At 42.6% G+C, this 72,089-nt stretch overlaps 3 protein-coding genes and 2 long non-coding RNA genes across 5 annotated transcripts; 2 read left to right on the forward strand and 3 right to left on the reverse strand.

The window, feature by feature from the left end:
• Positions 1-16,136: 16,136 nt before the first annotated feature.
• Positions 16,137-21,661, forward strand: LOC139830525 (uncharacterized). The gene is made up of 2 exons (XR_011742793.1): positions 16,137-16,403; positions 20,304-21,661. It is a non-coding gene; the product is annotated as an uncharacterized lncRNA (long non-coding RNA).
• LOC127347172 (probable indole-3-pyruvate monooxygenase YUCCA10) lies at positions 16,910-18,355 on the reverse strand. The gene is made up of 4 exons (XM_051373389.1): positions 17,744-18,355; positions 17,386-17,619; positions 17,186-17,308; positions 16,910-17,089 (listed from the first exon to the last, which is right to left on the reverse strand). The coding sequence occupies exons 1-4, from the start codon at positions 18,353-18,355 to the stop codon at positions 16,910-16,912; spliced, it is 1,149 nt and encodes a 382-aa protein (XP_051229349.1).
• Positions 21,662-26,767: 5,106 nt separating the features above from the next.
• On the reverse strand, positions 26,768-29,225 carry LOC127293858 (probable indole-3-pyruvate monooxygenase YUCCA10). The gene has a single exon (XM_071819668.1). The coding sequence runs from the start codon at positions 28,371-28,373 to the stop codon at positions 27,687-27,689; it is 687 nt and encodes a 228-aa protein (XP_071675769.1). The 5' UTR covers positions 28,374-29,225; the 3' UTR covers positions 26,768-27,686.
• A 1,259-nt stretch (positions 29,226-30,484) lies between these two features.
• Positions 30,485-40,057, reverse strand: LOC127347174 (probable E3 ubiquitin-protein ligase RHY1A). Its single transcript, XM_071818777.1, has 3 exons — positions 39,903-40,057; positions 31,186-31,379; positions 30,485-31,080 (listed from the first exon to the last, which is right to left on the reverse strand). The coding sequence occupies exons 1-3, from the start codon at positions 40,047-40,049 to the stop codon at positions 30,639-30,641; spliced, it is 783 nt and encodes a 260-aa protein (XP_071674878.1). The 5' UTR covers positions 40,050-40,057; the 3' UTR covers positions 30,485-30,638.
• On the forward strand, positions 30,796-31,483 carry LOC139830526 (uncharacterized). The gene is made up of 2 exons (XR_011742794.1): positions 30,796-30,880; positions 30,957-31,483. It is a non-coding gene; the product is annotated as an uncharacterized lncRNA (long non-coding RNA).
• Positions 40,058-72,089: the final 32,032 nt, after the last annotated feature.

Raw genomic sequence — 72,089 nt, forward strand, 5'->3', positions numbered from 1 at the left:
GTTGGTAGGTACCGTTTCTTTTCTCTTTGTTCTGCAACTTCCAGCAATCATCAATATTATGGATAGTTTTCTTACAATACTTGCAGAACTTACCATCTCGTCCCTTGGACATTGAGCGACCTCTGTCGGTCTTTGATACGTCTTCGACGTATCGATAATTTCTTATGTTCCATGCCACATTATTGATGATATCTACATGTTTTATACACATTATATGTCATTATTATGCGTTTTCCGGAACTAACCTATTGACGAGATGCCGAAGGGCCAGTTCCTGTTTTCTGCTGTTTTTGGTTCCAGAAATCCTAGTAAGGAAATATTCTCGGAATCGAACGAAATCAATACCCAGCATCCTATTTTTGGACGAAGCTTCCAGAACACCCGAGAGCCGCCAGAGGAGGGCCCTGTGGGCCCCAGACGACAGGGTGGCGCGGCCCAGGCCTTGGCCGCGCCCCCCTAGTGTGTCGTCGCCTCGTCGACCCTCCGACTCCGCTTCTTCGCCTATATAAAGGTCCCTGACCTAAAAACCACGATACGTTCGACGAAACCAGAGAAAACCTTCCAGAGCCGCCGCCATCGCGAAGCCAAGATCTGGGGGACAGGAGTCTCTGTTCCGGCACGCCGCCGGGACGGGGAAGTGCCCCCGGAAGGCTTCTCCATCAACACCACCGCCATCTTCATCAACGCTGCTGTCTCCCATGAGGAGGGAGTAGTTCTCCATCGAGTCTCGGGGCTGTACCGGTAGCTATGTGGTTCATCTCTCTCCTATGTACTTCAATACAATAATCTCATGAGCTGCCTTACATTGTTGAGATTCATATGATGATGCTTGTAATCTAGATGTCATTATGCTAGTCAAGTGGATTTTACTTATGTGATCTCCGGAGACTCCTTGTCCCACGTGTGTAAAGGTGACAGTGTGTGCACCGTGTGGGTCTCTTAGGCTATATTTCACAGAATACTTATTCACTGAGTTATGATTTGAGTTGGATGTCTCTATGAAATTGTGGTGTGTTAGTACCTCCTGTGAATGCACAAAGTGACAGCGTGGGGTGTTCATTAGTACTTGGGAATGCATCTTTAAGGTTTGCCTACATGATGAATTAGTGTTCGTTATCTTGCCAGAGAGTAATTCAGAGTAGCATAGTAAAGTGCTTATTTATATCTCTTTATGATTGCAATGTGTTTTGTATCACAATTTATCTGTGTGCTACTCTAGTGATGTTATTAAAGTAGTTTATTCCTCCTGCACGGTGTAATGGTGACAGTGTGTGCATCGTGTAGTACTTGGCGTAGGCTATGATTGTGATCTCTTGTAGATTATGAAGTTAACTATTGCTGTGATAGTATTGATGTGATCTGTTCCTCCTTTCGTAGTGTGAAGGTGACAGTGTGCATGCTATGTTAGTACTTGGTTTGGTTATGTTGATCTTTCATGCACTCTAAGGTTATTTAAATATGAACATCGAATATTGTGGAGCTTGTTAACTCCGGCATTGAGGGTTCGTGTAATCCTACACAGTTAGTGGTGTTCATCATCCAACAAGAGGGTGTAGAGTCTAGCATCTACTTATTTATTCTGTTATGTGATCAATGTTGAGAGTGTCCACTAGTGAAAGTATGATCCCTAGGCCTTGTTCCTAAATACTGCTATCACTGCTTGTTTACTGTTTTACTGCATCTTTACTTCCTGCAATATTACTACCATCAACTGCACGCCAGCAAGCACTTTTAAAGGCGCCGTTACTACTGCTCATATTCATTCATACCACTTGTATTTCACTATCTCTTCGCCGAACTAGTGCACCTATTAGGTGTGTTGGGGACACAAGAGACTTCTTGCTTTGTGGTTGCAGGGTTGCATGAGAGGGATATCTTTGACCTCTTCCTCCCTGAGATCGATAAACCTTGGGTGATCCACTTAAGGGAAACTTGCTGCTGTTCTACAAACCTCTGCTCTTGGAGGCCCAACACTGTCTACAAGAATAGAAGCACCCGTAGACATCAAGCACTTTTCTGGCGCCATTGCCGGGGAGGAAAGGTAAAAGGTACTCACACTCCGGATCTCGGCTACTAAGCTATTTTCGCCGTTGTAAGTACTCGAAGCTATTTCCTTTAGATCCTGCAATTGCATCTTTTTGTTTCTTGTTTACACTAGTTTGGCATAATGGACAACAATGAGCTTCTTATTCTATTTCCTGATTTAAGACATGGATGGTTTGATGCGAAAATTAAAAAACCTATGGAACATATTAGTATGAACGCTTTGAACACCATTGTTGCTAATGATATGGAAAATTCTAAGCTTGGGGAAGCTGGCTTTGATGAGCATGATATTTTTAGTCCCCCAAGCATTGAGGAGAAAATTTACTTTGATGATACTTTGCCTCCTATTTATGATGATTATAATGATATTGGTCTTTTAGTACCGCCTGTTATGGAGGATAAATTTGATTATGATTACAATATGCCTCCTATATTTGATGATAAGAATAATAATGATAGCTACTTTGTTGAATTTGCTCCCACTACAACTAATAAAATTGATTATGCTTATGTGGAGAGTAATAATTTTATGCATGAGACTCATGATAAGAATGCTTTATTTGATAGTTATATTGTTGAGTTTTCTCATGATGCCACTGGATATTATTATGAGAGAGGAAAATATGGTTGTAGAAATTTTCATGTTACTAAAACACCTCTCTATGTGCTGAAATTTTTGAAGCTACACTTGTTCTATCTTCCTATGCTTGTTACTTTGCTCTTCATGAACTTGTTTATTTACAAGACTCTTTTTCATAGGAAGCATGTTAGACTTAAATTTGTTTTGAATTTGCCTCTTGATGCTCTCATTTGCTTCAACTACTATTTCTTGCAAGTGCATCATTAAAATTGCTGAGCCCATCTTAATGGCTATAAAGAAAGAACTTCTTGGGAGATAACCCATGTGTTTTTTTTACTACAGTACTTTTGTTTTATATTTGAGTCTTGGAAGTTGTTACTACTGTAGCAACCTCTCCTTATCTTTACTTTATTGCATTGTTGTGCCAAGTAAAGTCTTTGATAGCAAGGTTGATACTAGATGTGGATTACTGCGCAGAAACAGATTTCTGTCTGTCACGAATCTGGTCCTAATTCTCTGTAGGTAACTCAGAAAAATCTGCCAATTTACGTGAGGGATCCTCAGATATGTACGCAACTTTCATTCAATTTGGGCATTTTCATCTGAGCAAGTCTGGTGCCACTTTAAAATTCGTCTTTACGGACTGTTCTGTTTTGACAGATTCTGCCTTTTATTTCGCATTGCCTCTTTTGCTATGTTTGATGGATTTCTTTGTTCCATTAACTTTTAGAAGCTTTGTGCAATGTCCAGAAGTGTTAAGAATGATTGTGTCACCTCTGAACATGTGAAATTTTTATTATGCACTAACCCTCTAATGAGTTTGTTTCGAGTTTGGTGTGGAGGAAGTTTTCAAGGGTCAAGAGAGGAGGATGATATACTATGATCAAGAAGAGTGAAGAGTCTAAGCTTGGGGATGCCCCGGTGGTTCACCCCTGCATATTTTAAGAAGACTCAAGCGTCTAAGCTTGGGGATGCCCAAGGCATCCCCTTCTTCATCGACAAATTTATCAGGTTCCTCCCTTGAAACTATATTTTTATTCGGTCACATCTTATGTACTTTACTTGGAGCGTCTGTTTGTTTTTGTTTATGTTTGAATAAGTTCATCCTTGTGTGGGAGAGAGACACGCTCCGCTGGTTCGTATGAACATATGTGTTCTTAGCTTTATTCTTAATGTTCATGGCGAAGGTTGAAACTGCTTCGTTAATTGTTATATGGTTAGAATCGGGAAATGCTACATGTAGTAATTCTAAAATGTCTTGGATAATTTGATACTTGGCAATTGTTGTGCTCATGTTTAAGCTCTTGCATCATATACTTTGCACCTATTAATGAAGAAATACATAGAGCTTGCTAAAATTTGGTTTGCATAATTGGTCTCTCTAAGGTCTAGATAATTTCTAGTAAAGAGTTTGAACAACAAGGAAGACGGTGTAGAGTCTTATAATATTTACAATATATCTTTTATGTGAGTTTTGCTGCACCGGTTCATCCTTGTGTTTGTTTCAAATAACCTTGGTAGCCTAAACCTTGTATCGAGAGGGAATACTTCTCATGCATCCAAAATCCTTGAGCCAACCACTATGCCATTTGTGTCCACCATACCTACCTACTACATGGTATTTCTCCGCCATTCCAAAGTAAATTGCTTGAGTGCTACCTTTAAATTTCCATCATTCGCCTTTGCAATATATAGCTCATGGGACAAAATAGCCTTAAAAACTATTGTGGTATTGAATATGTACTTATGCACTTTATCTCTTATTAAGTTGCTTGTTGTGCGATAACCATGCTCCTGGGGACGCCATCAACTCTTTGTTGAATATCATGTGAGTTGCTATGCATGTTCGTCTTGTCTGAAGTAAGGGCGGTTTTCACAATCAAATGGTTTGAGTATGCATACTGCTAGAGAAGAACATTGAGCCGCTAACTAAAGCCATGAATCATGGTGGAAGTTTCAGTTTGGACATAAAACCTCAATCTCTTATGAGAATATTATCTGTTGTTGAATGCTTAAGCATTAAAAGAGGAGTCCATTATCTGTTGTCTATGTTGTCCCGGTATGGGTGTCTAAGTTGAAGAATGATCAAAAGCGAGAAATCCAATGCGAACTTTCTCCTTAGACCCTTGTACAGGCGGCATAGAGGTACCCCTTTGTGACACTTGGTTGAAACATATGTCATGCAATGATAATCCGTGTTAATCCAAGCTAATTAGGACAAGGTGCGGGCACTACTAGTATACTATGCATGAGGCTTGCAACTTGTAAGATATAATTTACATGATACATATGCTTTATTACTACCGTTGACAAAATTGTTTCATGTTTTCAAAATAAAAGCTCTAGCACAAATATAGCAATCGATGCTTTCCTCTTTGAAGGACCTTTCTTTTACTTTTATGTTGAGTCAGTTCACCTATTTCTCTCCACCTCAAGAAGCAAACACTTGTGTGAACTGTGCATTGATTCCTACATACTTGCATATTGCATTTGTTATATTACTCTATGTTGACAAATATCCATGAGATATACATGTTATAAGTTGAAAGCAACCGCTGAAACTTAATCTTCCTTTGTGTTGCTTCAATACCTTTACTTTGATTTATTGCTTTATGAGTTAACTCTTATGCAAGACTTATTGATCCTTGTCTTGAAAGTACTATTCATGAAAAGTCTTTGCTTTATGATTCAGTTGTTTACTCATATCATTACCATTGTTTTGATCGCTGCATTCATTACATATGCTTACAATAGTATGATCAAGGTTATGATGTCATGTCACTCCAGAAATTATCTTTGTTATCGTTTACCTGCTCGGGGCGAGCAGGAACTAAGCTTGGGGATGCTGATACGTCTCCGACGTATCGATAATTTCTTATGTTCCATGCCACATTATTGATGATATCTACATGTTTTATACACATTATATGTCATTATTATGCGTTTTCCGGAACTAACCTATTGACGAGATGCCGAAGGGCCAGTTCTTGTTTTCTGCTGTTTTTGGTTCCAGAAATCCTAGTAAGGAAATATTCTCGGAATCGGACGAAATCAATGCCCAGCATCCTATTTTTGGACGAAGCTTCCAGAACACCCAAGAGCCGCCAGAGGAGGGCCCTGTGGGCCCCAGACGACAGGGTGGCGCGGCCCAGGCCTTGGCCGCGCCCCCCTAGTGTGTCGTCGCCTCGTCGACCCTCCGACTCCGCCTCTTCGCCTATATAAAGGTCCCTGACCTAAAAACCACGATACGTTCGACGAAACCAGAGAAAACCTTCCAGAGCCGCCGCCATCGCGAAGCCAAGATCTGGGGGACAGGAGTCTCTGTTCTGGCACGCCGCCGGGACGGGGAAGTGCCCCCGGAAGGCTTCTCCATCAACACCACCGCCATCTTCATCAACGCTGCTGTCTCCCATGAGGAGGGAGTAGTTCTCCATCGAGGCTCGGGGCTGTACCGGTAGCTATGTGGTTCATCTCTCTCCTATGTACTTCAATACAATAATCTCATGAGCTGCCTTACATGATTGAGATTCATATGATGATGCTTGTAATCTAGATGTCATTATGCTAGTCAAGTGGATTTTACTTATGTGATCTCCGGAGACTCCTTGTCCCACGTGTGTAAAGGTGACAGTGTGTGCACCGTGTGGGTCTCTTAGGCTATATTTCACAGAATACTTATTCACTGAGTTATGATTTGAGTTGGATGTCTCTATGAAATTGTGGTGTGTTAGTACCTCCTGTGAATGCTCAAAGTGACAGCGTGGGGTGTTCATTAGTACTTGGGAATGCATCTTTAAGGTTTGCCTACATGATGAATTAGTGTTCGTTATCTTGCCAGAGAGTAATTCAGAGTAGCATAGTGAAGTGCTTATTTATATCTCTTTATGATTGCAATGTGTTTTGTATCACAATTTATCTGTGTGCTACTCTAGTGATGTTATTAAAGTAGTTTATTCCTCCTGCACGGTGTAATGGTGACAGTGTGTCCATCGTGTAGTACTTGGCGTAGGCTATGATTGTGATCTCTTGTAGATTATGAAGTTAACTATTGCTATGATAGTATTGATGTGATCTGTTCCTCCTTTCGTAGTGTGAAGGTGACAGTGTGCATGCTATGTTAGTACTTGGTTTGGTTATGTTGATCTGTCATGCACTCTAAGGTTATTTAAATATGAACATCGAATATTGTGGAGCTTGTTAACTTCGGCATTGAGGGTTCGTGTAATCCTACACAGTTAGTGGTGTTCATCATCCAACAAGAGGGTGTAGAGTCTAGCATCAACTTATTTATTCTGTTATGTGATCAATGTTGAGAGTGTCCACTAGTGAAAGTATGATCCCTAGGCCTTGTTCCTAAATACTGCTATCGCTGCTTGTTTACTGTTTTACTGCATCTTTACTTCCTGCAATATTACTACCATCAGCGCACGCCAAAAGCACTTTTCTGGCGCCGTTACTACTGCTCATATTCATTCATACCACTTGTATTTCACTATCTCTTCGCCGAACTAGTGCACCTATTAGGTGTGTTGGGGACACAAGAGACTTCTTGCTTTGTGGTTGCAGGGTTGCATGAGAGGGATATCTTTGACCTCTTCCTCCCTGAGATCGATAAACCTTGGGTGATCCACTTAAGGGAAACTTGCTGCTGTTCTACAAACCTCTGCTCTTGGAGGCCCAACACTGTCTACAAGAATAGAAGCACCCGTAGACATCAGTCTTGCTCTTATCTCTGTTGTAGTTGTTGTAGTTGTTGTTTCTGTTCTCAGTCCTGCCTCGGACCTGCAGTGCCTCTGCCTTAGATGACGAACCCTCTGCCTGCACCATAGGTTTCATCTTTTCCCTCTGCTGGAGGGCCTCATAAACTTCGGCAAGGGTTAGTTCATCACGACTGTATAACAAGGTGTCTCGAAAATTCGCAAAAGAATTAGGCAACGAGACTAACAGTATAAGAGCTAGATCCTCATCATCATATTTTACCTCCATGGATAGCAAATCAGAAACGATCTCTTTAAAGATCGATAGGTGATTCATCATTGACGCACCTTCTTGCAGTTTGTGCGAGAACAACTTCATCTTCACGTGCATCTTACTGGTTAGATCTTTGGACATGCAGATCGATTCCAGTTTCAACCACAGCGCCGCTGCGGATTTCTCAGCCAGCATTTCCTGCAAGATATTGTTGGATAGATGAAGCTGAATTAATGAAAAAGCCTTACGGTCTTTCCTCTTTTCATCGTCGGTCCAGGTCTTGGCATCTTTCTTGCCAAAACCATCAAGAACTTCATCCAGATCAGAAGATTGGGTAAGTATCGCCCTCATCTTCACTTGCCACAGAGAAAATCTCGTGGTGTAATTCAGCTGCGGTAGATCGAACTTCAAGGAAGACATGTCGCAAAACCCTAGATTGAAACACGGGCTCTGATACCACTTGTTATAAAAGCGACAAGCAAATAGCGAAGAACGAAACAAGAACACACGCAGGGGACACAAGATTTAACGTGGAAAACCCCTTCCAACACAGAAGGGGAAAAAACCACGGGCGCCAGCCAGCAAAACTTCACTATATCGGAGGGTGTTTACAAACGCCGTGGGTTATCTTATAATCTGATAAACCCTAGCCGGCGGCTTACAAGATGTATATATAGGCGGTGCCAACGATCCGTACCGTACGCTTCGGCCCAAGCCTCCGGCGACGGGCCTCGCTCCGCTCGTCAGAAGTTAGCCTCCCTTTAGTATATGAATTTGGATCACAATACAACAGCTGGCACAGGCTCTGCTGCTCAGCTCTTCTCTTCCTATTTGCGCGACTCCGTTCCCTAGTTTGCAAACTCCCCTGCAAAATCTGGTGGTAATGATCTGTGCTGACGGGTCAGACATGCAACATTTTCTCAGCAGAATACACTTGAAATGTAGTTCAAGTTGAGCATCTTCAAAGTTTTTCTGGTTCTCACTCGCCTAATAATTTCTTAGTCCTTGGTCCATACCGGGAAATGCCAATCTAACATCTAGATGGATGTAAAATTTCACAGTTTTTTTTGTAGGTCAGAACATATTTTTGCAGTAGATAAATAAATCATTCACCACATCCTTTTCCTATATCTGAACAAATCTGTAAAATCGACATTAGAGAAAGTGATGGCTGTGATTAGTATCCCTATTTTTGCATTAGAATACTAGTACTATTCTTGCATTACATTCTGAAGGATCAGTTTACAGAGGCAGAGGCGACTGGTATGGTCATCTCATGGGTTTCGAATTTCGTAAGTGCAAAATTCTGAAGGATCTGTACATTAATACATACTACATGTTGTGTTTCTTGTTCAACAGCACCATGGCATCCTTCCAGTCATATCAAACAGTCCACCGAGGACTCTTCGTCGTTGCCTTCGATTGTTCCTTGAAGAGTGTCTTGTCCTAGTTTGGAAACAGACTTCATGTCCTAGTTTGGGAACTTTGTGGGTTGATAGGGAGGCACTGGAGCTGAAGCGATTAATCGGGCCATCCAATATGCAGTCCTCGGATGTGCAGATTTCAGATTCTGAAGGAATTCTAGGTCCAGCCCGGATGGTTCCTACGTTTGGGGCTGTATGCCTGCAGAAACTGAAAATTGCGAATCAATGTAGAACTGCGTATATATTGTTGTAAAAATAGATCTGGTGCTTAAAGTAGACCAACAGTGCGAGCTAAATTGGTTACCTGGACCTTCTTCCGGAAGACAAGTCTACACTTCGAAGTCTTTGATGAATCCTATCTTTTGCTTGTCGAACCACATCAGGAAGTCGGTCACTTGATGTGTTGGTTTTCAATCCTGAGCTGAAGAGCATTTTCCTGTGGGTTGAATTATGCTGGCTACCCCGAGTAACTTCATAGCCCTGTGTTTTCTGAGTTGAAAAATGGGAAATCAATATTCTAGCTTATAATGTACTTTACTTAACAACTAGCAGTGCGGCCCTCGCAAATGCGAGGGCAGACTCTTGAATGTATTAGTATTTGTAAGCGAAATAGAAAAAGGTAGAATTCACATAGATCTATAACGATAAATTTAACAAAGACTGTGATTTATGCATGAGAGCAGTTATTACGTAACAGATAAAGTACTCCACATTTCTTTGTTTGTAAATATATTCATTTAGGATCAAAATGTCAAAGGATTGACTTCACGTATATTAATATAATGAGAATAATAAAGGTAATGTTATGAGAGAAATTATATGTATTTTTACGTATATAATTTTAAAAACTTACAATGTACCCATGAATACTTAAATAGCTTGATGTACCATCCTGCTTTATGTGATCAGCACATATATGTCTATGTTTTATGTAAGTGGCCGAAAATTTCTCATCTGCATGACATGCGTCCATGTTGTTGCTAGTGCTAGCTGTCTGAGAAGGAGCCGGCTTGATCAAGTGCAGCCATGCATGCATCTACCTGATCGGTACATGCAAGGAATTTAGCTTGATCCGGTTCACTCACATCAGCCGCCTGCGGCTGCTTGCAAGGGAGATGGAGGAGCTCGCTTTGTTCATGGGTTGTCGTGCCCAACTAACAAATCTCGCACCCGCAGGGCTAAAGATGACTCACTATAGGGAAACAATGGCCTAAGTGCACATACAGTAACCGTCCAACTGGTCGGACTCTTTCGTTCGGTTCAACTGGTGTCGATCACGTATGTGCCTGTACCGTAACATAGCTATAGGAAAAAAAATATAAAAATATCTGGCCTAAGTGAACCTACAGGAACTGGACATGTTTTTTTTTTTGCGAATTAACTGGACATGTTTGTACTATTCAGCAAATGCGTTCCACCGGACTCCTTTGTTTGGTTCAACTGGTGCCTATCGCGTCTGTGCTTGTACCGTAACATATTTTTGTAAGCATACAATTTTTAATTCCACCACTAATATCCAAAGTTAACAGATCAAATATGTAGTACATGTGGAAGCATGTGTTGGCTTGCTTTTTCATCCGTATAATACTTTTAGTATACATTTATGTAGTAACTATTTATACCTAAAAAATATGTTTTTCTCTTGTTCATCTTTTTTGTTGCAAAATAAACAATTCTTTAGACCTCCATATACTTGTTAAGGTATACTTTTGACCACAATTTTGTACATTAATATGTTACTACCTCCATCCCAAGGCTTAAGGCCTATATTTTTTTAGAAAGTCAAACTATGTTAAGTTTGACCAAGTTTTTATCAAAAATCATTAAAATGTAAAATAGAAAATTAATATTGTTAGATAGATAATGAAATATATTTTCATGTGCTATCTTCAAAATATCATATTTGTTGATAGATTATTCTGAAAATTTGGTCAAACTTAACTTGCTTTGACTTTTCCAAAAAAAAATAAGCCTTAAGACTTGGGATGGAGGTAGTATGTTTCTAAGAAAATATGAAAAATGAAACCTTGCAAAAAATAGGTAACTCACATTAAAATTACCAGTTACATATAAAATTCGCCATTTTAATTTTACAAACCAATGATCAACATAATATAAAGTTTTGGTTCAACGCGACGCTATCTTATGTAGTTTTCTTTAATCGTCCTTCAGAAATTTCAAATATTTATTATTATAATCATCTGCAAAGCTTATGATTGTGATAGTAATTTGCCGATCCGGCATAGTCTGACACGAACCTAGATTGTCGAAGACCATCGATAATACATCTGGCGACCCTAGGTCGTCCCAACATTTCCATTGTCTTCCCAAGGATTGTCGTAGTTGAAGTTATCAGAGGGATCAAATATTGCGGGTGTATATGTGACGTGGAGCTTTTCCTTTTTTTAACGGGTGTTTTTTTGAATTTTAATTTAAAAGATAGGAAGTTAGAGTCCTACAGAAATATGTGTTCCATTGCTTTCCTTTTTCATATTTCCTACCAAATATAGTGTCAGATCGAATTGCTCATCTACGTGAAATTGATCGTGTGCCGGGACAGATTGCGCAGTTACGTAAATATCAATCGCTTGTTAAATCTTAACCATGAATTATAGATTTTACTATTTAAATAATTTAATTGATGTGGCTTACCGTGACATCTGTATATTTCTTTTAGTATATAAAACAGAGCAATTACGTATTGTCACAGTCTATATGTTGAAACTTTTTCTAAACTACCCATATCCTTTGCCACCTCCTTTTCACGTAGGTTTTCTTTCCAGCTATGACGTTCCAACACAAGTAGCTATCGGCTTGGTTTGCAGGTCCAAAAATAAAATAAAAAGTAGTCTTAGGCTGATTTTGTAAACTGACGTAGCTAAGTAGGGGTTTTTTTTTTTGCAAGCAGCAATGACGTTCCGCACAATATTGCTAGTTTTCTAGATAGATATGTTTTTTAATGACGCCAGCATTTACAATTTTCCATAACTCATATTGCTTTATTAAAGCAGTCCATGTCACGTACGTTTGTGAGATCTGATTTTCTTTCGTGTCAAATATGTGTCAAACATGTTACGTAACTACTATTTCTTCATAAAATCTGAGCCATATATTTTAGATCTAACTATCAAAATTAATTAAGATGATGTGGATTAACCTGGTGTCTCCGTTAAAACTTCTTATTTTACTTTTAGTATATAATAGATACTTCACAAAAGTTGGTACGCTAGGCAAACTGAATCTGGAAGACATTTACATTTTTGTGCTGCATCTTGTATGGAAGACGTTCGTTTAAACAAATTTTTTCCCCAAAATTTAGATGCAAAAGCGAGAAACTATTTAGCAATTTCAGAGTGATAAATGACTAAGAGTGCTGTTCAAAATCTGTCGAACCCTGTGGGTTTTCATGACTAACATAAAAAGCATTTACGGAGAATATATAAGTAAAAAAAAATCTCATGGAAGCAGGTTGTACATATTTTGCAGCTACTTGCATTCTAGTTGTCAAATGCTCAAAGCTTCGCACACACTCATGAACTCTGAAATAGTCAAAATGTGTAGCCAAACTAAATGCAAAATTATTTTACATAAATGTAACGTAAGACACCCTCACAAGGCATTTGCTATCAGTTTGAATGAAACATCGATTTGACACTGTTTCTTTCCTTGAAAATTATGATTGAACTAATCAACTCGATGTCAGCAAAAACAAATTCTTGGGTAGCTCTTTACCAAAATGTAAAATGACAGAGGTAGAGGCGACTGTATATGGTCATCTCACCGGCTTGTGGTGCGCCGAGCGAAGGGGGTGAACCCGGCTGGCTGTCAGGATCCGATGGATCTGACCGGAAGAGGATCATCAAGCATAGGAATTTGAGGAGAATTCGAGATAAATTGCTAGAACTAAATGAAAGGTAAATTACAGAATAAGATAAAATTAGGGTTCATATTTCTTGGTTGATTGCAACATGATACAAGGGTAGGCTTATATAGACCTAACCAACTAAAACATGACAACATAGGTGGAATTCCGATACTGCCCTTACAGTTATTAGCCCACTAGTACTCATACACATACTATCCCCCCCCCCTAGACCATTGCTCATCAATGGACAAGTTTCATTGTCAATTCATCCATCAGAATTTGTTCATCACACCAGGGAGGCAGGAATGTAATGGAGATGATATCCATTTTCCAGATCTGAATATATTTTAGTGAAAGTAGCAGAAACTTCTTGGCATTGTAATTCTCATGGACACCTTTCTAGTTGATGAACTTGTCTTCACTGCAAGAAGTGTTGCTCATTGGTAATTGACATTTTAAATCATTGAGTAGTGGCCTGTGTCCAAACGGCTGTGATTTCCAGGAATCCATACACGTAATAGGAAATTGCAATTCCAGGGTCCCACTGTAGTTTGGCCGTTTCAAATGAAGGTGACCAGCAACGCAAAACAGTGACCATATGTCTTACCCATTTAGAAGCATTAATGCTTGTAGTCTGAGGCATGTATGCGAGTTGTCTATCTCTGAACTCACTCACATTCTTGTGCATCTTAACCACTACAAATGCGCATGTAGAACATGGATGAGCTAGGACAAGTACAACTATTGCAGTTATTTCAATAGCAGTATATGAGTGCAGATTTTCAGGAGCTCCAGGATCCCATAGTAATTTTGTTGCTAGTCTGATTGAGAAAGTCCACAAACATCTCATCCGACAATATTCAGTTTTCAGCACACTGTTGCAGTAGAAGTGACACAGGTAATTACCTTCTACAAGAGCTCAGGGGCGGGGAATTCGCGGCTCAGGGAGTCGTCAGTGGGCTCCACCGGCAGCGGCGGCGGCGCTGGAAGTAGAAGAGCTTGGCGGTGATCGGCATTCAGCCTCGGAGAGAAAGAAGAGCAACGACCATCCCCTATCCTTCTGCAGACTATGTATTGTATTGTTTCTGTTCAGCAGCACCCGCCGGCCGGCGTGTGTGTGCTGTGTCTGGCCATCGTCGCCTCCGCTCCTTCCGCGTCGTCTATAGCTCAGTTTGCGCTTGTCCGTGGTAGGATTCGGATGCAGAGCGCATATCCAAGGGAGCCCCCATACAATACTCATTTGTTTTTCCCTATGTTTCAAAAACTGGTCCAAAGCCTCTCTTTTTTTTTTTTACTTAGAAAGTTCAGGACTTCTTTGTTCACTTAAACAAATCATTACAAAGGGTGCCACAGATACATTTCAGGACATCATTAAGGGAAAGAGGGAACAACCAAATGTTCAACTCGACGAACGATATGTGCTAAATTATTTAGCAAAAGACGAATGGGACAACAAGTCACATATCATAAAGAACAAGCCAGGGCTTTGATATCCTCTATAAACCAATATGATGTTGTTCAGTCTTTTGTCTCGAGCAAATGTCAATGTACACTTCACATGAAGTGCTTCCCCAAACCACCGCCTCCTCGCGGCCGACAAGGAAAGCCACCAACACCGGCAAGCGCCTCCTACCACCAGATTGACTCCGCCTTCACCTTGTGAGGCAGCCTCCCTAGATGCTTGAGCTCTCCGGGTGACCTACGAAGTAGCGAGAATGTCACCGCTTGACGAGGCCGCCCCCTAGATGCATGAGCTCTCCGCGTGGGCTGCGAAGCAACGAGAACCTCACAGCTACCTTCCTCAGTGGCCATGCGCGGGCTTCCCGACAGTCACCTCCGGAAGTGCCGAGGGAGAAGGAAAGGAAGGGGAGGCGCTAGGGTGTGTCGCCCCAGAGCGGAGAGACGCAGGGGCGAGCTAAACGTTTTCGGGTTCCCATTTTGAACGCTCTCCCTTTGTTTCTTTTGGGTTTCATATCTAGCTTGTCCTAACTTAGGAATTCTTTTGATGATGTTGTTGTTTGTGTAATATTTTGCATGTTTATGGATACATCAACAATTATTTATTTCATATTTTGTTTTAAAATTCAGAAATATGATTTCTAATTTTAATTAAAATAACAAGATCAGTGGAGCTCGAGCCAAAAATCTCCAATGCGTAGAGTTCGACTATTTTTTACTCTCGTTCTTTCTATCCCTCAAGATTTAGTCAAAACCCGGACCGGGTCGAGCTTCGGACCGGTCTAAAAATTCCCGAAGCTTAAATATAGGCCAGTTTGGCCTGGCCAGACCATAAGGACTAGAAATCAAGCCCGACCCATTCCAAAGCATGGAAAAGCCCGGTCCAGCCTGGCTCTTGTCTAAATCACATATTTTGTAGGCCCAAACCTAAACTGACCCAACGTTTGGCTCAAGATTCAGGCCCGAGCCCCGCCTAACATACATGCCCTGATGCCTGGCCCCGCCCAGAACCTTTAGGCCGGGCCGGGCTGCGCATACCGAGCTATCCTTATGATTGAGTAGCTGCACCAAGCAACTAGTTCGATCGAGGGGGAGTGCCTATTGTGCGCTTTAAGCGGACCAAACAATTGGCTCTGCACAACCCTGGCTACGATGGGCTGTCCCACATCAGCTGGGCAGATGTTTTCCAATTTCTTCATTCGCACGTGTACTCAATTTGTTGTAATTTCCCTCTCGCAGTAGAGAATAGTGGCGCGCGTATATGTTCCAATTTTTGCTGGCCCATTTTTGTTTCGGTGTTTCCTCGTGTGCACACTAGAATAAGGCCCCAGAACTTATGTTCATAAAAAAAATAGATTTTAAAAATATTCAAATTTAAAAATTGTTAGAATCTGAAAAATGTTTGAACTTCCCAATTTGAATCCAGAAGATGTTTAGATCTAAAAATTGTTCGAACCTGAAAAATGTTTGAATTTAAAAAATTTCCGAATCTGAAAACGTTTAAATTTAAAAAATATTTAAATCTAAAAATGTTCAAATCTGAAAATTTTCGGATTTAAAAAATGTACCAATCTGATTTTTTTCTTTAAAATCAAATCTAAAATTAGTTGGATCTGAAAAATGTTCGAATTTCAAAAACATTCAAAGTTCGAAAGAAGTTCTGATTTAATTTTTTTAGAGAAACTTGAGAATTTCATGTATGATAGAAATTCAAAAAAAACTGACTGGCAAAATCGAAATAACCGCCAAAAAACCAGGAAAATCGAAGAAGAATCTGAAGAAAACTGGAAAAACCAGACACTGCCTAGAATTAGTCCGCCCTGTGCGGAGCGCCGGATAGCTCCCGCTGTGAGTGGAGAATAGGAATCCCCCACGATCGAGCAGGCCACCTCCCCTCGTCTCGTCTCCCTTGCTCGAGCAAATCAAATCAAATCGAGCTGCTATAGGCAACCTCCGCACTCCCGTGCTCCTTTTTCCCCCCAAAATCACAAGCGTCACGGGGTGGCAGAACAAGGTTGCGGCGACGCAGTAAAGGAAGAAGAGCACAACCCTAGCCCAGGTTCGTGACTTGCCTACTCCTCCCCACTCCCCAGGTTCCTACGCGGAGGAATTTGGTGATTCTCCGTTTTTTTTTTTTTTGAGATGGTGATACTCCGTTTTTAACTTGTGCTTTGGACCTTTGGCGCCTGGTTTGGGTTGGAGTGCCTTTTTTGCCCAAAGTCATGCACGCAGTTTCGATTTGGTGTCCCAGATAGCTACCGGATGGGACTTGCTCTAATACACTAATCCATCGGTTTATATTTAGGAACAGACTGATAGTGATCCCAAGACATTTGCGTATATGAATTGAATTAAATAGAACACGGCAGACAATGAAGCTCTTTTACACAACGAAAGTAGAAGAACTGGAGACCCTTGATGATAGCATACAAGAGCAGAGCTTACTCCCTCGATATGACATGACATGAAGTTGCCCAAAAGATACTATCAATAGTCTAACACACCTTATTCGCAAAAAAAAAAGTCTAACACGCCTGGCATGTTAAACTACATATATCATCTACTTTAGCTGGACATAGAGCTTATCACAGATTTGATGTCATTGGCAATATTCTTGGCGTCCGCGGCAATACCAGCCAACCCTCTCCTCGCCAACCCAGCACAGTAGAGCCTATTTTCACCTTTCCAATGATTCGGATATTCTTTGGTTGGCAGCCCATTGTCATTTAACATCCCCTCACCATTCTGCACTCATAAATAAGATGTAATTTGGTTAGGAGTTTAACAATTGTTGCAGCAGAAAGAATATAACTTAGGCATATTCAAAAACTATGTGAGTACCTTAAGCCACATATTTGCTGTGCTCTTGTATCCAGTTGCAAACACAATTGCATCAAATGATATTTCATCTCCTCTTTGAAATTTAACTATATTTCCCATGATCTCACTAATGCTTCCTTGAACCTACACATTGGTAAAGAAAATATTAATACAATGGCATAGTAAATCTACATATGGTATATGTAAAGGTTTATACTTACTTGGATGATGCCCTTTTTTATCAAACCAACGGTGCCGACATCAATCACAGCGGATCGGCCGGTTTTTGACTTGAGCATCATTGGACCCATGTTTGGCATTGTGATGCCATGCCTTGATAAGTCTCCAAACATGAATTTTGCCCCCATAACAAGGAGTTTATCCACTAGATTCAGCGGAAGATGGTGGGCTAGTGTCATCCCCAACCGGATTAGCTCCTTTGTCATTACATGAATCTGCATCCACAAAATTTGTGACACATCTTTAGCAGCATACAAGATAAATTAAAATATCATTCTACTGGTAGTTATACTAAGAAATTGTATCCCATTACCAAATAAAAATATATAGTGCACATACCGGGCTTCTTACAACAATTGAAGTATTGACACCATGGGTCGCAAGGTCGTAAGCGATTTCCATCCCGGAGTTGCCAGATCCAATGACCAGCACACTCTTACCGGAGAAGCTCTTGCCTGCCTTGTATCTTGATGAGTGGATGGTCTCACCCGGAAAATTTTGAAGTCCAGGGATCACCGGAATATTCTCTGCACTATTTTCACCACTTGCTACAACAAGAAACTTTGCTGTGAAATTTATTCTTTTGCACTCTGCCATGTCGTGAGCCACGATGGACCAAACTTTTTTCTCACTGTCGTATGTTGATGACTCCACACTAGTGAGATACTTCGGCTGAATATTGAAACACTCAATATAGTCATCTATGTACTTGACAAATAGGGCTTTTGGTATGTATGTTGGTGCATCTGCTGGATATGACATGTGTGGTAACTCACAAAACTCCTTCGCAAGATGCAGCTTCAAACGATCGTATGCGCGGTTGCGCCAAAGTGACGCACTGCAGTCCTCACGCTCGACGATGACATAGGGAATGGACAATTGGGTAAGGCACGCTGCTGTTGCGAGGCCTGCTGGCCCAGCACCAACAATCAGCACCACTACATTCTCCATTGCAAAGACAAGATTTGGCGAAGTTGTGGGAAGGGGTGCAGTGCTAGGCTAGGAGACTTAGAATAAGAAGAGGTATGTGTTTGCTTGCTAGCTGAATGAATCTGTGGATTAGATAGTCACATATGAGGCATATATATGCTTGTAAATGTCGCGTACCAAGATTAAGGGACGCGAAAAGAGATAAAGATCAGTTGACACATATAACCTGAAAATTGGAATGTTATAGATGCCATTGTTGGTGTGAAACCATGTCTGCTACAGAATAGGCAAGAAATGCCATCCCGATTGCTTGCATTCTTTTGGAAACTTACCAGCCATATTTGGGTATAGTGTATAGTTGAATAGTGTTTCTTTCTTTTAATTCCTATCATCATCAATAAAAATTCATCCAGGATAAATATATGTTCAGAGTATATATATTCCAAGTGTTTCTTTCCTTTCCTGCACTTGTTGACAATATAAACTGAAATTTGATACAATAAGTATGAGTCAACGTCTCTCAACATTTTGACCAAAACTGAAGGATTTCTCACTGTGCATTTATAAACATTATTATTTGATTACCCAAGAGATCAAAGTGCATCTTCGATTGACAACATTCTGCATTAGACTAGGTAAACCACAACATTTTCTCGTGTCAATGAACTATTCCACCATGGTATAATCTGCACACTACATATGTGAACTCTTGTGCAGCTTATTCTCGCTTTTTTGCTTCTAGTTGATGGTTATGCGCTAGTCGTGAATGTCTTATGTGCATGGAAATTTTAGATTACATGAGTGATGTAAAGTAGCAAAATAGAACAAAGACTAAACCTTGTATTCTACTTGGATTTTTATTTTGTAAAACATGAGAATAACAAAGATGCCATATGAGAAGCCGTAGTTTATCAACGAGGACAAGGAATAGAAGTTCTTTTAGTAATCAAAGTGATTGGCAAGAAGCTATTAAATCGGGCATGAGCATGACCTTTGCTTATTTTGCTATTTTGGAACACATGGTAAATAACAAGTAATTAAATGACTTACATGCACAAACACAACTAAGATCAAATTTTAGATATGAACTTTAACTCAGTATTTGAAAAAAGCAGAATGTTATTAACTCAAACAGAATACATGTACACGGTTGGAATGTATAATTTAAATGCAGTTTGAATCAGAAGATTAAATCCAGATGGCATAATTACAAGTAAACAAAGTAAAAATGAAATAGAAAATCCTTAATTCTTATCGTTGTCTTCTCCTTTTTTTTTCTCCTAATCTTCTTCAAACCTGCAATCAAAAACATCAAAGACAAAGTAGGGATGATTAGTATGGTTTCATGTATGCATCTCTAGGAGAGATACATTGTTTTGTTTATGATCTTAATCCATCTGGCAACAAGAAGTGGTAATGTGGCGCTACCGAATACAACATGCACATTCCTGTTTGCACCAACTCCCTGTGCATAGAAATACATGAACTGGTGCATTGTGTCTGCAAGTACATGAATGAGCACTTATGTGCATCTAGAGAACCGGAAACACACAACATATGGTCTAATATTGGATGACTACAATCAGTTCTTATTTGAGGGTGACTACAGAACATAATGATGGAGAACCAAGGACTCTTTGACCAGGTATTAAGGAAGGATGTTTTCAGGTTTATATACACCAACTCAATTTTTTTGTTCTCTTACTATTTTTTCGATTTCAAATCCCCGTGCAAAATATATGGCAGGGTATTTCTGGATGAGCACAGAAGCTAGGTGTTTATAATTAGCCAAAATTATTTTCCGGCGTAAGATATTTCCTCTGGTTCCTAATTGTTCATTAGGTGCTGATGATGACACTATTAATCATTTATATATGAAGTAACAATTGTTCCTTGTTTACATAAAGTGGTCTGTTTGAGCAGCTAATTGCGTGTCTTTGATTTGTGGGAAGTGGCTTTGTGTGTGCAGGAGAGAGGTGGAATGCAGGCTTGCCAAGACACTGTCAGTCCGTCGCCATTCACCAAGCAGAGCCGACCCTTCACTAAGCAGAGCCGAAGCCAGTTGCCCCATCTGTGCCATCGTTGCTTAATGTGACACCGGATCCGAAGGGCAAACAATATGTATGTGAAGAGGAGGAGCCAAATGGTGGCAAGGGAGAGAGACCAACGGGTCCTTGCAGAAGACATCGGTGTGTCACGGCACACATATGACCAATTCATCTACAGATATTATTCATTGTTCTTGCGACGCAGGGACACATTACTGATATATACATCAAAAAACACAGCAACTCCAAGTGTTCTTTCACTGCAGCGGTGCAACCTTTGTTAACACTCCAGGTCACTCTTTCCGTGTAGGCTAACGCTGGCCCTGCAGTACGGACAATCAGCGCGGGACTGGAGCCATTGCTCCAGGCAGGCTGAATGGAAGATGTGTCTGCATTGCAGCTGTACCAGCCCTTCTGCGGCACCATGGCATCCTTCCAGGCATATCGAGCAGTCCACGGAGGAGTCGACATCGCCGTCTTCGATTGTTCCTTGGAAAGTTTCCTGTCCTAGTTTGGAGAGAGGTCTTGGATGCGCCACTACCGCTGCCGTGCCGTTGCAAGGCTCTGCTGTGGTTTCTTTAACTTCGTGGGTTGAAAGGGAGGTGCCTGAGTTGAAGCGAATAGTTTGGCTTTCCGGGCTGCCATCCTTTGACGCGCAGATATTAGTTTCAGAAGAGAGATGAGGCCCAGCCCGAATGGTTCCTACAGCTGGTGCTATCTGCCTGCAACAACTGAAAAACGTGGATCAGATCAATGCAGAACCCCGAATATTTTAGTACATAGATTTGGTGCTTAAAATAAACCAACAGTGTGAGCTAAATTGTTGACACTGACCTACCGGGAAATAAGTCTGCACTTTGGAGTCTCCGATAAAGCCTCTCCTTTGCTTGATGAACTGCATCAGGAAGTTGGTCATTTGATGTGTTGGTGCTCAATCCTGAGCTGAAAATAATGTTCCTTGTGGGTTCAATTATGCTTTTGCTTGAAGCCCCACAATCTTTGTGGCTACTCCGAGTAACTTCATAGCCTGCGTTTTGTAGATCGACTGATGAGAAATCAACAGCCAGTTTATACTGTAATTATCAATGCTTCAAAAAGTTGGTATTGTAAGGCAAGCTGAATTTGGAAAACGTTCAGACTTTTGTATTGCATCTCGTATAGCAGATGCTCATGTAATCATGCAATTCCTTTGTTTTTTACCAAATTTGTGTAAAAAAGCAAGCGAACCTATGTAAGCAATTTCAGAATAATAAAATGACTAAGAATGTCATTTGCAATCCTTGGAACTCTGTGGATTTCTTGGTCTAAGTTAAACTGTTCTGTAGAACAATAAGTGAACAAACAGGCTGCACACACGGCACATTTGCAGTTTTTTTTCGATAAAGGGAATATATTAATATCAAGAAGATACCAATTACACCCAGCCTCTGCAACAACGCACCGCCCTAATGGCACTACGGATGCACACAGCCAAAAACAAGAAAAGAAAACTAAGAAACAAAAGTCCCGCTACAGTATCTTGGGCCTAACAACAGCAATACATCCACCGCCAAGACAACACCTGAATTACAGACTCTCCAAAAACGACGCCTCCAAGAAAGGAACAGTGCTCAAACACCATCGTCGCCCGATCAAAGATCTTAGGTTTTCACCATGAAGATAGTCCCCGCTCTCAAAACAATGCCTCCACCAAGGTCATTGCCAGGCACAACCAATTAAGGCCAGACCTTGGGTTTTCACCCTAAAAGGTAGGACTCTGCACTTCACCTGTGTTGTCGCCCCCACTTTCATACCGCTGCTGTGAAGCCCGGAACACCAAGCAAGTCCCTCAACAGCGCGGAGACTTGAACCTCCCTTAGCTAGTCCTCCCCTCCGGCCTTCATGAAATTCTCTTCTTCCGACTTTCATAATGGATCCATAGTCACTTGATGTCAACACAGAAAAAAAGCTTCGCGCCGCTCCCTCCAGAACCAATCGGTCGGAATAAAAGCATGGGTGCGCACGACCGAATACCTCCGATCCAGCAAACTCCAGGCAAAGCACTGTTACATTCGCTGGCGGAGCCTTCCGGAACTCAACCCCCGGCCAGATCACGAGTCCAGGCCTCCGGTAGGTCCTCCTCTTCACGCAAGAGAGGCCCTAGGACTGCCGCCGTTATTCAGGTCGGACCCCCACGTCGGCGACCATCCCGGGCTAGCGAAACCAACCCTCCACCGGCGACACCATCGCCGGCTTCCATGCACCTCCATCTCGCCGCCGGATCGCGGTGATAGATCAAAAGATCCACCACCACCAACCGCAAGCCGACCCTCTCCGGCGAAGAAGAGGGCCACCTCCTCCGTCGAACCCAAGGCTGCTGCCCCGGGCGCCCTCGTGTCGCGGAAGAAGCCCGAGATCGCCTCCTCGCACCAATGAGAGGCGGGGGGGAGGGCATGGCGTAGACCGAGGGCCTGGCCGCCGCCCACCACCAGCCCCTACCGGTGTGCTGCGGGTGGAAGCCTTCGGGAGGGGAGGGGGGACCGCAGCGCAAGAGCCGCCGCCGCCCATCACCATCCACGCCGGCCGCCGCCGTATGCGTCGAGGAGGGGAGAGCCCGTCCGCCGTCCCCCACGACGGCGAGGAAAGGCCCCCGCCGCCGCCACGCCCCGAGGGTCTTTGCCCCGGCGGCGCTACCGGCGGCGGCGGCGGTTAGGGTTGGGGAGGGGTCGGGAGGAGGAGGGGTTGGGGAGGGGTCGGGAGGAGGCGGTATCAACTCACGTCTCACACAGGTTCAAAGCTGGGAACACTCACATCACCTCCAAAAAGGCCAAATCTGTAACCAAACTAAATGCACACTACATTTTGGCTCTTGTTACAGACCAGATAATTTTGTCTTTCCATAAATATAATGTAAGGCACCGTCTTCTTTTAAGACCCAAAGGCATTTGCTATCAGTAATTTAACACTGAAACAAATGAACAGTATTGGATTAAGCATGAGAGTGACATGGTTTGTTTCCTTGAAATGTTGACCAAACAAACTCACCATGTCAGCAGAAACAAATTCTTGGGTAGGTCTTTACAAAATGTAAAATGACATACTATAAATCATCAATTAAAAGTATCATTTGGATCGAGTGTTAATAATCGGCAACCCCACTGTGAGGACATAGCTTATGTTTCCTTGCCAAAATGTTTTGTTTAAACCTCCCTATTTCTGTGAAGACATAGCTTATGTTTCCTTGTCAAAAGGTTAGGTTTAAGAGAACCTTGTCAAAAGAATAAGCAATTAAACTGTTTAGACCGATCCCAGAATTTATTTAACATAGCCAGAATTTATTTAACATAGCTAATGGTATGAAATTTTGCAGTGATCAATCAAACGGGAATGCACCTCTGTCTCCATTTCTTTTCTTTTTTCGATACAAAGCATAACATGCTCCGGGTTCCATTATCAGAAGATAACGGAACAATGTTTTGTTTTCTCTGCAATGCACCAAGGGACGAGGAGGAAAAAGAAAAGACCTAAAAAACGAGAGCTGCAGATTATCCGCCAGGCATAGCCTGGTATCCCCAAAGCCACTACCGCATCTCCTACGCTGGATTGTACGTAACGGTGCGCTCCCTCCACTGCCCAGTTTCTACAGCGGGAATTCACCGCAAACCCCCAAAGCCACTACCGAGTCACCACTCACCACAGAGAGTCGGACGCACGCATCGCAAATTCGCAAGGGAAGGAAGCAGAGGCAGAGGCGACTGCGATATGGTCATCGATCTTACCGGCCTGTGGTGCGCGGTTGGAATTGGGTGAACCTGGCGGCAGGCGGCGGCGGCGGAGTCGCGGCACAGGGAGCCGTCGGTGGGCTCAGCCGGCGGCGGTTGCGGGCGGCGGCGCTGCAAGCAGAAGAGTGTAGCGGCGATCGGCATGCAGCCACCTCATTTTGCTACTTGTTCCGCAGCAGCGAGGACATAGCGCGATTAGTAGAGGAAAAAAATAGCCTGTTATAACAAAATACTCCCTCCGTCCATAAATAGATGCTAAAAATTTGTCTAAATTCGAATGTATCTATACACTAAATCGTGGCTAGATACATTTAAATTTAGATAAGCTTTTGGCATCTATTTATGGACAGAGGTAGTAGCTTAAATTAGCGTGTGCTCTCTAGATATGTTATAGCGCGCTATTAGCGCCAACATAGCACGCTATTTTTTTCCATAGTAGTATTACCCTTGTTCACTAATGTAATAATTTTTAAATATTTTATTAATATGTATTAGATATCACTTTATTCCAAATTATAAACTGTTTTAGAAAACTAATTTCTTTTTAATAAATGGCTTGTAATATGGAATGGAGGTAGTATATACCAAAATCTTTGGCGACAGACATGCATAAGGGGGTGTTTGTTGTGGCTTTTTTTGGCTTTTGGCTTTGGCAAAAGCCACCAAAAGCACCTAAATAGGTGCTTTTTTTGGCTTTTGGATTTTGGAAGCCAAAAGAATATGATCTTTGTTTTTGGCTTCCAAAATCCAAAAGCCAAAAAAAGCACCTATTTAGGTGCTTTTGGTGGCTTTTGCCAAAGCCAAAAGCCAAAAAAAGCCACAACAAACACCCCCTAAGTCATTCACAAGAAAAACTGAAAGATGTTACATTAGTGAACGGATGGAGTTGTAAATGTCATGATAGTTTTCAAAAACAAATGAGCTGGGCTATCATATGTAAATCAAACGAACAACATTCTCTCGCGCACACTCAATTTTTTCAGGATACTTGTGAGATATTATGTTTTAGATTACCCTAAAAGTATATTTTTGGATATTACAATATACAAGCATATATACAGATCATGCAAGTGTCATAATTTAGTTCAGAGAGTATTGTTATCTGTCTCCTCCCAGTTTTCCTTACATTTAAGGTGCTTAATCTAGGTAGAAAATAAAAAGGACAATGTCTCAAAATGTAAAATAATAATAACATAACACTTCATGTAAATATACTTAGTATGGTTTCAATTGTATCTTAAATTCAATACAATATAAGAAATACCACATATATTAACAATTTTCTATGTGGTTAACTATGATAAGTAAGGAATATGCAAAAATATATAGGTCGATATTACATTTGTTAGAAGTATACAATTTAGTATAAACTATTACAACATAATCATTCATCAACTTCCAAATATTGGGGTGTCACTCGAATGGAAGTGACGGGATTCAGCCTCTCGGGTATACATTAATCCGGCTATGTTGAATAAGCTAACTAATGCAATAAATTCTTTAGTTTAGCTTATTTAACTTTATAACCACCATTATGATTTGAATTCACCTAGAATTAACATTCGTTCCCTACCATTCCACATTAATACCGGCCAACTAAGGTGTAACCGAACGAGCCCTAAGAAGGTCACAATGCCGGAAATGGCTGAAGCGCTAGCTCTTCGACGGGTTGTCTCCCTTGTTGGTGATGAAGATTTCGACAAGCTCATGGTGGTATCTGGTTGCCTATCTTTGATCCACATGCTTCACTTTTCAGAAGTGGATCGAAGTCTAATTGGCTTGATGGTGCAGGATGTCAAGCTCCTAGCTGCAGTATCGTTTTCTCATATTTTCCGCGAGTCCAATTTTGCGGCACATACTTTAGCGCGCTATGTGGAGCACTTTGTTTCTGTTTGTTTTAAAAACTCTATTTTGTAATGATTTTATTTAATCAGTTAAGTATCACAATTCTCTGAAAAAGAAGGGACATAAAACCCTATCAGGCTATCACGTGTATCCATCATCGGTAAAACTTCTATTTTTTACCTTTAGAATATAAGAAAAATACTGGAACCGAGGACAAGTGTTTTTACATATCGGGAGCATATGGCTCTTCTTTTTTTTTAAATGAATTTTATAGGCATTTAAAAATGTTCAAAAATTTGACAAAAATTGTGGCACATACATCTCGATTTTCTCTGTGCTTGCAAAGTCGCTTGACGAAAAATCGATACAGTTTACATCGTGTGTAAAAAATATAAAATTCGGTGTTATAAAAACTCTTCACAAAACATTTTCTTTATTATTTTACATAGGTCATGAAAATGGTGTTTTTCCATAAAATTTTGCGTGTGCACGGATAATGTTGAGCCTTCCGAGCAGCGTAAGCGACCAGCTCAGCGATTTTTCTATTCCTCCCCAGGTTCGTAAATTTGGCACACGCCATGGGGAATTAGGCGATTCTCTATTTATAGACTTGTGCGCTTTGGTGCCTGGTCAAGAGTTTTTTTTTCATGCCTAAATTCATCTAATTTCGATTTGGTAACCCGGATAGCTACTGGGTTGGACTTGCTCTAATACACTAGTGATCCCACGACTTCTGCATATAGAAATTGAAGAAAATAGAATACTGTAGACAACCGTAAGTCCAACAAAAAAAATGAAGCTCTTTTACACAAGAGTATACCTAAAGACCCTTGATGATATAGCATACAAGAGCAGAGAATATTCTTTAACAAATGTGAGCCTATACATGAAGATGTCCCAAATATATGAATAGTCTGACACAGTTGGCATGTTGAACTACATATAGAGGCAAATTTAGCAGGACATAGAGCTTATCATAGACTTAATGTCATTGGCAATATTCTTGGCATCTTCGGCGATACCGGCCAATCCTCTCCTCGCCAACCCAGCACAGTAGAGCCCATTTTCACCTTTCCAATGATTCGGATAATCTTTGGTTGGCAGCCCATTGTCGTTTAACATGCTCTCACCATTCTGCGCTCATAAATAACATATAAAATTGGTTAAAAAATTAGTAATTGTTATGCGGAGTCTAACTAGATTGGGGCAAATTTTAAAAAAATGTTAGTACCTTGAGCCACATATTCGTTGTGCTCTTGTATCCGGTTGCAAATACGATTGCGTTAAATGAGATTTCATCTCCGCTTTGAAATTTAACTATATTGCCCATGATCTTACTAATGCTTCCTTGAACCTACAGATTGGTAAAGAAAATATTAATAAAGCGGCATAGTAAATCAACACATTGTATATGTAAAGGTCTATACCATGTCTGAGGATATACTTACTTGGATGAAGCCGTTTTTAATTAAACCAATGGTGCCGACATCAATCACGGCGGATCGGCCAGTTTTTGACTTGAGCATCATTGGACCCATGTTTGGCATTGTGATGCCATGCCTTGATAGGTCTCCAAACATGAATTTTGCCCCCATAACAAGGAGTTTATCCACTAGATTCAGCGGAAGATGGTGGGCTAGTGTCATCCCCAACCGGATTAGCTCCTTCGTCATTACATGAATCTGCGTCCACGATAAATTAAAATATCATTCTGGTGGTAGTTCTACTAAGAAATTGTATCCCATTACCAAATAAATATATATAGTGCACATACCGGCTTCTTACAACAATTGAAGTATTGACACCATGGGTCGCAAGGTCATAAGCGATTTCCATCCCAGAGTTGCCAGATCCAATGACCAACACACTCTTACCGGAGAAGCTCTTGCCTGACTTGTATCTTGATGAGTGGATGGTCTCACCCGGAAAATTTTGAAGTCCAGTGATCACCGGAATATTCTCTGCACTATTCTCACCTGTTGCCACAATAAGAAACTTCGCTGTGAAATTTATTTTTTTGCACTCTGCTATGTCATGAGCCACGATGGACCAAACTTTTTTCTCGCTGTCATATGTTGATGACTTCACGCTAGTGAGATACTTCGGTTGAATATTGAAACACTCAATGTAGTCATCCACGTACTTGACAAATAGGGCTTTTGGTATGTATGTTGGTGCATCTGCTGGATATGACATGTGTGGTAACTCACAAAACTCCTTCGCAAGATGCAGCTTCAAACGATCGTATGCGCGGTTGCGCCAAAGTGACGCACTGCAGTCCTCACGCTCGATGATGACATAGGGAATGGACAATTGTGTAAGGCACGCTGCAGTTGCGAGGCCTGCTGGCCCAGCACCAACAATCAGCACCACTACTTTCTCCATTGCAAAGACAAGATTTGGCGAACTTGTTGGAAAGGGTGAAGTGCTAGGCTAGGAGACTTAGAATAAGAAGAGGTACGGGTTTTCTTCCTATCTGAATGAATCTGTGGATGAGATAGTCACATATGAGGCATATATATGCTTGTAAATGTCGGGTGCCAAGATTAAGGGACGCGGAAAGAGATAAAGATCAATTGACACGTATAACCTAGAAATTGGAATGTTATAGATTCCATTATTGGTGTGAAACCATGTCTGCTATAGAATAGGCAGGAAATGCAATCCCGATTGCTTGCATTCTTTTGGAAATTTACCAGCCATATTTGGGTATAGTGTGTAGTTGATTAGTATTTCTTTCTTTTAATTCCTATCATCATGAATAAAAATTCATCCAGGATAAAGATATGTTCAGAGTATATATATTCCAAATGTTTCTTTCCTTTCCTGCACTTGTTGGCAATATAAACAAAAAGTTGATACGATAAGGATGAGTCAACGTCTCTCAAAATTTTGTCCAAAACGGAAGGGTTTCTCACTGTGCATTTATAAACATTATTATTTGATTACCCAAGAGATCAAAGTGCATCTTCTGACAACAGTGCATTAGACTAGGCATACCACAACATTTTGTGGTGTGAATGAACTATTCCACCTTGGTATAATCTGCACACTACATATGTGAACTATGGTGAAGCTTATTATCGCTCTTTTGCTTCTAGTTGATGGTTGCGCGCTAGTCGTGAATGTCTTATGTGCATAGAAATTTTAGATTACATAGGTGATGTAAAGTAGAAAAATAAAACAAAGAGTGAACCTTGTATTCTACTTGGATTTTTTATTTTGTAAAACATGAGAATAACAAAGATGCCATATGAGAAGCCGTAGTTTATCACCGAGGACAAGGAATAGAAGTTCTTTTAGTAATCAAAGTGATGGCAAGAAGTTATTAAAACGGGCATGTGCATGACCTTTGCTTATTTTGCTATTTTGGAACACATGGTAAATAACAAGTAATTAAATGACTTACATGCACAAACACAACTAAGATCATTTTTTAGATCTGAACTTTAAATCAGTATTTGAAAAAAAGCAGAATAGTATTAACTCAAACATGTACACGGTTGGAATGTATAATTTAAATGCAGTTGAATCAGAAGATCAAATCCAAATGGCATAATTACAAGTGAACAAAGTAAAAAATAAATAGAAAATCCTTAATACTTATCGTTGTCTTCTCTTTTCTTTCTCCTAATGTTCTTCAAACCTGCAATCAAAAACATCAAAGACAGAGTAAGGATGATTAGTATGGGTTCATGTATGCATCTCTAGGAGAGATACATTGTTTTGTTTATGATCTTAATCCATGTGGCAACAAGAAGTGGTAATGTGGCGCCACCGAATACAACATGCACATTCTTGTTTGCACCAACTGCATGTGCATGGAAATACATGAACTGCATTGTGCCTGCAAGTACATGAATGAGCACTTATGTGCATCTAGAGAACCGGAAACACACAACCTTTGGTCTAATATTGGATGATGATACAATCAGTTGTTATTTGAGGGTGACATACGGAACATAATGATGGAGAACCAAAGACTCTTTGACCGGGTATTAAGGAAGGATCTTTTCAAGTCTGTATACACCAACTCAATTTTTTGTTCTCTTACTATTTTTTTTTATTCCAAATCCCTGAATAAAATATATGACAGGGTATTTCTGGATGAGCACAAAAGCTCGGTGTTTATAATTAGCCAAAATTATTTTCGGGCGTAAGATATTTCTTCTGGTTCCTAATTGTTCATACGTAGATGCTCATGATGACATTATTAATCATTTATATATGAAGCAAAAAATGTTCCTTGTTTACATAAAGTGGTCTATTTGAGCAGCTAGTTGCTTGTCTTCGATTTGTGGGAAGTGGCTTCGTGCGTGCAGAGAGAGGTGGAATCCGGGTCACCATTCACCAAGCAGAGCTGAAGCCAGTTGCCGCATCTGTGCCATCGTTGCTTCATGTCACACCGAATCTGAAGGGCAAACAATGTGTATGTGAAGAGGACACCGGACGGTGGCAAGGGAGAGAGATCCACGGATCGTTGCAGAAGACATCGGTGTCTGTCACGGCACGCATATAGCTACTCTGACCACCAATTCATCTACAAATATTATTCATTGTTCTGCTGCGACGCAGGGACACATTACTGATATATACATCAAAAAACACATCAACTCGAAGTGTTCTTTCACTGGAGCGGTGCCACCGTTGCTAACACTCGAGGTCACTCTTTCCGTGATAGGCTAACGCTGGCCCTGCAGTACGACAATCGGCGCGGGACTGAAGCCATTGCTCCAGACATGCTGAATGGAAGACGTGCTTGCACTGCAGCTGTACCAGGCCTTCTGCAGCACCATGGCATCCTTCCAGACATATCGAGCAGTCCACTGAGGACTCCCTGTCACCGCCTTCAATAGTTATTGGGAGAGTTTCTTCTCCTAGTTTGGAGACAGGTCTCGTACCTGGCGCTACCCCTGCCGCATCGCTGCAAGGCCCTGCTGTGATTTGTTTAACTTTGTGGGTTGACAGGGTGGCACTGGAGTTGAAGCGAATGGTTTGGCCATCCAGGCTGCTATCCTTTGCTGTGCAGACACCAGTTTCAGAAGAGAGATGAGGCCCAGCTTGAATGGTTCGTACTGCTGGTGATGTTTGCCTGCAACAACTGGAAAATGTGGATCAATGAAGAACTGCGAATATTGTAGCACGTAGACTTGGTGCTTAAAACAAGCAAACAGTGTGAGCAAAATTGTTGTCAGACCTTCTTCCCGCAAACAAGTCTAGGCTTCGGAGTCTTTGATGAAGCCTCTCCTTTGCTTGCTGAACCGCATCAGGAAGTCGGTCATTTGATGTGTTGGTGCTCAATCCTGAACTCAAGAGTTTGTCTCTTGTGGGCTCAGTTATGCTTTTTCTAGCCCCACAATCTCTCTGGTTACCCCGAGTAATTTCATAGCCCTGCGCTTCATAGGTTGACAGATGAGAAAAAATAATCTAGTTTATACTGTAATTATCAATGCTTCACAAAAGTTGGTACAGTAAGGCAAACTGAATTTGGAAAACGTTCAGACTTTTGTATTGCATCTCGTATCTCGTATAGCAGATGTTCATGTAATCATGCATTTGCTTCTTTTCTTTACCAAATTTATATAAAAAAGCAAGAGAACCTATGTAAGAAATTTTAGATCAATAAAATGACTAAGAATGTAGTTTGCAATCCGCGGAATTCTGTGGATTTCTAGGTCTAACATAAACTGTTCTGTAGAACAATAAGTGAAAAACAGGTTGCACACACGGCATATTTGCAGCTAGTTGCATTCTAATTGCCACATGTTCAAAGCTGGAAACACTCACATCACCTCCAAAAAGGATAAAACTGTAACCAAACTAAATGCACACTTTTTTTGACCATGACTAAATGCACACTTCAATTTGATCCTTGTTACAATTCAGATAATTTTGTCTTTCCATAAATATAATGTAAATCACCTCTTCTTTTACGACACAAAGGCATTTGCTATCAGTAATTTAACACTGAAACAAACGACCTGTATTGGATTAGCATCATACTGACATGGTTTGTTTCCTTAAAACGTTGACCAAACAAACTAACCATGTCAGCAGAAACAAATTCTTGGGTAGCTCTTTACAAAATGTAAAATGACATACTATAAATCATCAATTAAGAGTAGCATGAATCAAGTGTTAATCCGCAACCCACTCATGACTGAAATCTCCCTATTTCTGCGAGGACATTGCTTATGTTTCCTTGCCAAAATATTTGGTTTAAGAGGACCTAGTCAAAACAACAAGCAATTAAACTGTTTAGACCGGTCACGATAAAAGACCTGAATTCCCAAAATCTATTTAACATAACTAATGGTCTGAAATTTTGCAGTGATCAATCGACGGGAATGCATCTCTGTCTCCATTTCATTTTTTTTCGTTTTTGCAATACAAAGCATGGCATGCTCCAGGTTCCACTATCAGAAGATAACGGAGCAAAGTTTTGTTTGTGTTGCAATGCACCAAAGCCCAAAGAAGAATAAGAAAAAGACCTAAAAAAGAGTTACAGGGTCTGCGAGAGCTGCAGAGTATGCACCAGGCATAGCCTGGAAGCCCCAACACCTGAAAAGAGAACACCAGGAGCACCTAACTTAACCTGCCTTTTTTTTGAAACGGAGGCAAAATCTTTGCCTCATCCATTAATCAAGAAGAAATGTTATGGTCGGTTTGACCTATACACGCAGGAAGCCCACTAGTGGCTAGTTATGGGCTTAGCCCAAGTAAATTAGGGGCTTAGCCCAAGTAAATTAGGGTTTAGAGGAGGCCGTCCTCCTATATAAACACTTGTATCCCTTCGAGATTAATCAGACAATATTCAATATCATTACTGTCTCGTCTCCTGAAGGGAGACGGGAGACCCCTGCGCCCCCGCCGCACCAACCCTAGCCGCCGCCTCCTTCCTCCGCGCCGGCGCCCAGCCGCCGGCGCCGAGCTCTCCAGCCTCACCGCCCTCACTTCCACCCTTACAATCTCCGCCCTAGACCCGGTAGAACCCTAGTGTCTACCACTTTGGTATCAGATTGCCTAGGTCTCATGGGCTCCAACAGCCCCCCCGTCGACCCCATCGCTGCCACGTCCGCCGCCGCCACCAACACCACCACCGCCACCGCCGCCGCCATGACAGGCGCCCACGCGCTGCAGGGAGCCGCCGCCGCCGCCAACGGAGACCAGGCCGCCGCCGCCCCCACGGGTCTCGACCTCCTGCCCGCTACCTTGGCGAACCTCGCCGACAGTCTCCGCGCCATCCGTTTCGAGCTCGCGGAGATCAAGGCCGGCCAGCACCCGCCGCCCCCACCGGCCGCCGTTCCGCCGCCTCCACCGCCCACCTCCGCCGCCAGCAACGGTTGCCCCGCGTGGTGGCCACCATCGCCCTCGCCAATTCCCACATGGATCGACGCGTCGCCCGTCTACACTCAGACTGCGGCGCGGACGACGGTTCAGCAGCCCGCCCACCCCTTTGGCGGTCCTGGCGGGTTTGCGGCCCCCTTCGCCGCGAGCACGTCCTTCAACCCGGGCCTCCAGGAGGGCGCCTCCGAGGTCCCGACTCTGGCACAGCAGCCGCCCCACTTCACCAAGCTGGAGTTCGCCACCTACGACGGCGCCACCGATCCCCTGAACTGGCTGAACCAGTGTGAGCAGTTTTTTCAGGGGCAGCGGACGCTCAGCGCCGACCGCACGTGGATCGCCTCCTATCACCTACGGGGCGCCGCGCAGACTTGGTACTACGCCCTCGAGCAGGACGAGGGCGGGATGCCGTCCTGGGAGCGCTTCCGCGACCTGTGCCTCCAGCGGTTTGGGCCGACCCTACGCGGAAGCCGCCTCGCCGAGCTGGGACGCCTCGCCTTCACCACCACGGTCTAGGACTTCGCCGACCGCTTTCAGGCGCTCGCGTGCCATGCCCCGGGCGTCTCGGCGCGGCAGCGTGCCGATCTTTTCGTCGGCGGCCTCCCCGACTACATCCGCATCGACGTCGAGATGCGCGAGCCTGCGGACCTGCAGACGGCCATGTACTACGCACGGGCCTACGAGCAGCGCGCCATCGCCATGCAGCAGGTCTACGCGCAACGTGGCAGCGCTCGTCCCGCGCTCCGACCCGCCCCGACGCCCACCGCCCCGCCGCGCCCCGCGCCGGCCGCTGCGCCGCGGGCCCTCCTGCGCCGACTCGCCCCTTCAAGCGGCTGACGGCTGCGGAGCAGCTCGAGCGGCGCCGCCAGGGGCTGTGCTTCAACTGCGACGAGAAGTACGCGCCGGGCCACATGTGCGCCCGCCTCTTCTACCTGGAGACCGTCGACGACGCCGACGTGGAGGCCCTCACTACCGAGCTCGCGGCCGCCACCATCACTGAGGCCGGTGTCACGACCTACGCGCCGGTCGACGCGTCCGCCTTCGTCGTCTCTCTTCATGCTATGGAGGGCATCAAGACGGCCAAGACGATGCTGCTCCCGGTGACGATCAATGGGGAGCGTCTCACTGCGCTGGTGGACACGGGCTCGACGCACAACTTCCTGTCCAACACCGCCATGCGCCGCCTCGCTCTCCAGCCGGCGGGATCGGAGAAGTACAACGTCACCATCGCCAACGGGGACCGTCTTACGTGCCAGGGCGTGGCGCGACAGGTTCCCGTGCTCGTAGGAGACGAGCCATTCTCCATCGACTGCGTCGGCATCGACTTGGGCTGCTACGACTTCATCCTCGGCCTCGACTTCCTGAGCACCTTAGGCCCCATCCTGTGGGACCTCGACGTGCTGTCCCTCATCTTCTGGCGCGAGGGCGGCCGCCGTGTTCACTGGACGGGCTTGGGCAGCACTGGCGCATCCCCGCAGCTACACCTGATGGCCGCCGCGCTCACCATGGCCACTACGAGTTTTTGGTGATGCCGTTCGGCCTCTCCAACGCGCCAGCGACCTTCCAGGCCCTGATGAACGACGTTCTCAGCCCCTACTTACACCGTTTGTGCTTGTTTTCTTTGATGATATTTTGATCTACAGCGCATCCTAGGCGGAGCACCTGCAGCACGTGGCCATCATCTTCAACGAGGTTCGAGCGCATCGTCTTCATCTCAAGCGCTCGAAGTGCTCGTTTGGCACGACCTCCGTCGCGTACTTGGGCCACGTCATCTCCGCCGACGGGGTCGCGATGGACGCGGACAAGGTCGCCGCCGTCGCCGCCTGGCCGACGCCCCAGTCGCCGCGAGCTCTTCGCGGATTTTTGGGCCTCGCGGGATACTACCGGCGGTACATCCAGGACTTCGGCCTCATCGCCGCGCCTCTCACGCGCCCGCTTCGCCGCGGCGCTTTCTCCTGGGACGAGGAGGCGGCCACGGCCTTCGCCGCCCTGCAGCGGGCACTCACGACGGGTCCCGTTCTTCAGATGCCGGACTTCGACGAGCCATTTGTGGTGGACTGCGACGCCTCCGGCATCGGCTTCGGCGCCGTTCTTCACCAGGGCGAGGGGCCACTCGCTTTCTTCAGCCGCCCCTTCGCCGCGCGCCACCACAAGCTCGCCGCATATGAGCGCGAGCTGATCGGGCTGGTCCAGGCGGTGCGCCACTGGCGGGTGTATCTTTGGGGCCGGACGTTCCGTGTGCGCACGGACCACTACAGCCTGAAGTTCTTGCTGGATCAGCGCCTCTCCACAGTGCCGCAGCATCAGTGGATCAGCAAGCTCTTCGGCTTCGACTTCATCGTCGAGTACCGCCCCGGCCGCCTCAACACAGTCGCCGACGCCCTGTCCCGCCGCGACATCGACGACGCCGTGGACGCGCCCACGGTCGGTGCGGCCCTCTGCATCCACTCCGGGCCATCTTTCGCCTTCATCGACGAGGTTCGCCATGCTACTGCCGAGGCCGCGGATGCGCAGCAGCTGCACCAGCGCCTGGCCGACGGCGAGCTGGCCGCGCCATGGCGCCTGGACGAGGGACTACTCCTCCATGGGCGCTGCATCTTCGTGCCGGATCATGGAGACCTGCGCCACCAGGCCTTGTCCTTGGCGCATTCTGCAGGTCACGAGGGCGTCCAGAAGACCCTGCACCGTCTCCGCGCTGATTTTTACATTCCAGGGGATGGCGTCCTGGTGCGAGACTGGGTGCGGGCGTGTGTCACATGCCAGCGGAACAAGACGGAGACGCTCCGTCCGGCGGGCTTACTGCAACCGCTGGACGTGCCGTCCCAGGTGTGGGCGGACATCTCCATGGACTTCATCGAGGGGCTGCCGAAGGTTGGCGGCAAGTCCGTCATCCTCACGGTGGTCGACCGTTTCTCCAAGTACGTGCACTTCATCGCCCTCGGCCATCCCTATACGGTGGCGTCCGTGGCACGCGCCTTCTTCGACGGCATCGTTCGCCTCCACGGGTTTCCGTCCTCTATCGTCAGTGATCGTGATCCTGTGTTCATGGGTCACGTCTGGAGAGACCTCTTTGGGTTGGCGGGCGTGAAGCTCTGCATGAGCACGGCGTTTCATCCTCAGACGGACGGCCAGTCTGAGGTCGTCAACAAGATCATCGCCATGTACCTGCGCTGCATCACCGGGGATCGTCCACGAGCTTGGGTGGACTGGCTGGCGTGGCCCGAGTACTGCTACAACACGTCCTACCACTCCGCGCTGCACACTACGCCCTTTGAGGTGGTCTACGGGAGGCCACCACCGGCGATGCTTCCCTATGCGTCTGGCACGGCCCGTACTGAGACGGTGGATGACCTGCTGCGTACCCGCAATGAGATACTGGCTGAGGCGCACCAGCGACTTCTTCAGGCTCAGCAGCTGGCTAGGAGGTACTATGATGCACATCATCGCGAGGCGGAGTTTGCGGTGGGCGACTGGGTCTGGCTCCGCCTTCTTCACCGGACGACCCAGTCCTTGGACCCGCGCTCCCGGCGCAAGTTGGGCCCTCGTTACGCCGGTCCTTTCCATGTGCTGGAGCGCATCGGCAAGCTCGCCTACCGCCTTGAGTTGCCTGCGGGCTCGCGCCTCCACGACGTCTTCAACGTCGGTCTCCTGAAGGCCTACCGGGGAGACCCTCCTTCTGCACCACCAGCTCTTCCACCTACTTCGGATGGGCGTCTCGAGCCTGCCCCGGCGAGTGTGGCTCGCGTGTTGAAGGCCCAGCAGCGCCGTGGTGTTTGGCACGTCTTGGTGCATTGGAAAGGCCTGCCAGAGGATGAGGCGACTTGGGAGAAGCTTGAAGATCTCCGCCAGCAGTTTCCAGAAGTTCAGCTCGAGGACGAGCTATTTGAGAAGGCGGGGAGAGATGTTATGGTCGGTTTGACCTATACACGCAGGAAGCCCACTAGTGGCTAGTTATGGGCTTAGCCCAAGTAAATTACGGGCTTAGCCCAAGTAAATTAGGGTTTAGAGGAGGCCGTCCTCCTATATAAACACTTGTATCCCTTCGAGATTAATCAGACAATATTCAGTATCATTACTGTCTCGTCTCCTGAAGGGAGACGGGAGACCCCTACGCCCCCGCCGCACCAACCCTAGCCGCCGCCTCCTTCCTCCGCGACGGCGCCCAGCCGCCGGCGCCGAGCTCTCCAGCCTCACCGCCCTCACTTCCAACCTTACAATCTCCGCCCTAGACCCGGTAGAACCCTAGTCTCTACCAAGAAAGTGCATAGTTTTTAGGAGAAAACCATGCAAAAACCATACAAAGACACCACGGGGCCAAGGCCACACTCGCCACGCCACAAGAACAAACCCACTCGAACACACTGCTTTATACAAGCGGACGACGACACACTCGCCAAGACTAGCTTGCCATCCAACCAAACCGGAGCGAAGACCCCGTGCCTACTATGGGAGGAGCAGACACGGGACACTCCAGCATAGCTGAAGAAGACGAACCTCTCAGAGAACTGTGCCAAAACGACCTTGTCGCCCTCGCGACACTAAGTCGATGTCCTCAACACTGTCAAGATGACGAACATTCGGAGCCGCCGCTCCGACATACCGCTGCTCCGTCGCGCCCTGCACGTCCACCAAGACCACCACCTTCCGGGGCCGCCGCCCCGACGTACCACCGCTCGCTCTCGATCTGCAACGCCGCACGATTCGTCCACCCGCAACCCAAGCTGCACAGGGCAAACGGCCGCAGACCACGGGCATCACACCAACTCATCCTGGGCAGCCGCCCCGACATAACGTCCGACCGTCCGCACCAGGACGCATCCGACCGAGCCGACTGCCCTGCCGCCCACAAGGCCAGGGTCGCCACCCAAGCTGTGGCAAGCCACATCCCCACACTATAGAGATGCTGCCGTACCGCCTTCCGAGGCCGCCGCCCCGGCTCACAGCCACCTACCCGAGGCCGCCTCCTCGGCATCCTCCAACGCAGATGGCAAGGCAACGCAGCCCGACAAACAGGCCACCCTCACCGAGTGAAGGTCATGCGCTCCAAAGACGACGCCTCCAAGAAGGGAAGCGACGAGATCGCCGCCGTCGCCAGCTCCGGCCGAGGCAAGAGCTTGGGTTTTCACCCGGAGAGCATGAAGCCTTGAAGTTAGGAGAGGTAGGAGCTCCACAACGATGCCTTCAAGAAGGGGAACGGCGCCTCGGGGCGTCGCCATCGCCGGCACCGACCTAGTCGGGCTGAGCTTTCACCCGGAGCAAGCCCCCTCCCGTCGAGGCCTCCTACACCGGCAGGACAGCCATAGGCCAGCCCGCAAACCATTGCCGTCGACCACCTCACCCACCAACACTCCGCCGCTGCCTGGGGCAGCCGGCCCGGCACCCTAGCAGAACCCTTCCGCAGCAGCCAGCAGCACCTCGCCCGCGACGAACTGCCGCAGCAGCGGCACGGCGCCCAGACCGCGCCCTCCCCAGCACCACCGCGGCACACAGGGCCACACAGCGCCCGCCCGGACCACCCGAGCAGCAGCGCGCCTCCATGGCCGCCCCCCGCCGGCAACAGCAAACTGCCACCGCGCCCACCCTCCGTCGCACCACCTCCTGGCTCCCCGCTCGCCAGACAACCAACCAAGGCCTAGATCGGGCCCGGGTCGGCCCGCCCGCCGCCACCTGCTGCCGCACCACGGCCACACCGCCGCGGCCGCAGCGCCCAGCCGCACCACCCGCCGCCGCAGCAGACGGGGTCCCAGGGCCGCCGCCCTGGCTTCCTTCCTCCCAGCCGGCGACGCCCCACACGGGCCGGCCACCCCGACGAAGATCTCGGACCCACCTCACCCCCTTTGAAGATGAGGCCCGCCACCACCGCGGCAAGGGCCGACGGCAGCGGCGGCAAGGGGGGCGGCGTAGGCCGGCTGCTGGCGGCGCGGCGAGGGTGGGCTCCCGGCGTCGCGTGGGGTGCGACGCGAGGAGCAGGTCTTCCTGTAGTGCTAGGACCTAGCTTAACCTGCCTTTTCATCCTTGCTAAAACTCGAGTTTCTCACATCCATCATCTACAAGATCAGAAGAGACCTAAACGTACCATAACGTTTTTTGGGTAACCAGGGCATATATATACACGAGTTTTTTACTGGCGACTCAATGCACAGGACGATGGCGACCATCACGCTGCCTCTTCATCTGTTGAGACATCCTGACCTTCAATTCTCAGCGTGCGATTGGAAAAAAGCAGCCATATGGGCCTGAAGAGCTGTCGCTTGGAGTTGGAGTGCCTCCGCACCATTGTCTGGCTCCTACACTCCATTATTTTTATGTCACAAACCCGGGGCTCCTTTCTGTGCACATAGAATCGATCATTGCATGCTCTTGTTTGCTACCCACTAATAATCAAGTGAAGCATTTCAACAAACACAGCACATGCATCTCCTACGCTGGATTATCCGGAATGGAATGCTCCCTCCACTCCTCAGTTTCTACCGCAGGAATTCACAGCAAACCCCCCAAAACCACTACCGAGTCGTCACAGAGAGAAGGAAACAGAGGCAAAGGAGACTGTGATATGGTGAACGATCTTACCGTCCTGTGGTGCGCGGAGCGAATGGGGTGAACCTGGCGGCGGGCGGTGGCGGGGGAGTGGCGGCGAGGTGAGCTGTTGGTGGGCTCCGCCGGCGGCGGTTGTGGGCGGCGGCGCTGCAAGTAGAAGAGCGTAGCGGCGATCGGCATGCGGCCACCGAGAGATAAATCCTAGCCTGTCCTCGTACAGTTGCACCGCATCTTGCTACTTGTTCCGCAGCCGCCGGGCCGTGAGGCGACGTTTGTGCACTGAGTACTCTCGCCACCGTCGCCTCCGATCCTCCTGCGTCGTTTGCAGCCCAAGTTGCTTGCACCTGTCCGGTTGCTCGCGCCGGATGAGATAGCCAACGCGGCGGCTTTTGTCCCGCAGCGCAAGGAGCTGACTCGTTTGCTCCCTCGTCTTGATCGGAAGCTTTTTAAGGTGCGGCAGAGCTAGTATTAAAATTTCAATAAGATTTTGCACAAAGGCCGAAAATGTCCAGTAGAAAATTTTAGCAGCAACGAGACATAAAAATGACACGTTTACTTGTCAAATTCCTTTTTTAAACACGCCCTTCTATGGTGTAGCGAATACGAAAATCATATGATTATTACTACTATCTCTGCCTTTAAATAATTTGCTCAACCTTTTCTAGATAGAGATGTATTGTTTATATATTTTTCGTGTCTAGACAAAATTGAGCAAGTTATATACTGGTACGGAGAAAGATGAGCTGGGCTATCAAAGTAAGTCAAACGAACAATATTCTCTCCCACTCTCAATTTTTTTAAGATACTTGTGAGATATTATGTTTTAGATAAACCTAAAGATATATTTTTGGATGTTATAATATAGGAGTACAAGTATATATACCGATCATGCAAGTTTCATAATTTAGTCCACAAAGTCTTGTGATACCATCTCCTTCCAGTTTTCACATTTAAAAGGTGCTCGATCTAGGTAGAAAATCTAAGGGACAATGTCCCAAAATGTAAAAAACACATAGCACATCCTGTAAATATACTTAAAATGTACGGTCTTCAATTTAGTACATGAGAACAATATAAGAAAAAACAAATATATTACACAAATTTCTAATGGGGTTAACTATGATAAGTAAGTGATGCAAAAAATGTATACATTGATATTTGCATTTGTTGAAAGTATACAAAATTAGTATAAGTGATTACAACATAATCATCGATCAACTTCCAAGAGGTCACTCGAAGAGCCCAACTCCAACCCCATTGGGTACATATTGATCTGGATATTGTTGAGTGTGCTAGCAACCGCCGTAAGTTCATTAGTTTAGCTTACTTTAACTTGGCAACCACCATTCAGATATATTTTCTTCTTGACTGTGAACATCTGGATCTTAACGGCACTAAGATAATAATTGAACCAAGCTGCAAAGTAAACCAAAAAACTATGGAAACGAATTAACACATGCAGGTTCATACTACTAACCAAAGAAAAATTGAATCGGTGGATTCTCGTTTCACTTTTATATGGCAATTGATTGATGGACGTGTAGGGATATGTTAAAGAATAAGATATAACTTATCCTTAGTAGCTTATCTCAATTTTTATTGGCGAGCCTCCCCTTTGCTTCCGACTGAATAAACTCTTTACCAGCACTTACCATGTGGTGCACGTCTACCCCTCTATACGTCTCCAACGTACCTATAATTTCTGATGTTCCATGCTTGTTTTATGACAATACTTACATGTGTTGCTTGCACTTTATAATGTTTTTATGCATTTTCCGGAACTAACCTATTAACGAGATGCCGAAGGGCCAGTTGCTGTTTTCTGTTGTTTTTGGTTCCAGAAAGGCTGTTCGGGCAATATTCTCGGAATTCGACGAAACGAAGACCCAACATCTTATTTTTCCCGGAACCTTCCAGAAAGTCAGAGGGGGACCAGAGGGGTGCCCTGGGGGCCCCACACGTGGTGGCGGCGCGGCCCAAGGGGGGGGGGCGCCACCCTAGTGTGAGGAGGCCCCGTGGCCCCTCCGACTCCGTCTCTTCGCCTATTTAAGCCGTCCTGACCTAAAACATCGAGACCGATTGACGAAACTCCAGAAAGACTCCAGGGGCGCCGCCACCATCGCGAAACTCGTTTCGGGGGACAGAATTCTCTGTTCCGGCACCCTGCCGGGACGGGGAAGTGCCCCCGGAAGCCATCTCCATCGACGCCACCGCCTCCATCATGCTCCGTGAGTAGTTCCCCCATGGACTACGGGTTCTAGCTGTAGCTAGTTGGTATTCTCTCCCCCATGTACTTCAATACAATGATCTCATGAGCTGCCTTACATGATTGAGATTCATCTGATGTAATCGGTGTTGTGTTTGTTGGGATCCGATGGATTGTTACATTATGATAGTCTATCTATAAAGTTTGTGAAGTTATTGTTGCTGCAATCTTGTTGTGTTTAATGCTTGTCACTAGGGCCCGAGTGGCATGATCTTAGATTTAAGCTCTATACTTATTGCTTAGATTGTATCTACAAGTTGTTTGCACATGAAAGCAACTGGGATAACTGGAGGGGAATGCTTAGATATGAGGATCACATGTTTTCACGGAGTGTTAATGCTTTGCTCCGGTGCTCTATTAAAAGGAGTACCTTAATTTCCAGTAGATTCCCTAGAGGCCCGGCTGCCACCGGCTGGTAGGACAAAAGATGTTATGCAAGTTTCTCATTGCGAGCACGTATGACTAAATATGGAAAACATGCCTACATGATTAATAATCTTGATGTTCTGTCTTAATGCTATTTCAATCCTATCAATTGCTCAACTGTAATTTGTTCACCCAACACTTGTTATTGGAGAGTTACCACTAGTGTAGATAGCTGGGAACCCCGGTCCATCTTTCATCATCATATACTCGTTCCTACATGTCATTGGAAGTAGTATCAACTATTTTCTGGTGCCATTGCTTTCATATTATCATTCTGTCTTTGTTATTCTTTATTACTCTGCTCTCATATTACTGCTGCTTTCACATCACTCCTGTTACTAGTGCTTTTCCAGGTGCAGCTGAATTGACAACCCAGTTGTTAAGGCTTATAAGTATTCTTTACCTCCCCTTGTGTCGAATCAATAAATTTGGGTTTTACTTCCCTCGAAGACTGTTGCGATCCCCTATACTTGTGGGTTATCAAGACTATTTTCTGGCGCCGTTGCCGGGGAGGCATAGCTCTACTCATAAGTTCACCTGGGGAGTACACTCCACCTCTCTCTCTCTGTTTTATTTTATTTTGTTTTACTTAGTTTACTTTCTTCTAGTTTATTTGTGCTTAGTTTATTTCTGTCTAGTATTATTTTGCTTAGTTTACTTTTGTTTAGTTTCTTTTTGTTTTGTTTTACTTTTCTCATATGCCCAAAAATCCATAAAAATTTGAAAAACCGAAAAATTAAAAATTGTTGTTATGGGAGAACCCACGACCTATTTGGAGCTTATTGAATTATATAATAATTATAGAGAATCAAGAACGGGAAAAGTTATGAGTGATGTGATAGAAAAACTGAATACAATTGCTAAAATCTTGCTTAAACGCCATGATATAAACTGTTGCTCTAAAGAGGATACTAAACATCTTAAATTTTAATGTGGCTTTAGTGAGGAAGTTTTAATTAAGAACTATAATTGGAATAACTATATTCATCTCGGGTTCGAAGAGGTAGAACAATTTGTCATATTTATGGGAGCCTCTGAGATAGAATCCTTCATGTTTAAAAATTATGAAACTTGTGCTGTTTGTAAGGACCTTAAAGATTATGTCTCTTCTATCCTTAATTTTTGCATAGAAAGTTAAAGTGATAATCCTTATATCATTGATTATAAAGAGAGACTCATTAATGCACAAGAATGCACTCACAATTTGCAGGAACCTGTGGAAGAAGAAATTGATGAACCTGAAAGCTCATTGGATGAAAAAGAGGAGGAAATTGATGAACCTGAAAGCCCATTGGATGAAAAAGAAGAGGAGAGTGATGAACAAAGGGAGGAAGAATGGAGTAGCTACCCATGCCAACCTTCTAATGAGAGTAACTCTTTATCTCTTACACTATTTGATTGTCCTCCATGCTTACCAAAGGAGGAAGAATGTTATGTTCCTGTGGATTCTCTTGAAATATTACCTATGAGTAAAACTTGTGAGAATGATTATGCTACTGTTATCTATGATAATCCATGCTATTTTGATAAATCTTATGATAATGCTTTGTTTGTGCCTGATGTCGAAATGCATGGTACTAAAGAATTTTGCTTAGCAAATGTTTATGATAAATCTCTAGATGATGGTCCTATATTACTTGATAATATTAATTGTACTACTAATGAAAATGGGATTGGAGAGGTCTTGACTTTATCTAGGAGTCCCATATCTCTTGAGATTGATCAATCATCTTGTTATATTATTGATAAAAGTGAGTTTGAAAGTTTTAATCCCGCTATTTTTGAGCTTGATAAAAATTATATGTTTATGGATCATGAGAAACATGCTTTATGTGATAGTTATATTGTTGAGTTTGTTCATGAAGCTACTGAAAATTATTATGAGAGAGGAAAATGTGGTTGTAGAAATTTGCATGATACTAAAACACATCTCTATATGCTGAAAATTTTGAAGTTACTCTTGTTTTATTTTCTTATGCTTGTCACTTTGTTCTTCATGAATTTATTTGTGTACAAGATTCCTATGCATAGGAAGTGGGTTAGACTTAAATGTGTTTTGAACTTGCTTTTTGATGCTCTCTTTTGCTTCAACTCTCATCCTTATGTGAGCATCATTAAAATTGCTGAGCCCATCTTAATGGCTATAAAGAAAGAACTTCTTGGAAGATAACCCATGTCTTTATTTTGCTACTGTTTTGTTGTGTCTTGGAAGTTGTTACTACTGTAGCAACCTCTCCTTATCTTTATTTTATTGCATTGTTGTGCCAAGTAAAGTCTCTAATAGGAAGTTGATGCTAGATTTGGATTTCTGCGCAGAAACAGATTTCTATCTGACACGAATTTGGGCAGGGCTCTCTGTAGGTAACTCAGAAAAATCTGCCAATTTACATGCGCGTTCCACAGATATGTACGCAACTTTCATTAGTTTTGAGTTTTCTGATTTGAGCAACGGAAGTACCTCTTAAAAATTCGTGTTTACTGGCTGTTCTGTTTTGACAGATTCTGTCTCTATTTTTTGCATTGTCTCTTGTGGACTTTAAGTGAGGCTTTCTAGACGTGGAGAGCTGTAGCTAATGTTTTATTGAGTTCTTGCAATGTGTCACTACAGGACTAAAGTGGATTAAAGTTTTTTTTGAGTACTAACCCCTCTAATGATGTTTATGAGAAGTTTGGTGTGAAGGAAGTTTTCAAGGGTCAAGAGAGGAGGATGATATATGATCAAGAAGAGTGAAAAGCCTAAGCTTGGGGATGCCCCCGTGGTTCATGTAGGATAACGTAGCATAGAAAACAAAAAATTTCCTACCGCGAACACGAAATCCAAGCCAAGATGCAATCTAGAAGACGGTAGCAACGAGGGGATTATCGAGTCTCACCCTTGAAGAGATTCCAAAGCCTACAAGATGAGGCTCTTGTTGCTGCGATAGACGTTCACTTGCCGCTTGCAAAAGCGCGTAGAAGATCTTGATCACGGCGCCACGAACGGGCAGCACCTCCGTACTCGGTCACACGTTCGGTTGTTGATGAAGACGACGTCCACCTCCCCGTTTCAGCGGGCAGCGGAAGTAGTAGCTCCTCTTGAATCCGACAACACGACGGCGTGGTGTCGGTGGCGGTGGAGAATCCCGGTGGATCTTCGCTAAGCGTGCGGGGAAGAAGGAGGAGTGGGGCGGCTAGGGTTTGGGGAGAGGGGGGCGCCGGCCATCTAGGGGTGCGGCCACCTTGTGGTGTTTGGGTGGCCGGCCCCATCCCCTTGGCCCCTCATTATATAGGTGGAAGCCCCAAGTGTTGGACTACAAGTCTCCGAATAAGACCCGAACCCAAAACCTTCCATGTGATAGGGAAACCTACCCAAGGTGGGAATCCCACTTGGGGTGGGATTCCCCCCTTCCATGTGGGGGGGTGGCCGGCCCCCTTTGGGGAGTCCACTTGGGACTCCTCCCCCTTAGGGTTGGCCGGCCATGGGAGGTGGAGTCCCTCCGGGACTCCGCCTTCCTTAGTGGTTTCTTCCGGACTTTTCTAGAACCTTCTAGAACCTTCCATAGAACCTTCCGGATCATTTTAAATCACATAAAATGACTTCCTATATATGAATCTTATTCTCCGGACCATTCCGGAACTCCTCGTGATGTCCGGGATCTCATCCGGGACTCCGAACAAATATTCAAACTCCATTCCATATTCAAGTTCTACCATTTCAACATCCAACTTTAAGTGTGTCACCCTACGGTTCGCGAACTATGCGGACATGGTTGAGTACTCACTCTGACCAATAACCAATAGAGGGATCTGGAGATCCATAATGGCTCCCACATATTCAACAATGACTTAGTGATCGAATGAACCATTCACATACTATACCAATTCCCTTTGTCATGCGATATTTTACTTGTCCGAGGTTTGATCATCGGTATCACTCTATACCTTGTTCAACCTCGTCTCCTGACAAGTACTCTTTACTCGTACTGTGGTATGTGGTCTCTTATGAATTTATTCATATGCTTGCAAGACATTAGACGACATTCCACCGAGAGGGCCCAGAGTATATCTATCCGTCATCGGGATGGACAAATCCCACTGTTGAATTGTTGATCCATATGCCTCAACTCATACTTTCCGGATACTTAATCCCACCTTTATAACCACCCATTTACGCAGTGGCGTTTGATGTAATCAAAGTACCTTTCCGGTATAAGTGATTTATATGATCTCATGGTCATAAGGACTAGGTAACTATGTATCGAAAGCTTATAGCAAATAACTTAATGACGTGATCTTATGCTACGCTTAATTGGGTGTGTCCATTACATCATTCATATAATGATATAACCTTGTCATTAATAACATCCAATGTTTATGATTATGAAACTAATCATCTATTAATCAACAAGCTAGTTAAGAGGCTTACTAGGGACTCATTTGTTTGTTTACATAACACACATGTATCAATGTTTCGGTTAATACAATTATAGCATGGTATATAAACATTCATCATAAACATAAAGATATATAATAACCACTTTTATTATTGCCTCTTGGGCATATCTCCAACAGTTCATCCCTGCATATTTCAAGAAGACTCAAGCGTCTAAGCTTGGGGATGCCCAAGGCATCCCCTTCTTCATCAACTTATCAGGTTTCTTCTATTGAAACTATATTTTTATTCGGTCACATCATACACTACAAGAAAAGTTCTGATAGACAACGTCTCAAAATCGTCCGCTAAGGGGTATTTTTCGTCGCCTATGGGCCTAACCCGACGATATGGGTTCTGTTGTGGAAACTGCGTCAGGCAAAGTCCTACGACGATTTTTTCGGTCCGTCGCGCTTGGGCGCCCTTCCGCCACGGAAAATCGGACCGTTGCCCAAGTGTTTCCGGGAGCCCATTGACTGCTGACGTCATGCAAACTGACACGTGCGTACGCCGTTAATCGCGATTAACGGCGTTAACCGGCTGGAACCCCGTGGTAGATGGTAGGCCCACACGAGGCCTGCCACGTCTTAAGCGGGCCGGCCCATTAAGTTTGCGGGCCGGGCCAGCTGACTTAGTTTGGCCGGTCAACTATATAGCTGGGCTGGTCCATTAGTTACGTGGGCCGGGCCTAACCTCTAAGGTTGACTGGTCAAAACTTTAATGGGCTGGCCCACTAAGCATGTGGGCCGGGCCGAATGCACTCGTTTGACCGGTCAACAGGCAAAAGGGCCGGCCCACAAAACATGTGGGACCCACTTTCCTGTTATCGGGCCGGCCCATTTACCAAGTGGGGTCCACCTTAAAGCAAGTGGGCCAACCCAAGAAGGTATTGGGCCGGCCCAATTAGCATGTGGGTCCCACTTTCCTGCTATCGGGCCGGCCCATTTAGTACGTGGGGTCCACATTAGATCAAATGGGCTGGCCCAACAAGCCAGTGGGCCCGGCCAAAAGCACAGGTGGGTCCCACTTTCCTGTTAAAAGGCCAGCCCATTTAGTACATGGGGTCCACCATATAGCAAGTGGGCCGGCCCAACAAGATAGTGGGCCGGGCCAAAAGCACAGGTGGGTCCCACTTTCCTGTTAAAGGGCCGGCCCATTTAGTATGTAGGGTCCACCATATAGCAAGTGGGCCGGCCCAGCAAGATAGTGGGCCGGGCCAAAAACACAGGTGGGTCCCACTTTCCTCTTAAAGGGCCGGCCCATTTAGTATGTGGGGTCCACCATATAGCAAGTGGGCCAGCCCAACAAGATAGTGGGCCGGGCCAAAAGCACAGGTGGGTCCCACTTTCCTGTTAAAGGGCCGGCCCATTTAGTATGTGGGGTCCACCATATAGCAAGTGGGCCGGCCCAACACGCTAGTGGGCCGGGCCAAAAGCACAGGTGGGTTCCACTTTCATCTTAAAGGGCCAGCCCATTTAGTATGTGGGGTCCACCATGAAGCAAGTGGGCCGGCCCAACAAGATAGTGGGCCGGGCCAACAGCACAGGTGGGTCCCACTTTCCTGTTAAAGGGCCGGCCCATTTAGTATGTGGGGTCCACCATATAGCAAGTGGGCCGGCCCACCAAAAAAGTGGGCTGGGCCAAAAACACAGGTGGGTCCCACTTTCCACTTAAAGGGCCAGCCCATTTAGTATGTGGGGTCCACCACAAAAGCAATTGGGCTGGCCCAGCTAGTTAGTGGGCCGGCCCAGTAGTGGGTGGGGTCCACCTTAAAGCAAATGGGCCGGCCCAATTAGAGTGTGGGGTCCATAGTAAATCAAGTGGGCTGGCCCAATAAGTAAGTGGGCCGGCCCGTTTAGTTCTTGTTTATATAGGCATAATAGGCGCTTTAGGATTTTGCGGGCCGGCACATATGTGATTTCGCTTAATTGGGCCGTTTAAGGGATGGGAATTCGTGATTTAGATATTGAGAATATTTACGCAGCATTGATTTCTGTCGGATAGCCTCACTTACCACAAGCAACAAAGAAAAAATGCGCGAAAGAACTATAAAAACTAACTAAATATCACATCAGCTGCAAGGCTTTGAAAAAATATTATAGAACCCAGAGAAATTGAATGGTAATTAAACCTAGCAATACAATGAAGCGATCCGGCAATCTTTTAAGTTGTCCATGCAGCACCTATATCTGAAACAAAGACATTACAAGTTAAGACAGCAACAATGGAAAGGCAAAGACACTACAATATTGTTTGCCAAAGAATTTGGAACTCATCATTTCGTCGTTATAACAAGATCATTGTAATGCGCACAATAAGCAAACAAAGAGTGCATGTCGCATACCAACAGCCAATATAACAGAGCATGTTAGAATGAAACAGCAGACTTACTACTGTCGAGTCCCATGCAAACCAACATGTTCAGGGAGTACAAAATTGGCATGAACAACATAGTAGCAGGCTATAAATTTTGTAACAACGACTGAGCAAGATGAAGTTATGATGGCTACATCTACAGAGCAGGGAATGTAAACCAAAAATAGAAGTTACGATGGCAAAAGCTAAAGAGGAGGGAATGTGAACCAACATGTGCCAAGTGCAATTACTTCATTTTGGCCGTGAACTAAATAATACTCCTGAACTTATAGTGAAGGGGATGCAAATCAAGATGTTTCGGGATATAAACTTGTAATGAGCAACACATAGAGGATAGTTAATCTTTGGAGCTTAGGATGGACCAGGATCTGAGAATATAGTGGGATCACCTGTGAACTTGTATAAGAGGGAATGCAAACCAATATGTTCAGCATTCCATATGTGAGCGTCATGCCAAGTCAGAGAAACAAGTCAATAATGCAGCTTTTGAAGAACAAGATGGCACGCAAAATTATTATCTAGTAGTATGACAAGTTTATTTATACTACAGGCTAGATAGCAGAGTGATAGCATGCCAAACTAAGTCCTTACTTTGTTATCTTACAATGAACTAGATATAAAACAATGGCATCACCTGTAGTACAGGGAATGCAAGCCAACATGTTCATGGAGTAAAAAATTGGCACAAACAACATAGTAGCAGGCCATAATTTTTGTAACAACGACTGAGCAAGATAAAGTTATGATGGCTAGATCTACCGAGCAGGGAATGTAAACCAAATATAGAAGTTACGATGCCAAAAGCTATAGAGCAGGGAAAGCGAACCAACATGTGCAATTACTTAAAATTGGCCATGAACTAAATAATAGCAGGATGTTACTATAATACCTATAATTTTTGTAACAACGACTGAGCAAGATAGAAGTTATGATGGCTACATCTACAGAGCAGGGAATGCAAACCAAAATGTTCAATCGCTTAAAGTTAGCAATGAAGTAGAAAATAGCAAGGTGTTACGGTCATAGCTAGGAATGAACTAAAAGAGCTTCAGACAAACAAGCATCTGAACCCAGAACATGGCGCTAAAACAAGGGACTTACATTAGGAGAAGCACTCTGTGGGAGTCACAGCAGATCTTCCTGGGGTTGATAGATCCGGTGATGAAGTACGCTACATGTGCTACTTGGGGTTGGAGAGACGGCCATTACACTTCATGGTTACTCATCTCATCTGCAAAAACGTAACGGCGCGTCGTTAGCACAAACAGGTTCCCCCAAGATTAAACAAGAACTTGCAGGCAAGCAATAGAAAAGCGACAGTAGAAGAGTTTAGATCATGCACGGCGCCGGTGAAGCAGATCCGGTTCATGCACAGCGGTGTCGGTGAGCAAGATCCGATGCGGTGGACGACGGATCCGGCGAAGCGGCTCCGGTGGGATGGACGATACCGCAGCTGAAGCGATCGCGTAGACTGCTGGATGAGCATATGGTTTCGAGGTTCGGCGGGGATGATCCGGTCCGGTTGATGACGGCGTCGATGAAGCGGCTCCGGCAGGAAGCCGGATGACGAGGATCGCGAGGCCTCGGGTAGGCCAGGGAAGTCCGGCGGGGATGTTCCGGTGCGGTGGTCGTGGAGGTGGGAGAGAGAGAGAGAGACTTGGGAAGTTCCGGTGGGTGTGGTCTTAGAGGAGAGACTGAGGGGAATGAATTTTTTTCCGGTTAGTTTCCGGGGCTAGGGAGGTGGTGATCGAAACAAATGACGGGTAGACCCCCCACCAACCGACTTATACATGGACATTGTTGTCATCTTTACGAGGGTAGAATGGGAAGTTAGAAGCGTGTGAAATATTTGTATTTTTCGGGCGGGAAGTTTTGCCGCTGGAATGAGATTTCGAATTTGGCTACAGTGCAAGTAATACAAAAATATGAGACCGTACTAGTACGGCCAAATGTCACATCAAGTCATCATCACGTTGAAAATTAGCATCATTAGAAAGTGCTTTTCAATACGAATCCAACGATACTAATTACATACGGAGTATAATATAATCAAGATTGTGTTGCTCAATTTTTATTGTCAAAGTTCGTCTTGGAATACGCGTGGGCCTTATTCCTTGGGACGGAGGTAGTACTTACCACTATGACTAGTCTAATATAAAAATGGTAGACCATGCGAAGTAGCTCTACTCAGGCATTTATTCCCAGCGATCATATCAAGCCATTATCACAAACAAAATCAGTTACTCCCATGTCCTCCGAACTGCAATTCAAAAATGCCTCTGAAATATTTCGGAGTTAATTGGCTAGTGGTTTTGCAGCTCAACTGATTTTGAGTTTGAGTGTGGCTACAAAGAAGCTATATCTGTATCTGTCCATCTATATCTATATCTGTCCACCTATCCACTATATATAAAAAAACTCAGTTTTTGAAATCAGATAAGCCATCACCATGATGCACAAGCAATTATTGGCCGTTGGCACATCAGTTCTCCAACGCTTGATCCAACGGTCAAAGTTCCCTTTTTTAAGAGAACGGTCAAAATTCATTTGATTCGCTCGGGAACTGCGCGCGCCAAAACGAGTCTGACGAAGAGTTCTCACGGACGCGCCTTGGCGATACATTGAATGCATATCGTGCAAGGTCAAAAAAAATGCAAATATTGCAGGATCGTATGTGGCTCCTATGAGCTGAAGTACTCCATGAAACCATGAACATACATGTAGATGGGAATCCCATGTAGATGATCTGAAGAACGACCCGCTGCATCTTTCACAAATCCATCTACATGACATCATAAACTTTAATTAGGAAGCAGCCACTTAACAATCATTGCTCAAAATCTAACGGGTTCGACAATAAGCTGGTAATTCTCTATTATATATAAACACCAAAAAAATAAATTAGCAAGTAAGAAAGGAGTGTCAATGCCACCAGGACTTACAAAAAAAGGGAATTAGCACTTTGTAATCTCTTTGTTTTAACACATACGTTCTGCTCAGGAATCCAGGGCCTAGGGTCACATCAAGTCATAATCAGAACCAAAGTCGGTTCCCATGTTCTCCAATTCAAAACGCGTACAAAATATTTCAGTGTGTGAAATAATTGTATTCGATAGGCAGGAGGTAAATGCTACAGTGTTGAGATTTTGAATTAGACGGTTGTTAAGCTATTGATTATAATTGTATTTGAGTAGCATACATAAGTATCTCTGTTCACAACTCGCCTCTACAGAAGCAGGAACAGCTGTTGAGTTGCAGCACAACACAAAGGAGAAGCCACTGTTCCGTTCATTGCCCTCAATACAGCGATGAATGAACCAGACCAGTTGACAAGCTTCTAGACCTGGACTATATGTAGAAAGCTGGAAACCAATGGATCACAGAAAATCATCAGTGTCAAGCTTTAATGCACTAGCCAACGCGACCAAAAGTCCGAACTGATAGAAAGGGCTAGGCAATCCACTTTATACATCTCAACATAGCCAACGCAACAAAAAGTCCAAACTGACAGAAAGGGCTAGACCGGGAGAAGAGAAGAGAAGGTTTGCGAAAGCGATGACTCGAACTTGAGACTATGGGCTCTGATACCATGTCAAGCTTCATCCACAAGTCAACGGAACCACAAGTCGAACTGATGGAAAGGGCTAGGTAATCCACTTATAATATTAACAATCAGCGGGGTTCCGGTTCAAAAAATCCACATCACAACAAGGAAACGACCACCAAGATCATAGCAATTGCGGATAAATGCACCTACGAAATATGCTCGAGACTAAGGAACCATTTTACAAGACCAAGATACTTGACCTGTCACTTGTCCCCGTTCATCTCCAATTATCTAGCAGAATCGTTCTTACTACTTACTAGCATTCCTAACCTGCTCCAGTAGGGCCTCCTTCGTGGCCGCTATCGTTCTAAAATTGTCGACTTCTAGTCTTAGCGCAGGTGATGCAGCTCGTTCTACTTGGAGTTGCTCCTCTAGAACTTGAGCATGCAAATACTTTGACTTGGACATGGACTTGCACTTCACCAAATTCCAGCATTCCGTAAGAAAGTGTTTTTGGCAATGCCTTTCTTTTTTATTGCCATGGAAAATGCCTTCACACATTCTTCATCGGTTTTTTCCAGACCGTTTTTACCGGGTTTTGCCATCTCTAATTTCATATCTTCCTGCAAAAAATTCAGTTCGTACACATGTGTAAACATGATAGTTACTACAGAGAAACTTCTTGCGATAGTAGATTTATCATGTGTATGACCTACTTTTATTCCTACGAGTTTGGCATGTCCGATTCACATCACATGAATTTTAATAAACATCTATAATATCATATTGACATGTACTTTACTACTCCTACAAGTTGGGATGTGAGTCGTCACAAAATTTCAATCTTAGAGAAGACTTACAAGAACACTCTGTGCGACTTCTCCAATCACTTCAAGTTTGTTCTTCGGCATGCTTCAAAAATCTACGCGAGTCATCTCTTTGTTTGGTTCCCTTTTACTTGCATTATGTAACATCTGCATTTTAGTACTACCATTTATAAATCGAATAACACGGTTGAAATGGAGGATCATAATATAAGCTGCACACTGGTGTATATACTCTGCATGATCTTTTACTAAAATATTTCTAAATAGCAGTATAAAACAACATGTCCTTACTTTTTGCCGAATGTGCACTATAAGATTACGAGATCCCGTACGGCTAGGTAAAAGTAGTTTACCGCGGTTTTTCTGATTCTGTTTAGCCAAATTCTGCAAAAAAGAGACTAGTGAGACACTGCTATAAATAAGAATCCAAGATGTGATCTGGTATCAGTCTTACAAATCATACCATATTCTTTGGATCAGACCAGTGCTTCACAAGATCTCCCCACTGTTTGTCAGTCATTTGCTTAAGAGGAGATCTAGTTGGAACACTCCCAGTAATCTTTCTAGTGAAGTATTTCTTCTTTAGCCTCTTTGATATCGTACGCACAGTCATCGAGAATAGACTGTTGAGAACATGCTTTACTTCCTCTTGGTCATCATCGAACTCGAACCTTAACTGTTCACAACAATATAAACCGTTGGTGCGATATGCATAGATCCAACAACAAGCTAGAAGGAACGGGACGTGCCAATGTGGTATACTAGTATGAGTAACATTACCAAGAGAAAGATGACTTACGTGTAACCTGTGCACTAATTTTTCAAAATGCGCAGAGGTGTCTACGTGCTCTTTCCATGTTGGGAAGATAGGAATTTCATTCCTGACGAAAATTCCTACATCCGATGCTAATTTACAAGATTCTTCTGGGTCCAGTGGCCTTCTGCCACCTACGATAGATGAAAGGCGAAATCTTGATTCCATCCCAGCAAGCTTAGCTACGAACATTTTCCCTACTGTTGGGCCCCTCGTTTTTCTTGATCGTGGTGCAACTACAAAGTTAAGCATTACATCAAGCTATCAAGGTAGATATATATATTTTTATATATACATATTTATCTATAAAGTATAACTTTATAACGGAGAATGAAACTATAAGCATTGAAAAATGTACCTTCTTCGGTGTGGGGCTCATCCTCATTGGAGTTTTCTATGGCAGGATTGGCGGGACTAATATGGGTCAGTGGGAGATCATCAACAGTTTGTTGATGTTGTGCTAGCAGTGTTTGGCCAGTTGTGGTTGTGTCAGCTGGGACTGGTACAGTGTGTCCTTGGGCAGTATTTCCTACCATAGCTACTTCTGATCCCAATTGTGGCCGAGAAGTTGCCGTGGAAACTGGTTCTGCTACCAATTGTGGTTGAGAAGTTGCTGTGGAAACTGGTTCTGCTGCCAATTGTGGCTGAGAAGTTGCTGTGGAAACTGGTTCTGCTACCAATTGTGGCTGAGAAGTTGCTGTGGAAAATGGTTCTGCTGCCGATTGTCGCTGGTTGACTGGATTGGTAACAGGTGGCTGATTCAACCGCTTGGGGTGTTCACCACGTTTTTTTATTTCAGTACTCTTAGCATTTGCGTTATTTTCTTCAACTAGTGCCATGAATCGCTGAGACTGTCTAGTAGCAGAAGCAGATTTCTTTTTTGGTTGCAGCTGTTCTATCACCAATTCAGTTGCCTGTTGAAAGGTTTTCCTCTCAGTGGTGGTTCCTGCGAAATTCTTACTTGAAGCTGCAGATTTCTAGCACACATAAACGATATTTCAGTCTACAGAAGTGCCATATATGATGATATGCAAATGGAATAGAATGAAGAACAGTAAAGGATGACGTGCATGCTGAAACATATATATGATGCGTTAAGGGGACCTAGAGGTGGCATGTGAACATGTTTGGTGGGATTCAGGATACAAGTATACAACACATGGAAGTTGCAACAGATATCTCAAAGTAAAAAAAACAGAAATCACCTGGTGGGGTTGAGGAGAATGGTCAGGCAAGGCATCTTCCTGAGTCAGCTCTCCAAGAGGCTCAGCAGGATCAAATTGTGAATCATAACATTGTTCTTTATCTTTGGGGAGGGGAAAGGGTTTTTCTCCGATTTTGTTCAGGTTTGCACTAGAGGCAATAGCGTTACAGATGTTTGTGCCCACACGGCTTGCAAATCTCCTACATATCTTCCGTCTCCGTTCCTCTTTTAATTCATTCTGTAGTGCAATAATATCTAGCATGCATTACAAAAAAAATGCTAATGAGATGGTGGTGCAAGTAAGCAAAAAAATACTTTTTGAAAGCACCTGCATAACGAAAGCGGCCATATCAACCTTCTTGGGAGTGGGCGCGTGTACGCTTTGGTTTCCTGCCGTGGACCATGGAGTCGCTTTGTGTACCCATCTCTCCAGTCCGGTGGACGGAAGGAGTCGGGGATTAAGATACGAGAACCCGGCGATGGTGAATGTCGCTGACAAGGCGGCGGTGGAAGTCGGCTACGGAGGAGCTCGTATGGTACAGTGGTCGTCGGTGGGGGTGGGGGGAGGTGGAAGCTACTCCGGCTTGCTAAAAAGCAAGGGAGATGGTGGAACGTCGTCGGTCACTATGGTGGCCGATGAGAAGGCAGTAGTGCTGGTGTGGGAGTGGGACAGTGGGCCGGCGCCGGCGTGTGAGATGATCCGGTGGGTCATGCAAGGTGGAAGCGTGAGAGAGAGATGCGGGGTTCGGCGCCGCCGGTGATAGGTCTGAATTGAGCGGTCCGGGGGGATAAGATCGGCACTGTACTTATTTCACATCGCTTTGAATTTTGGAAGCGGGGGGGATTTCGGCGGGAATTTTGGGGCAGAGTTGAAATTATTATTACTGGTTGGTGGAAAACTATGGAACCCTAGCCTACGAAATCCCAGGTCTGAAGCTGAGAGCCCTTTTGTTGTGGCTTTTTTTTTGGCTTTTTGGCTTTGGCAAAAGCCAAAAAAAGCACCTAAATAGGTGCTTTTTTGGCTTTTGATTTTGGAAGCCAAAAACAAAAGGATCTTTTCTTTTGGCTTCCAAAATCCAAAAGCCAAAAAGGCAAAAAAAAGGCACAACAAAAGGGCCCTGAGTAGGTTCGGGGTCAAGGGGATATGCTTGTTGGTTCTTGGGTGCATATGATCTCTTTATTTCGAAATTCATCTTCTATACATTTTGAAATGTCAAAAAAGAATAAAACGAAAAATGCATGTGTACTTCTTCGCTTGCTATATACACATAAAATATTTCAATGGAAAATCGAATAGTAATTTGGGCTATGTAAAAAAGAGTTACTCCGTAAAAAAATTGTGCTAACCATAAGAATTTTTATGAGACATGTTTTCTCTCTTTTTTTACATCGACCATGAAAAAAACTTGTTTTTTTTACATCAACCATGAAAAATACTTTTTTTACATCGACCATGAAAAATACTAGGAATTTGCTAAAGTTATATTTTCCATCTTGTACACAATTAAAAATATCTTTAAAACAAAAAAATCTCTAATGTCTAGGTGTACCATCTCTACTAGTAGTATATACTAGTAAATTGCACGTGCCTTGCACGTGAGAGCTCTTTTTTTTAGTGAAACAACTTCGATGCAAAAAGAATTCGATCTTTTTTTAACAAAGGAGGGGGGCCCAAGGGCTTGGATACCATTAAGTGCAACAGAGGGGTACATATTACAGATTGCAGTCAACAGTCACTTGGGTTGAAAGCGAATGCAAGCCCGCCTACATGATAGCAGGATTTTGTGAAGCTTTTTAACTTAATTGGTCAAACATGCGAAGCATGTGCCATTTACTTGTACAACTTTATCGGAAAAAAAAATACTTGTACAAGCTAGTTCCCCTAAGTACTACCAGCACATAAGTAAACAAAAGAACCAGGGACATCATCAACTGAAACAACAATCTATTCATATAGCGGCTCTTGCATCACCCTTTGAAAATCATCTACCTGCAAAGATGAGTGCAGAGTTTCTGCTCGTGCTTTCACCTATTCCAAGATCGTCCAGTTGATCTCATGGACATCTGCATCTGCCAAAGCGGTAACCAAATTGCCAGCCACTAGCTTCTGCAGATCAGCAACAGCATGTAGGCCATCTTGAATTGTAGAATTCCATCCTCGGTTCATTTCTTTGTTCCGCCAAGTGGCCACATCCAAGTCCTTTTGAAGACGCCTAATCTTAGCTTCCCTAGTGCCACATCCTTCTGTTTTGTTCCTACAAACGTTTGCATCACTGGAACTCTGGACATCTGTGCTACAATGCTGCTTGGCAGGGACATGAGCAGTCACTTGCTTTTGCGATTTGCCATGCATTAAATCAATCATCAGATTAAAAGGAAATATGTTGGTTGATTCATGTCACCACTTTGAGCAACCCATGAGTTTCTAAACCTTAAATGGAGTCTAAAACATTGCAATAAAAGGGTGGGTGCATCATTTGGATGCAGAGGCCGGGGCTACCCTATTTTGAAGAAAAAATTAGGAAATCTGAAATCTATATCTATATCTCTACCATCTATACCACTCCACTCATGTTGACAGTTGATCTCTTTCAGTACATTAGATTATGTCATGTTTAAAACACTATTATAAAATTACCTCCTTAATGTTGAGCTCAGGAGGATCTAGATGTGCTGATCCTAGGTGGCCCCTCAAATGATTGCTTGCTAGAACAATAGGACCAAATCCCGCCTCCTTTCTACCAATGTCTGCATCACTGGCGCGCTCACTGTCTTTGTTAGGAACATGAGCAGTGGCGAGCTGCTGCAAATCAAAGTTCATCAAATCAATCAGCAAACAACACATATGAAATTTGAGCAGTGCGTCTAAATACCTTCTTCAGCAGCAGCCCCACGGGATCGTCCTTTTGGCGGCACATCACACGGGTGAAAAATCTCGGCAACGACTTGGGGTGCGGTGATTTTGTCCCATTCCACAGTATGCCGATCGAGGCTGCAATTATCTTATTCTGCAAGATATTTTGCCTCCGAGATTCTTCGTAGGCATTCTCGAGTGGAATATCTAGCAGGCATTACAAAAAAAGCAGATGCTAATAACAAGCAGTGGAAGCAAGCAATAAACTAGTCTCGGAAATCAAATACATAACAAAAGCTGCCGGACAAAGTGTTCAACCTTGGTCGACTGGGGAGGTGGCGCGTTGGCCATTCGGTTTGGTTCGGTGGATCATGGTGGCGCTTTGTGTACCGATCTCGCCGGCCGGTACGATGAACCAGTGAGTCGGGAAGCAGATCCGACGAAGCGGACGGAGTGTGGTTGACGGTGTCGCTGAGCTGGCTCCGGCGCGGTGGATGTCGGCTACGGATGGAGGACTGAGAGGGAGCGAGGTAGGGAGAGAGGTCCTTGCTTGTCCATGGGTGGGGCTGGATATAGGGGAAAAGAAAGCACTAGAAGATAGCATCCTGCTAATATCCTACTCGAATATATGGTGCTGAATTGCGGGCGGCTCATAGCTTGTGCACAAATAAAATGGGAAAATCCAAAAAATGTAGTTCAACAAAAAAAAACTCTAGTAGGCAAAGTCGCTAGCTCGCCATGAGAAGATGCACTCCGCCAAAAAAATGTCATGAGAAGCTAGTTTGCTATGGATCTTGCATTAACCCTGCTCGATAAAATGGTGGGCACAAAAGACAAGCTAAATCAAAAATAATGGTGGTAAAAAGATGTAAACTCTTAAATGTAAACTCTACTAAACAGGGCCAACTCAAAAACATGCCTCATATTATTAGTACTTCCTCCGGTCCATATTAACTGCCACTAAAATGGATGTATCTACAAATACATCCATTTGAGTGGCATGTATATGGATAGGAGTAGTAGATCAAGGAGTTGCGAGACAGTGGAGGAAATGAGGTGGGGAGGAGGAGGGTGACGAACAGACCCCCACCTCCACGGCACCGCATAAATAGAAGCTAAAATATGTGAAACAGTGGAGGAAATGAGGTGGGGAGGAGGAGGGCGACGAACAGACCCGATAACAGTACTCCCCCTGGTCGAACTGCTCCTCATGTCGCGCAAGGTGAAAAAAGGGGTATTTTTTTCATTGACTTGATGGAGAAAAAAAAGGTCTTCTTTTTAGCCCCAGCGTCACCGCAGATCAGGTGACATGCACCTATTGCATGTCACCGTGTGACATGCGGTTTAAATTCAAATTTAAACATTGCAAACAAATCTGAAAAAAATCATGCATGTTCACAGCACATATTAAAATAACCCCTAAAAATTTCAGATCAAAATTCGAAACATACATCGAGAAACAAAAAAGAGAAATCTGTCCTGAATAGTTCCCGAATTCAAATCTGAGTTTCTCTGTAGACTATTCACATCTGAGTTTCTCTTTTTTGTTTCTCGATGTATGTTTCGAATTTTGATCTGAAATTTTTAGGGGTTATCTTAATATGTGCTGTGAACGTGCATGATTTTTTCAGATTTTTTCGCAATGTTTAAATTTGGATTTAGGCCGCATGTCACACGAGGTGCATGTCATCTCGCTACCGCTCGAGAAATGGATCCCCTCTCCGCTGGGCTCCAATAAAAGCTTCACTGCTCGTGTTAGACTGTTGAAGACACTGGCAAGTGCATGTCAGGGGGACAGAGAATAAATTGCGTCCACGCGTCGGCGCGTGCTGTCTACCCCAAACCCTAAACTCTGTCTTATGAAGTCAAGCATGCATGAAGAGAAGTGGTTTTTGGTTTCAAACATGGAAATTTCAAAAAACCTCCCAAGAGCTACATTTTGGAGTGACTAATTATTCATATTCATTATTTAAACTTGTTTAAATGGGCATAAAATTCAAAATAAATGAAAAACCAAGGCACATAGTCTTCTTTTGTCATATAGTAAGCATTCAATTAAGTTGATAAACAAGGTCTAGACATATTCAAACTAGAAAAATCATGTATCTCCCCCTAACCCTAAACTCTGTCTTATGAAGTCAAGCATGAAGAGATGTTGTTTTTGGTTTCAAACATGGAAATTTCGAAAACCCTCCCAAGAGCTTCATTTTGGAGTGACTAAGAAGCATACATGCTTACTTTTTCATATTCATGTTTTAAACTTGTTCAAATCTTGGTCAAACCTAGGATTTGACCAAGATTCAAATGGGCATAAAAATTCAAAAAAAACAAAAAATGAAAAACCAAGGTCTTCTTATGTCATATAGTAAGCATTCAATTAAGTTGATAAACAAGGTCTAGACATATCAAACATGAAAAATCATGTATCTACCCCCTAACCCTAAACTCTATCTTATGAAGTCAAGCATGCATGGTGAAGAGAAGTGGTTTTTGGTTTCAAACATGGAAATTTCAAAAACCCTCCCAAGAGCTTCATTTTGGAGTGACTAAGAAGGATACATGCTTACTTTGTCATATTCATGTTTTAAACTTGTTTAAGTCATGGTCAAACCTTGGATTTGACCAAGATTCAAATGGGCATAAAAATTAAAAAAAAAACAAAAACCAAAGCACAGAGTCTGTGTATGTCATATAGTAAGCATTCAAGTTGATAAACAAGGTCTAGACATATTCATACCAGAAAAATCATGGAAATTTCAAAAACCTCCCGCGAGCTTCATTTTGGAGTGACTAAGAAGGATCGATGCATGTTACTTTTCATATTCATGTTTTAAACTTGTTTAAATCTTGGTCAAACCTAGGATTTGACCAAGATTCAACAAATGGGGATAAAATTCAAAAAAAACAATAAAATGAAAAACCAATGCACATAGTCTTCTTATGTCATATAATAAGCATAAAATTAAGTTGATAAACAAGGTCTAGACATATTCAAGCCAGAAAAAACATGTATGTGGCTACCCCTAACCCTAAACTTTGTCTTATCAAGTCAAGCATGAAGAGATGTGGTTTTTGGTTTCAAACATGGAAATTTCAAAAACCCTCCCAAGAGCTTCATTTTGGAGTGACTAAGAAGCATACATGCTTACCTTTTCATATTCATGTTTAAAACTTGTTCAAATCTTGGTCAAACCTAGGATTTGGCCAAGATTCAAATGGGCATAAAAATTCAAAAAAAATGAAAAACCAAGGTCTTCTTATATATGTCATATAGTAAGCATTCAATTTAGTTGATAAACAAGGTCTAGACATATTAAACCTGAAAAATCATGTATCTACCCCTAACCGTAAACTCTGTCTTATGAAGTCAAGCATGCATGGTGAAGATAAGTGGTTTTTGGTTTCAAACATGGAAATTTCAAAAACCCTACTAATTAAGAGCTTCATTTTGGAGTGACTAAGAAGGATACATGCTTACTTTTTCATATTCATGTTTTAAACTTGTTTAAGTCATAGTAAAACCTAGGATTTGACCAAGATTTAAATGGGCATAAAAATTCAAAAACAAAATCATAAACCAAAGCACATAGTCTTTGTATGTCATATAGTAAGCATTCAAGTTAATAAACAAGGTCTAGACATATTCAAACCAGAAAAATCATGGAAATTTCAAAAACCTCCAACGAGCTTCATTTTGGAGTGACTAAGAAGGATCGATACAGGCTTACTTTTTCATATTCATGTTTTAAACTTGTTTAAATCTTGGTCAAACCTAGTATTTGACCAAGATTCAACAAATGGGGATAAAAATTCAAAAAGTAATCATTAAAATGAGCACATATTATTCTTATGTCATATATATAGTAAGCATTCAATTAAGTTGATAAACAAGGTCTAGACATTATCAAACCAAAAAACTCATGTATCTAGCTACCCCTAACCCTAAACTCTGTCTTATGAAGTCAAGCATGCATGAAGAGAAGTTGTTTTTGGTCTCAAACATGGAAATTTCAAAAACCCTCCCAAAGAGTTAAATTTTGGAGTGACTTAAGAAGGATAGATGCTTAATTTTTCATATTCATGTTTTAAACTTGTTTTAATCATTGTCAAACCTAGGATTTGACCAAGATTCCAAATGGGCGTAAAAATTCATAAAAAATGAAAAGAATGAAAAACCAAAGCACATAGCATTCTTATGTCATATAGTAAGCATTAAAGTTGATAAACAAGGTCTAGACATATTCAAACCAGAAAAAATCATGTATATATCTACCCCTAACCCTAAACTATGTCTTATGAAGTGAATCCTGAAGAGAAGTGGTTTTGGGTTTCAAACGTGGAAATTTCAAAAACCTCTAAAAAAATCATTTTAGAGTGACTAAGAAGGATGCAGGCTTCCTTTTTCATTTTCATGTCTTAAACTTGTTTAAATATTGGTCAAACCTAGCTAAGATTTGACCAAAAGATTCAAACGAGCATAAAGTTAAAAAAACAGAAAAATGAAAAACAAAAGCATATAGTCTTCTTATGTCATATAGTAAGCATTCAAGTTGATAAACAAGGTCTAGACATACTCAAACCAGAAAAATCATGTATATATCTACCCCTAACCCTAAACTATGTCTTATGAAGTCAATCATGAAGAGAAGTGGTTTTGGGTTTCAAACATGGAAATTTTCATGTTTGAAACTTGTTTAAATCTTGGTCAAACGTACCTAGGATTTGACCAAGATTCAAATGGGCATAAAATTCAGAAAAAATTAGAAAAATGAAAAACAAAAGCACATAGTCTTATGATGTCATATAGTAAGCATTCAAGTTGATAAACAAGGTTTAGACATATTCAAACCAGACAAATCATGTATCTACCCCCTAACCCTAAACTCGGTCTTATGAAATCTAGCATGAAGAGAAATCGTTTTGGGTTTCGAACGTTTAAGCCAAAAGCCCCATTTCAAATATTTCAAACTTATTCAAATGTGGTTCAAATTTGAAAGACATACTAGTTATAGCACACATAGTGCATACATGTTCACACATACTGCAGTAGATGTTCAAACATGGAAACTTCATTTTAGAGTGACTAAGAAGGATACAAGCTTCCCTTTTCATTTTCATGTTTTAAACTTGTTTAAATCTTGGTCAAACCTAGGATTTGACCAAAACATTCAAATGGGCATAAAAATTCAGAAGAAAATCAAAAGAATGAAAAAACAAAGGACATAACATTCTTATATGTCATCTATATAGTAAGCATTCAAGTTGATAAACAAGGTCTAGACATATTCAAACCATACAAAATCATGTATCTACCCCTAACCCTAAACTCTGTCTTATGAAGTCAAGCATGAAGAGAAGTGGTTTTGGGTTTCAAACATGGAAATTTCAAAAACCTCCCAAAACTTCATTTTAGAGTGACTAAGAAGGATACAAGCTTCCCTTTTCATTCTCATGTTTTAAACTTGTTTAAATTATCTTGGTCAAATCTAGGATTTGAGAAGATTCAAATGGGCAAACATATGATAAGTGATGCAAATATCATTTCTAAGTGCGGGCAAACCAGCCTTTAGCTTAACATATTACAAGATTTCAGAAAATTGAGTGGGGCAGCTGCCCCCTTGGCTATAGTCTGGATCCGCCCATGCTATAGTTTGAGGCCATTTGGATGACGTCGAAAAAATCTTTGATTAGAAATGGGGTTGTTCGAACCCGTAGTTGTTTTTTTAACCTTGATCTCGTAATCTTGGGAAAACCCTAGTTTAACCTATTTAATTATAGATTCGTAGGTCGATTTTTCTACGAGTACCTTTTTATTATTACTATGCGGCACATATGTGTTTGCCCGTCGAGTGAAACTCGGAGGAAGAGGATCACTCGGAAGGAGAGAAGAAGGGAGTGCATTATGGTGTCTCCTTTTTCGGGTGATGATGTTGATTGTTGTGCAGGTTTTGTCGGTGAGCGTGGAGGTGCGAGCGAGCGAGCGAGTCGAGCGAGGCCGAGAATGAGAGAGATTTGTTTTTTTGTGAGAGGGACAACCGAAGGATCTGAAGGACCCAGAGACTTCCAATACGCATCCTGATGCGTCTTCTCTTGACAAAGAAAATGGCTGGGAGTTTGCGTACCTATTGCACGTGACTTGTGGTCACTGAAGTGCGGGACCTCACGCATGGGCACCACACGTAAGTGACATACCTGTTGGTGTAAAAACTCGGTTGATTATTATAGTGTATTAGAACAAAGTTTCCTATGGATTCATATAGTAAGCATTCTCAGTTAAGTTGATTTTATAGTGACTAAGAAGGATGCAGGCTTCCCTTTTCATTTTCATGTTTTAATCTTGTTTAAATCTTGGTCAAACCTAGGATTTGACCAAAAGATTCAAATGGGCATAAAATTTCAGAAAAAAATCAAAAGAATGAATAAACAAAGGACATAGCATTCTTATATGTCATATATATAGTAACCATTAAAGTTGATAAACAAGGTCTAGACATATTCAAACCAGAAAAAATCATGTATATATCTACCCCTAACCCTAAACTCTGTCTTATGAAGTCAAGCATGAAGAGAAGTGGTTTTTGGTTTCAAACATGGAAATTTCAAAAAACCTCTTAAAAAATTCATTTTGGAGTGACTAAAAGAAGGATGCAGGCTTCCCTTTTCATTTTCATGTCTTAAACTTGTTTAAATATTGGTCAAACCTAGCTAAGATTTGACCAAAAGATTCAAACGGGCATAAAATTAAAAAACAGAAAAATGAAAAACAAAAGCATATAGTCTTCTTATGTCATATAGTAAGCATTCAAGTTGATAAACAAGGTCTAGACATACTCAAACCAGAAAAATCATGTATATATCTACCCCTAACCCTAAACTATGTCTTATGAAGTCGATCAATCATGAAGAGAAGTGGTTTTGGGTTTCAAACATGCAAATTTTCATGTTTGAAACTTGTTTAAATCTTGGTCAAACGTGTACCTAGGATTTGACCAAGATTCAAATGGGCATAAAATTCAGAATGAAATTAGAAAAATGAAAAACAAAAGCACATAGTCTTAAGATGTCATATAGTAAGCATTCAAGTTGATAAACAAGGTTTAGACATATTCAAACCAGACAAATCATGTATCTACCCCCTAACCCTAAACTCGGTCTTATGAAATCTAGCATGAAGAGAAATCATTTTGGGTTTCGAACGTTTAAGCCAAAAGCCCCATTTCAAATATTTCAAACTTATTCAAATGTGGTTCAAATTTGAAAGACATACTAGTTATAGCACACATAGTGCATACATGTTCACACATACTGCAGTAGATGTTCAAACATGGAAACTTCATTTTAGAGTGACTAAGAAGGATACAAGCTTCCCTTTTCATTTTCATGTTTTAAACTTGTTTAAATCTTGGTCAAACCTAGGATTTGACCAAAACATTCAAATGGGAATAAAAATTCAGAAGAAAATCAAAATAATGAAAAAACAAAGGACATAACATTCTTATATGTCATATATATAGTAAGCATTCAAGTTGATAAACAAGGTCTAGACATATTCAAACCATACAAAATCATGTATCTACCCCTAACCCTAAACTCTGTCTTATGAAGTCAAGCATGAAGAGAAGTGGTTTTGGGTTTCAAACATGGAAATTTCAAAAACCTCCCAAAACTTCATTTTAGAGTGACTAAGAAGGATACAAGCTTCCCTTTTCATTCTCATGTTTTAAACTTGTTTAAATTATCTTGGTCAAATCTAGGATTTGAGAAGATTCAAATGGGCAAACATATGATAAGTGATGCAAATATCATTTCTAAGTGCGGGCAAACCAGCCTTTAGCTTAACATATTACAAGATTTCAGAAAATTGAGTGGGGGCAGCTGCCCCCCTTGGCTATAGTCTGGATCCGCCCATGCTATAGTTTGAGGCCATTTGGATGACGTCGAAAAAAATCTTTGATTAGAAATGGGGTTGTTCGAACCCCGTAGTTGTTTTTTTTAACCTTGATCTGTAGTACTGGGAAAACCCTAGTTTAACCTATTTAATTATAGATTCGTAGGTCGATTTTTCTACGGAGTACCTTTTTATTATTACTATGCAGCACATATGTGTTTGCCCGTCGAGTGAAACTCGGAGGAAGAGGGATCACTCGGAAGGAGAGAAGAAGGGAGTGCATTATGGTGTCTCCCTTTTTCGGGTGATGATGTTGGATCAAGCAGTTGTGCGAGGTTTTGTCAGTGAGCAGGAGGTGCGAGCGAGCGAGCGAGTCGAGCGAGGCCGAGAATGAGAGAGATTTGTTCTTTTTGTGAGAGGGACAACCGAAGGATCCTGAAGGACCCAGAGACTTCCAATACGCATCCTGATGCGTCTTCTCTTGACAAAGAAAATGGCTGGGAGTTTGCGTACCTATTGCACGTGACTTGTGGTCACTGAAGTGCGGGACCTCACGCATGGGCACCACACTTAAGTGACATACCTGTTGGTGTAAAAACTCGGTTGATTATTATAGTGCATTAGAACAAAGTTTCCTATGGATTCATATAGTAAGCATTCTCAGTTAAGTTGATTTTATAGTGACTAAGAAGGATGCAGGCTTCCCTTTTCATTTTCATGTTTTAATCTTGTTTAAATCTTGGTCAAACCTAGGATTTGACCAAAAGATTCAAATGGGCATAAAATTTCAGAAAAAAATCAAAAGAATGAATAAACAAAGGACATAGCATTCTTATATGTCATATATATAGTAAGCATTAAAGTTGATAAACAAGGTCTAGACATATTCAAACCAGAAAAAATCATGTATATATCTACCCCTAACCCTAAACTCTGTCTTATGAAGTCAAGCATGAAGAGAAGTGGTTTTTGGTTTCAAACATGGAAATTTCAAAAAACCTCTTAAAAAATTCATTTTGGAGTGACTAAAAGAAGGATGCAGGCTTCCCTTTTCATTTTCATGTCTTAAACTTGTTTAAATATTGGTCAAACCTAGCTAAGATTTGACCAAAAGATTCAAACGGGCATAAAATTAAAAAACAGAAAAATGAAAAACAAAAGCATATAGTCTTCTTATGTCATATAGTAAGCATTCAAGTTGATAAACAAGGTCTAGACATACTCAAACCAGAAAAATCATGTATATATCTACCCCTAACCCTAAACTATGTCTTATGAAGTCGATCAATCATGAAGAGAAGTGGTTTTGGGTTTCAATCATGCAAATTTTCATGTTTGAAACTTGTTTAAATCTTGGTCAAACGTGTACCTAGGATTTGACCAAGATTCAAATGGGCATAAAATTCAGAAAGAAATTAGAAAAATGAAAAACAAAAGCACATAGTCTTATGATGTCATATAGTAAGCATTCAAGTTGATAAACAAGGTTTAGACATATTCAAACCAGACAAATCATGTATCTACCCCCTAACCAGGCCTAAACTCGGTCTTATGAAATATAGCATGAAGAGAAATCATTTTGGGTTTCGAACGTTTAAGCCAAAAGCCCCATTTCAAATATTTCAAACTTATTCAAATGTGGTTCAAATTTGAAAGACATACTAGTTATAGCACACATAGTGCATACATGTTCACACATACTGCAGTAGATGTTCAAACATGGAAACTTCATTTTAGAGTGACTAAGAAGGATACAAGCTTCCCTTTTCATTTTCATGTTTTAAATTTGTTTAAATCTTGGTCAAACCTAGGATTTGACCAAAAGATTCAAATGGGCATAAAAATTCAGAAGAAAATCAAAAGAATGAAAAAACAAAGAACATAACATTCTTATATGTCATATATATAGTAAGCATTCAAGTTGATAAACAAGGTCTAGACATATTCAAACCATACAAAATCATGTATCTACCCCTAACCCTAAACTCTGTCTTATGAAGTCAAGCATGAAGAGAAGTGGTTTTGGGTTTCAAACATGGAAATTTCAAAAACCTCCCAAAAACTTCATTTTAGAGTGACTAAGAAGGATACAAGCTTCCCTTTTCGTTCTCATGTTTTAAACTTGTTTACATCTTGGTCAAACCTAGGATTTGACCAAAAGATTCAAATGGGCATAAAAATTCAGAAGAAAATCAAAAGAATGAAAAAACAAAGGACATAGCATTCTTATATGTCATATATATAGTAAGCATTCAAGTTGATAAACAAGGTCTAGACATATTCAAACCAGAAAATCATGTATATATCTACCCCTAAAACCCTAAACTATGTCTTATGAAGTCAATCATGAAGAGAAGTGGTTTTGGGTTTCAAACATGGAAATTTTCATGTTTGAAACTTGTTTAAATCTTGGTCAAACGTACCTAGGATTTGACCAAGATTCAAATGGGCATAAAATTCAGAAAAAAATTAGAAAAATGAAAAACAAAAGCACATAGTATTCTTATGTCATATAGTAAGCATTCTCAATTAAGTTGATTTTAGAGTGACTAAGAAGGATGCAGGCTTCCCTTTTCATTTTCATGTTTTAAACTTGTTTAAATCTTGGTCAAACCTAGGATTTGACCAAAAGATTCAAATGGGCATAAAATTTCAAAAAAAAATCAAAAGAATGAAAAAACAAAGGACATAGCATTCTTATATGTCATATATATATAGTAAGCATTAAAGTTGATAAACAAGGTCTAGACATATTCAAACCAGAAAAAATCATGTATATATCTACCCCTAACCCTAAACTCTGTCTTATGAAGTCAATCATGAAGAGAAGTGGTTTTGGGTTTCAAACATGGAAATTTCAAAACCTCTTAAAAAATTCATTTTAGAGTGACTAAAAGAAGGATGCAGACTTCCCTTTTCATTTTCATGTCTTAAACTTGTTTAAATATTGGTCAAACCTAGCTAAGATTTGACCAAAAGATTCAAACGGGCATAAAATTAAAAAAACAGAAAAATAAAAAACAAAAGCATATAGTCTTCTTATGTCATATAGTAAGCATTCAAGTTGATAAACAAGGTCTAGACATATTCAAACTAGAAAAATCATGTATATATCTACCCATAACCCTAAAATCTGTCTTATGAAGTCAAGCATGCATGAAGAGAAGTGGTTTTTGGTTTCAAACATGCAAATTTCAAGAACCCTCCCAAGATTTACATTTTGGAGTGACTAAGAAGGATATATGCTTAATTTTTATATTCATGATTTAAATTTGTTTAAACCATGGTTAATTAAACCTAGGATTTGACCAAGATTCAAATGGGCATAAGAATTTTAAAAAAATCAAAAAATAAAAAACCAAGGCACGTAGTCTTCTTTTGTCATATATATATTAAGCAGTCGACTAAGTTGATAAACAAGGTCTAGACATATTCAAACCAGGAAAATCATGTATATATCTACCCCTAACCCTAAACTCTGTCTTATGAAGTCAATCATGAAGAGATGTGGTTTTGGGATTCAAACATGGAAATTTCAAGAACCTCCCAAAAGCTTCATTTTAGAGTGTGACTAATTAAGAAGGATCCAGGCTTACCTTTTCATTTTCATGTTCTAAACTTGTTTAAATCCTGGTCAAACCTAGGATTTCACAAAGATTCAAATATATGGGTATAAAATTCAAAAAAAATAGAAAAATAAAAAACCAAAGCACATAGCATTCTTATGTCATATAATAAGCATTAAAGTTGATAAACAAGGTCTAGACATATTCAAACCAGAAAAAATTATGTATATATCTCCCCCTAACCCTAAACTTTGTCTTATGAAGTCAAGCATGCATGAAGAGAAGTGGTTTTTGGTTTCAAACATGGAAATTTTAACCCCCCCAAGAGCTACATTTTGGAGAGTGACTAAGAAGGATAGATGCTTAATTTTTCATATTCATGATTTAAACTGGTCAAACCTAGGATTTTACCAAGATTCAAATAGGCATAAAAATTCAAAATAATTCAAAATGAATGAAAAACAAGGCACATAGTCTTTTTATGTCATATAGTAAGCATTCAATTAAGTTGATTTTAGAGTGACTAAGAAGGATGGAGGTTTCCCTTATCATTTTCATGTTTTAAACTTGTTTAAATCTTGGTCAAACCTAGGATTTGACCAAAAGATTCAAATGGGCATAAAATTTCAGAAAAAAATAAAAGAATGAAAAAACAAAGGACATAGTATTCTTATGTCATATATATAGTAAGAGCATTCAAAAGTTGATAAACAAGGTCTAGACATATTCAAACAAGAAAATCATGTATATATCTACCCCTAACCCTAAACTCTGTCTTATGAAGTCAAGCATATGCATGAAGAGAAGTGGTTTTTGGTTTCAAACATGGAAATTTCAAAAACCCTCCCAAGAGCTTCATTTTGGAGTGACTAAGAAGGATATATCCTTAATTTTTCATATTCATGTTTTAAACTTGTTTAAATCATGGTCAAACCTAGGATTTGACCAAGATTCAAATGGGCATAAAATTAAAAAAAACAATAAAATGAAAAACCAATGCACATAGTCTTCTCATGTCATATAGCAAGCATTCAATTAAGTAGATAAACAAGGTCTAGACATATTCAAACCAGAAAAATCATGTATTTACCCCTAACCCTAAACTTTGTTTTATGAAGTCAAGCATGAAGAGAAGTGGTTTTTTGTTTCAAGCATGGAAATTTCAAAAACCCTCCCAAGAGCTACATTTTGGAGTGACTAAGAAGTATAGATGCTTAATTTTTCACATTCATGTTTTAAACTTGTTTAAATCATGGTCGAACCTAGGATTTAACCAAGATTCAAATGGGCATAAAAATTCAAAATAAATCAAAATACATGAAAAACCAAGGCACATAGTCTTCTTAATTATGTCATATAGTAAGCATTCAATTAAGTTGATAAACAAGGTCTAGACATATTCAAACCAGAAAAATCATGTATCTACCCCCTAACCCTAAACTCTGTCTTATGAAGTCAAGCATGAAGAGAAGTGGTTTTTGGTTTCAAACATGGTAATTTCAAAAACCCTCCCAAGAGCTTCATTTTGGAGTGACTAAAATGGATAGAGGCTTAGTTTTTCATACTCATGTTTTTAACTTGTTTAAATCTTGGTCAAACCTATGATTTGACCAAGATTCAAATGGGTATAAAAAATCAAAAAAAAAATCAAAAAATGAAAAACCAAAGCACATAGTCTTCGTATGTCATATAGTAAGCATTCAAGTTGATAAACAAGGTCGATCTAGACATACTCAAACCAGAAAAATCATGTATCTACCCCATAACCCTAAACTCTATCTTATGAAGTCAAGCATGAAGAGAAGTGGTTTTTGGTTTCAAACATGAAAATTTCAAAAACCCTCTCAAGAGCTTCATTTAGGAGTGACTAAGAAGGATCCATAGGAAACTATGTACTAATACAGTATAATAATCACCCGAGTTATTAGAGCAACAAGTCTGTCACTTACGTATGGTTCCCATACGTGAGGTCCCACACTTCAGTGAGCACAAGTCACGTACGCTAGGTAGGCAAACTCCCAGCCATCTTCTTTGTCAAGAG

The sequence above is a fragment of the Lolium perenne genome, chromosome 4, assembly GCF_019359855.2.
Source record: "Lolium perenne isolate Kyuss_39 chromosome 4, Kyuss_2.0, whole genome shotgun sequence".
Taxonomy (NCBI): Eukaryota; Viridiplantae; Streptophyta; class Magnoliopsida; order Poales; family Poaceae; genus Lolium; species Lolium perenne.

Bases quoted from the DNA above. Each gene is read 5' to 3' on its own strand.
- LOC127347172 (XM_051373389.1), bottom strand. From the start codon at position 18,355: ATGGAGAATGTAGTGGTGCTGATTGTTGGTGCTGGGCCAGCAGGCCTC. The intron at 17,309-17,385 runs GTAAGTATAAAC...ACCAATGTGTAG, and splicing joins TAAAAAAGGGCATCATCCAA to GTTCAAGGAAGCATTAGTGA. The intron at 17,090-17,185 runs GTACTCACATAG...TTATGAGTGCAG, and splicing joins CAGCAAATATGTGGCTTAAG to AATGGTGAGGGGATGTTAAA.
- LOC127293858 (XM_071819668.1), bottom strand. From the start codon at position 28,373: ATGGAGAAAGTAGTGGTGCTGATTGTTGGTGCTGGGCCAGCAGGCCTC.
- LOC127347174 (XM_071818777.1), bottom strand. From the start codon at position 40,049: ATGCCGATCGCCGCTACGCTCTTCTACTTGCAGCGCCGCCGCCCACAA. The intron at 31,380-39,902 runs GTAAGATCGTTC...TATGAAGCGCAG, and splicing joins GCTCCGCGCACCACAGGACG to GGCTATGAAATTACTCGGGG. The intron at 31,081-31,185 runs GTCTGACAACAA...CAGTTGTTGCAG, and splicing joins GACTTGTTTGCGGGAAGAAG to GCAAACATCACCAGCAGTAC.